The sequence below is a fragment of the Protomyctophum bolini genome (genome assembly GCF_963924005.1).
Source record: "Protomyctophum bolini genome assembly, chromosome: 3".
NCBI classification, from domain to species: domain Eukaryota; kingdom Metazoa; phylum Chordata; class Actinopteri; order Myctophiformes; family Myctophidae; genus Protomyctophum; species Protomyctophum bolini.
In genome coordinates, this window is record NC_137864.1 from 49,219,090 (window position 1) to 49,284,663 (window position 65,574).

The 65,574-nt window shown below is 43.3% G+C and overlaps 2 protein-coding genes and 1 long non-coding RNA gene across 5 annotated transcripts; all 3 read right to left on the bottom strand.

Moving 5' to 3' along the window:
• Positions 1–8,607: 8,607 nt before the first annotated feature.
• On the bottom strand, positions 8,608–10,551 carry LOC308312999. The gene is made up of 2 exons (XR_013963829.1): positions 9,796–10,551; positions 8,608–9,755 (listed from the first exon to the last, which is right to left on the bottom strand). It is a non-coding gene; the product is annotated as an uncharacterized lncRNA (long non-coding RNA).
• Positions 10,552–12,740: 2,189 nt separating this feature from the next.
• Positions 12,741–53,250, bottom strand: LOC308313140 (sarcoplasmic/endoplasmic reticulum calcium ATPase 2). The gene is made up of 24 exons (XM_080760075.1): positions 52,852–53,250; positions 51,179–51,299; positions 46,599–46,616; positions 46,344–46,426; positions 46,055–46,159; positions 44,931–45,069; positions 38,875–39,041; positions 36,645–36,800; positions 35,313–35,454; positions 34,543–34,709; positions 32,333–32,421; positions 28,983–29,085; positions 27,133–27,264; positions 25,724–25,849; positions 24,462–24,698; positions 22,844–22,955; positions 19,673–19,920; positions 18,369–18,589; positions 17,342–17,544; positions 15,809–15,894; positions 14,729–14,862; positions 14,133–14,250; positions 13,461–13,598; positions 12,741–12,913 (listed from the first exon to the last, which is right to left on the bottom strand). The coding sequence occupies exons 2-24, from the start codon at positions 51,294–51,296 to the stop codon at positions 12,758–12,760; spliced, it is 3,198 nt and encodes a 1,065-aa protein (XP_080616201.1). The 5' UTR covers positions 51,297–51,299; positions 52,852–53,250; the 3' UTR covers positions 12,741–12,757.
• A 1,937-nt stretch (positions 53,251–55,187) lies between these two features.
• Positions 55,188–60,297, bottom strand: pold4 (DNA polymerase delta 4, accessory subunit). 3 transcript variants are annotated; one of them, XM_080755491.1, is made up of 5 exons: positions 60,284–60,297; positions 58,477–58,598; positions 56,948–57,037; positions 55,876–55,987; positions 55,188–55,350 (listed from the first exon to the last, which is right to left on the bottom strand). In XM_080755491.1, exons 2-5 carry the CDS (start codon positions 58,583–58,585, stop codon positions 55,326–55,328), a joined length of 336 nt encoding a protein of 111 aa, XP_080611617.1. In that variant the 5' UTR covers positions 58,586–58,598; positions 60,284–60,297; the 3' UTR covers positions 55,188–55,325. The 3 variants fall into 3 exon arrangements, with proteins under 3 accessions (XP_080611617.1, XP_080611618.1, XP_080611616.1); XM_080755492.1 differs by lacking the exon at positions 60,284–60,297 and adding an exon at positions 59,460–59,572 and having other exon boundaries at positions 56,948–57,034; XM_080755490.1 differs by lacking the exon at positions 60,284–60,297 and adding an exon at positions 59,460–59,572.
• Positions 60,298–65,574: the final 5,277 nt, after the last annotated feature.

Here is a 65,574-nt window from a genome sequence, read left to right on the forward strand (position 1 = left end):
AGGTTTCAAAATCACTGTGTGATTGTGTGTGTGTGTGTGTGTGTGTGTGTGTGTGTGTGTGTGTGTGTGTGTGTGTGTGTGTGTGTGTGTGTGTGTGTGTGTGCGTGCGTGTGTGTACGTTTCATCATTAAAAAAAATATTTGTAGTGATACGTTTACAATTACAAAAATAAATATTCAGGTGGTGGTCGTTAGGATTAGGCATTTCAGAGATTAACCTCAACTGAATAGGATCTGAAGGTTCGGAGAGCACTTGCCTGGAAAGCCTTGCATGGGATGAGGAGAGTGTGGGAATCAGATATGGGAGATATAAGACCTTAAGAGGCGACTGTTCATAGACTGTGGAGTCAGTACTGCTGTATGGGGCCGAGACATGGACCCAAGTTACAATACAACAGTAAAAAGCCCTGGATGGAGTCTACACAAGAATGCTATACGAATGGCACTAGGTCAGGTGTCACATGGACGGACCGCATCAGAAATGTGGACCTCTATGGGGACCTACCGCGGGTCACGGACAAAGTCAGAGAGAGAAGGATGAGGCTGGCAGGGCGCTGCGTCAGGCATGCACCCAGAACTTGAGGCAAGTAAATTGACCCTATGGGAGCCAACCCAGGGCAAAGCCAGGAGGGGAAAGAAGCGTACCAACTATGTAGACGTGCTGCGGTGCGACAGCTTGGCTGACAACACTGAAGAGCTCAAGAACCTGATGTTGGAGAGGAAATTGTGGAGAGCAGCGATCTAGGAATCCCGAGTTGGTGTTGGCTATAGACCTCACTCTCGCAGCAACTAATTATTCAAAAACTAAACATGACCAGCAATAAAGCACAGTTGGATTTATATGTCAATGGCATTATTTATGGATTTTTGTACATTTACATATCTCAAGTCCAATGGTGGCCATTGGGGACATGGACATGGACAAAATACTACTTTCAGTCTACTCTCAGTCTACTGAAAGAAAGCAAGATCATTTCTGATATGAAGATAAAATGCATGTAATTGTTACACAATATAAATGGGAACATTTCATTTGATGAAAAAACAAAAACAAAAAAAAAAACACTTGAAAAGGTCAGAGGGACTGCAAATCATTTTGCGGTTTTGTGGAATGTCTCATTTATTGTAAAATACTAAAGTTAGCTGTAGGCAGTTGTGTGATGACGTCAGTCACGTCACACGGAAAATAACTCCAAAACTGGTTGCCTGCCTGAACATGTGTTTGTTGCATAGGCCTTTACACAGCTGGGGTGTAATGAACACATAATGGGGAAATCCCTGCTCAATTTTGATAAACTGATTAATAGGTACCATACTAAAAGTATACTATGATGGTTCCATTTATCCAAGCTGGAACTCAATTTATTAAAGAGACAAATACTGTAAACTGATAACAGTATCGCAGTAGAGTGAAATGCATGGTCTGTTGCTGTCCAACAGCGGCGGTGCTGAACCATTCATGTACGGTATGTGACTTTTGGCAAGCAATTTTTCCTTCCGGAAAAGCTTATCTTGTGCTTGGCTTAAGAAACATCCTTGTTTCGTAAGTGACGACAGTTGATATTATAAGCTTAAATGATTTTATCAGAAGGGCCCCCATGGAGTGAGTCTACCTCCTCCTTGTTCATATGTGTAATATAATATATACACGCACGCGCACGCACGCACGCATGCACACACACACACACACACACACACACACACACACACACACACACACACACACACACACACACACACACACACACACACACACACACACACACACACACACGTGTGCGTGTGTGCGTGTGCGTGCGTGCGCGCGCGTGTGTGAGTGACAGATACACAGTATAGCTAACTTGTACGGGCACGCTTCAAGTCAATGGTTCATAATAAGCGTGAACTGAGTCAGTGACATAATGTGGAAGTGAAAGTATGAAAACTTGTCATGATGGTCATAGAAAGTTTTCCTATAGCGTGAAAGCATCTTGCAGCATGATGCTGGGCTGGGATCCAGCAGCAAGCTGTACCATATATAAGGCCTGGGATGGGTCTCACATGGTACCACGGACCAGTACCTTAAGGACCTGCAGCAGCATCATAGGCTCAGGTAAGTGGAGACTCTACTCTACTGTAGGCTACCGTCAGGCTGAAACCTTGAATCTTCATAGCTTTTATGTAGGCCTCTATATATATATATATATATATATATATATATATAAATAATTTTCCATAATTTTGTATGTATCTTTGTATGTTACGCAAAGTATAGCTTGTGACTAAATAATAACTGCCATTGGATCAATTGGAACACAGGTTATTATTATTATTATTATTATTATTATTTACATTTCCTGAAAAGTAACAGTTTTTGAGATACGAGGGTTTTTAACCTGACTGTGACAATATGCCTTACTATGCATTGACACTGTAACTGACAACCTGCTACTATATAACTACATTTCATACACACACAGTAACATTATTGTGATTATTGATGATTATGATTATGATGATGATTACTATATTTAAAAGCATTATAGAGATAGAGTCCGAAGGGAAGCACGCTCATTATACAAAAAGTTCTACAGTTGCTGAACGAAAGATACGTACAATGAAAAGGGAAGGCAGTCCGCACACTGTTCTTGAGCTCCCAGGATACTTTATTAGTTATAATAAAGTATCCTGGGAGCTCAAGAACAATTAACAATTACAATTTAGGCATTTAGCAGACGCTCTTAATCCAGAGCGATTTACATTAAGCAATAACAAAAGCAAATACATCACATATATAAAAAGTAGTTATCATGAATCATGTATAAACTAAGAACGTAACAGTGGAGTATCTATGTCAACTATACATACTATACTATATTATATATTATACATGCATGTGTACTATAAAGTGCTATGACTACATAAAATGCAATTCTAGTGCTGTCTACGTAACAAGCTATAAGTCTGTCTAAAATACTATCTAAGTCTACATAAAGTGCTATCTAAGGGGCTATAGGCTAGGGCAGGGTTCCTCAATTAATTTTCCTCAAGGGCCATATTTTGACTGTACGGTACCAGGCTGGGGGGCCGAGTCGACACGCGCGAGGTCGAGGTCTTGCCCTGAAATTAATGTTCAGGGCAAAAGACCCCATTTGAAAAGGATGCCCAGTTTGACATGCAGAGGCTACTGACCCCCATTTCATGCCATTTATATCTAGGACCACCCCCCCCCCCCAAAAAATAAAAATAAAAAAATAAACATTTTTCTTTTTTTGAAATTCTTCCGTGGGCAACAAGGGGGCGCTCTGCGGGCCGCAGGTGGCCCGCGGGACGCTAATTGGGGAACCCTGGACTAGGGCAAGTGAGTCTGAACTTTGAAGTGGTGGTGGGTTTTCAGACTATACGTCGGACTACGGCGGAAGAACAGTGCGCGGATCCCTTCCTTTTTCATTGTACTATATTTAAAAGCACACAGAACCTTCTATTAGTGATATTTTGGTTCAAATCCACCCATGGTGGGTCAGTAAAAAGTGCAAGTTCCATTTAATTAAATGTCTCATTCCTCTATAACCTGCAGAAAAAGGCAAAAATTATCGGAGGAGAAGATCCAGTTTGAGTGAGAGCAAAACACAACAAAGCCAAAAAGTAAGTTGCTCTTTTCATTAACATTTTACTTTAGTGTTATTGTGTGTAAGTGTAGCTGCATTGTAAACATTATGGTGATTTCAAAATAATAAAATAATACATCATCGTTTTAGAGCTCTGATTGGACGAAAAAATAATTGTACTGTTAAGTGAACCAGATGCTAAAATATAAGGGTAAGATCCACTGGATGATTTGATTGATATTTCTATACTGAGAATAATTGTGAATGGCTGTAATATTCAATTCAAACTTTTGTTTGGGAAAATGGTCTGTTAAATAATAATTAGTGGAGTAAAAAGTACAATAGTTTCCTCAGCAAAAAGTAAAGTAAAAGTTTTTTTTTTAAATTTAAGTATACATTTGAGTAAATGTATACTTTTGTATATACGACTACTGTAGAGTACATGTAATGAATGATAAAACATTCACAAGCCTTGTCTAGTTTGTCTAGTTGTTAGATAATTATGTCTTATCCGTTTACAAACTAATGCCTAGTGGTCAATGTCCCATTATCCTCCTGAACTTTGGCCCATGCCATATACTGTATAGTGTAGGTCATTCACATTGTCACCTTATTCTCCCATATCATCATTTTACCCTTAGTCTACATGTCATCCAGGTTTATGGCCAAAATATGTTTTCATCTGTCCCATTTAATATCTTATTCAGTCTCCATGTTGTCTGTCCCCAGTCAGGTTAACTCGCAATGAGAGGTCTACTACAGTACATGTACTTGTAGATATTATACGGATCTCAAGCCAATAAACTTTATATCAACAAATCTGACGTGATCTGCACTATTAATGCCTGGGAGGGACATACTGTGAAGGGCTGTTCTGTTCAGTTCGGATCCCCTTTGGAACCATTTGAATACTCTAAATTATTTGGATGTAAATACTATTATCTGAACCATGTAACACATTCTCTATGTAAATTGACTTTATACCTACTAAAAATAATTGTTAAACCCTAAACTTTTCTCAGAACTTTATTTCATCTGCCTCCAAATCATTTAATTTTAAGGTCTTTCTATTTTTTTGGTACAGTGACTGTCATTTAAAATGTAAAGGGCTACTCACTCATTTTTAAGGTAAATACAGCACGGTATTTATTGGTCTCCCGGCTGGGTTATTTGAAGGTATATTTATTTACAGTCCTTTCTAAATTATCATTCAAAAATAGATTTTATCTATGAATGTGAGTTATGTGAGTTAAAAACATACATATATATATATAATATTTTTTCTTTTCATATATATATAATTATATATATATTGTTCATGAATCATAATCGAGGAAAAAGTTTGAAATAATCGTGATCTCTTCATTATTCTATTGTTTTGCAGTGTATTTCAGCTGTATGCCAGTGCTACTGCTGTTGGCCTGCTCAGAGTGCGGGAAGGCTCTTCCCCTCATAAATGGATGGGATGCGGATGAGATTGCAGATTTCAACAGCATCGTTAACAAACTCGAGAATGGACTGATGAAGTACCGCAAAGAACTGCAAGGAGAGGTAATAGGCAAAGTTCAAGGATGTGGAATGTAGATAATGTGTGTTGAACAGTCCTATAACGCTAAACGCCCACAGAAATTCATCCACATTTTGTTCATCAAGTCCTTCCATCCAGGCCTATAACAACTGAAGCCCTTAATTAGCCTTTACTTCATACTACGAATATAGTCGATCTACAAGCTCACTGTAATCTATTTTCACACTTTTTTGTAGAAATACTGTTCCCCTTCTTGCAGAATTAGGACTTTAGGATGTTGCAACAAAACGTTTTCCAATATTGCCTAATACAGTTTCACGCATGGCTTATGATGTCTTTCTTTCTTATTCCCAGCTGCAGATGGCTGATGAAGACCTGCCCAAGCCTACCTGTCCAACGCCAACACTGGATGACACAATGGTAGGCCATTAAACTAGCCTATTAAATTAAGGCTTCACGGGGTGTGTAATTGATAGAAAATAAATAAGTCCTTTTTTGGGTGAACTAATCATTTTAATACTATAAGACACCCAAAGGACTGAAGTCAGAAACATGTATGCCTGTCACGTACAGTAATCTATCATTTGCACCAGTGGCTCCCAACATTTTATGGACAAGGGCCCAATTAAGTTACCACTTTTTGTTGTTAGATAGGTGGGCTGTGTGCATATCGAGCTTGGATCAATGGAATTGATCGGATATAGTACTACAAATAATATATATATATTGTGGTTTTTATTATCATTATAGAAACTTATGTTTTGTCAATATTTTGGGTGCCCACTTGACATTGTTTCTGTAACTTCTAATAAAAAAACCTTCTCTGACTCTCTAATGTGCAGGTTGGAAAGAGAATGGCAGAGTATCAGAAGTGTATCGAGTCAGCTGTGCAGTTCAGCACTAGGGCCAACAAATTGAAACAAAACATTGCCTATCACAGCATGGACCTCATCGAGAAACTGGTGAATATGGGCTTCTTATCATCATTATTAACATCTATTAATTAGCTCCAACAGATAGATGGATAGACTTTTAGTGTGGTGTCATATGATTCTATACAGTCCATGGATTTGAGAGGATACTCGAAGAAGAGTATACTGATGTAATTGTGTGTGTGTGTGTGTGCAGCCAGGTCCAGTACGGGACAATGTGGCGTGTCCAGTCCATTTCCCCACCCAGTCGCCAGACCCCTTCTCCTCTCGGATTGAATCTATCAAAATGGTGGACTGTTGGAAGCAGGAGGTCTCCTCTATGAAGAAATATGTACACAATGCACATCTATAAATAATATACACATAGTTTATGTGTACATGGTGTACTGTAGGCCTACATACTCAAGTTTGTATTTAATTTATCAAGTTTGCATTTAATTTATTAACTTATTTTCTGACAATGTTTTGGAGAATATATAGATAGATACAGTAAATTAATTGTATTTTTTGCAATAAAAGTAATTTATTTTATTAACCGCTTGAGTTATTATTTTGTGTTGTAATTGTATGTTACCCATTTATGGTGCACTCAAGGTCGCCGACTCGCCGTACAACAGGTTAAAACAGCTCGAGTCAGAAGAGGAGGAAGGCCCTGGTGGAGGTAGACAGGTAGTACAACAGGTTAAAACAGCTCGAGTCAGAAGAGGAGGAAGGCCCTGGTGGAGGTAGACAGGTAGTACAACAGGTTAAAACAGCTCGAGTCAGAAGAGGAGGAAGGCCCTGGTGGAGGTAGACAGGTAGTACAACAGGTTAAAACAGCTCGAGTCAGAAGAGGAGGAAGGCCCTGGTGGAGGTAGACAGGTAGTACAACAGGTTAAAACAGCTTGAGGAGGAAGAGGAGGAAGGCCCTGGTGGAGGTAGACAGGTAGTACAACAGGTTAAAACAGCTTGAGGAGGAAGAGGAGGAAGGCCCTGGTGGAGGTGGACAGGTAGTACAACAGGTTAAAACAGCTTGAGTCAGAAGAGGAGGAAGGCCCTGGTGGAGGTAGACAGGTAGTACAACAGGTTAAAACAGCTTGAGGAGGAAGAGGAGGAAGGCCCTGGTGGAGGTGGACAGGTAGTACAACAGGTTAAAACAGCTTGAGTCAGAAGAGGAGGATCAAGGCCCTGGTGGAGGTAGACAGGTAGTACAACAGGTTAAAACAGCTTGAGTCAGAAGAGGAGGAAGGCCCTGGTGGAGGTAGACAGGTAGTACAACAGGTTAAAACAGCTTGAGTCAGAGGAGGAGGAAGGCCCTGGTGGAGGTAGACAGGTAGTACAACAGGTTAAAACAGCTTGAGTCAGAGGAGGAGGAAGGCCCTGGTGGAGGTAGACAGGTAGTACAACAGGTTAAAACAGCTTGAGTCAGAGGAGGAGGAAGGCCCTGGTGGAGGTAGACAGGTAGTACAACAGGTTAAAACAGCTTGAGTCAGAGGAGGAGGAAGGCCCTGGTGGAGGTAGACAGGTAGTACAACAGGTTAAAACAGCTTGAGTCAGAGGAGGAGGAAGGCCCTGGTGGAGGTAGACAGACAGGTAGTACAACAGGTTAAAACAGCTTGAGGAGGAAGAGGAGGAAGGCCCTGGTGGAGGTACAGTAGACAGGTAGTCGGGTGGGGGGGGTATATGTGACATCATCAACGTATCATGTACAGTATGATCAGCGGCATGGGGCATATTATTATTACATCATCGTTCTAGAGCTCTGATTGGACGAACAAGCGCTCCACTCAGTCCCAAAAATGTGCAATAAATGCACCTTACAGTATAGGCTGCATGGTAGTCCGGAGCCTGACTGTGTCGCGGGTTCGAGTCCCGATGCAGACAACCTTTAGCTGCATGTCTACCCACCCACCTCTCTCCCCTTTTCCTCGTCAACCTACTGTATATCTACGAGTAAGACGCGCAAACGTGGGAAGCGAACGCAGCTCGTACATATTTGGGTTTTGGACGTATAGCTGCTTTGGGGACTCCTTATATGGTGCCCCTTTTGTGCCCATATATGGAGCTGAGTGGACCTGGCCCCTTTTGTGCCCATATATGGAGCTGAGTGATTGCTGATGCAACACACTCCATATTTGGATAGCGGGACAGACACACGGACAGACAGACAGACAGACATGATCTGCTAGGTCTCATAGTAAGTGCTCACTGCATTCGCAATCAATAAAGGCAAAAAGCCCCAGAAATATCGTAAACTAATTTAAAATAGGCAATGAATGACCATCACATTTTGTTGACGTGTTCTCCAGGGGTCAATATGAGCCCCCCCCCTACCTCTTTACTAAACTTGTAGATGTGCTATTTTCACCCAATGTTTGCCCCAGGATAGAGGATAAGGATCCTAGATGTAACAATCCTTTTTGAATCTCCCCCCTGACAAATACCTCATATTACAAACAAAATTAAAATGAAAGCGGAAACCCTCAAAACCACTTCAACTTCTAATGGGAAATGAAAATAATGCAAAATTATAACCATCTCTCCGATAAATGTACGAGACATACATTAACGAATACAACCAGTTTAACTGAACCATATTATTTATTGTTGCCATTTTCACCCTGGTAAGTACCCCCCCTCCCCCCCATACCATTTCCCATAAGAACAAATCATTTTAACAGGAGCCATTTGTGACAAACAAACAAAAGAAGTAGGCTACCATTAAAGGCAGCAATAATTAAAAGACAACTCCAACATGTCATTCGCTCCTCACATCAACATGAACAGAACATACAGGAAAACAATACACAACCAAAAGCAAAAAATCTCTTTTCTCAACACGGATCGACTGTAGCATTTCTGTAGTTTTGCTTGTTGGCTTTAATTTGAAGAGCTGACATAGAAGGGGTGGCGGGGGGGGTGTGTGTGTGATTATAAATAAAATAAGGTACTCCTATGTATTTAATGACAAAGTTGTCTACTTATCACCCTCATTCTGTCCTTCTGTCCCTCTGAGTCTACACCAAAATAGCCAATCTACGTACAAACTGTCACAAGTCTTGTCTTTTTTTTTAACTTTGCGAATATAGCTGATCTGCAAGTAGATCTTCTCTTTTCGCTGAATGTTTTTTCCCATTTTGGGTTAATGTTTGCCCATTGTGGCATGCCCAGGAATGGGACGCTATAAGTCTTCACAGCCCTATACATCAAAGACATGTGTGACAGATGTGAATTATTGAATACAGTGACGGCAACAATAATAATCTTCATAATATTAAAAGATCCTAAATAAATGTAGTGCATTGTGAAGGGTCTTTTGGTCAGGCCTCCAAGACATTGGACCCCACTGAAGAAAACAAAAGTTCAAAAACAATAAATACAAATCAGCAAATAACAAAAATAACTAGTCTACTAAACTGGTAGTGCATATGCCCCACAAGGTGTTCCTACTGCTTAAGAAGAGTACATTCTTTCAGCCATTGACAAAAAAAAAGAGAAAATTTAAATAAAATTACAAGCAGAGATCCTATGTTGTAAATTGGATATTCAACATTGCCAGATGACCTCACAATGTGCTGTTACATTGTTCTTACGTGTTTAGTGATGTTACAGAGGCAACAAGCAGGGCTAACCTGCCGTCCTATTGTCTACAACAGACATGCACATGAAATGACACTTTCATACAGACTTCATGTAAAAGCTCTGTGGATGATATTCTTCCCTCTATGACCTGTGGTTATAAGTCAGTTATATTGTCCTCCCTCTATGACCTGTGGTTATAAGTCAGTTATATTGTCCTCCCTCTATGACCTGTGGTTATAAGTCACAGACAGACACACACATCCTGTGAAAAGCCTTACATCGCAGCACATACTTCAAGATTCCTTTTTTTATATATCCACACAAGAGGCCAGTCAGGCATGGCAAGAAATACAATTTCAAAAATAAGATGACAAATAAACCCCACAAAAAAAGGAAAAAAAAGCTGTGGTTGTAATGATGTGTTGATTAGGCAGAGTACAGTGAGGATTATGAATAGATGCAATATATACGTAGAAATTCCAATTCTAAACATTCAGATGTAGTTTTTCATACAGCCAGCCTATAGCCAGTCCAATGATTTGCTGAAAAGCTGGATTTACTTTGTACGATGGTGATGCATGTTGAAAATAGAAGATCAGCAAGCTCACAATCTGTGGCAGTGTGACCCGTTGTGAGCTTGTAGATCTGCCATTTTCAGCAAGTGTCACAGGCGAGTGCAACACAGCCGCTCGTGCAACAGATGAGCGCGACAGCTGTGCAACGGACTATAAATCGAGCTTCAGTGTGTGACATGGGATGCTTCACCTTCCCAGGTGGATGTAGGTAACACACACACACACACACACGCACACACACAGTGTCACACACACACACACACACGCACCTCAGAGCCTTGAGACGATGAGATTTAGCAGAAAAGCGTTCCTGAAAACCCTAAAGCTCGACATGGTCCTTCACCCATCTGGCCCCATCATCCCTAATCCCCCCCCTCCCTCCCTCCCTCCCTCCCCCCCAGTAAGGAGTTAGCACGAGGAGTTTGCCAGCTGAGGCTAGTTATTATGTACAGTAGAACCCAGTGCATCCCAGAAACCACCCCCACCCACCCCCCCCAGGCCAGGGTGGAAACGGGGAAAGATGACGAGAGAGAGAGAGAGAGAGAATGACACAAAGCTTGCCAGACTGAAATGTATAATACCGGAATTCCACTCCGAAGCTCATTCAAAGGAAACAGCGGGCCATGCACTCGCATGCATTCTGCAATGGCCGACCTGCATTTTAACTAGTTTATAGCTTATTTTCAATTTGCATCTATAAAAGGAATTTCCAACCATGCTGCATTGATGTGATGACTTCATTTAGGCATGTTGTAGCATAATGTGACTGTTTGGCAGAGTGTTAAGTTCTACTGTACATCCAGCAGGCTATCATGTCCCTCTTGCCCATCCTGCTTTGGCTGTGGCCGACTATGGCCATGGTAAAAGGGAAACCGTTGCCGATTTTCAACCAAAATCGCATCGTTCCGATGTGAGGAGATCCATAATTAACTGTAGCAAATACCCTACTGTATTTCTCCGTAAAATGCTGACATTGTGAAACCTCAAGTGTGTTTTGGTCGTACATGCATTTAGCTGAGAAATACACAGAAGATATATATATAGCTTTTCTTTTTGCCCATACTATTTTATTTAAGATGTATACTTCAGCTGCAGCGTACGCTTCTTGTCTTCCTCTTATGTCACTTTGTTTGGTGACTCTGTTTCTGACTGCGTGTACTGTACAGACTTCAGGTGACTCTGTTTCTGACTGCGTGTACTGTACAGACTTCAGGTGACTCTGTTTCTGACTGCGTGTACTGTACAGACTTCAGGTGACTCTGTTTCTGACTGCGTGTACTGTACAGACTTCAGGTGACTCTGTTTCTGACTGCGTGTACTGTACAGACCTCAGGAGTGACCAAAGAGCCTGGTCCTTTTGGTGGGCTGCATCAGTTACCTCCACACCTTCAGGAGGTGGAATGTTAACCTGGTGTCAAGGTGCTGGTTTTGGTTATTCCACCGTGTACCTAGTTTCCTAGATGAAAGTTCCTAAACATTCATCATACACGTGCAACCATATTTGATCACCTCCCTTCAGAACAATAGGATTTAGATTTTCTTTTTTAAAGGCAAGTTTCCCTTTTAACGTGAAAGGCTGGTGTAATTATGTTCTTCCATTGCCTGAAACAAAACCCTGAAAACCTACAATGCATTTCTAGTACAAATACATATATAACAGTTAAATCATCAGCGTAAACCTATATGAAACTCAGAGACAGTACAAATGCAAACAAATCTGATTGCATGTGTACAGTCTTGGAGCTACATTTAACGCTGAGATTTTTTACTGTATAGTACAAGTGTATAGAGCTCTTATCAAGATGTGACAGAACTCGTCATTAATATCTCTGGTCTTGACTAGACTGAACATGCTTAAATATATGTGGTTTGTCATTGGTAGGTTTGCGTCCTTTCACAGGCTATGCACAGTGAGATTTAAAAACGTAATCACACCGGCCTGACTTGTTAATTACTGAGGATATAATGAAGGGGGGCCATGCACTGTACTGCATATATTCCACTGACACAAGCACGCACAATGACTCGGTTTCACTCTCTCTCACATTTTCCAAAAGAGAAAGACAGAGAGAGAGAGAGAAAGCGGACATTCAACACCCATCTCTTTGGCCAACATTGTTGTTGTTAGTATTTATTAGTTTATAATGTGTGATTGTCTCGGATTGGCTGAGCGTCTCGCCTGTCCTGCCGATCTGATGCGGTCGCCCTCGCCTTTTACCGTGACAAGACGGACCCTCCGAACTCATGCCGGACCCCCATCATACCCCCAACCCCCCCATCATACCCCCAACCCCCCTCCCAAACTCTCCCCTTCTACCGCAGACATTTTAAGCCCTATTTTTATACTTCATGGTACAATGGTGTCGTGTGACTTTAGTTTTTGCCTATAATTTGAAAGTCGTTAATCGGTGAGATCATCACATCAGCCGCACAATTTTTATCTCTGCTTTCCTCTCCCTAAATACAACCTCCCCCTTCCCTTTTTCACTTTACTCCCACAACATTTTAAATTTATATTGAGTCACGCTAACCCCCCCCCCCCCCCCCCAACCTCTCCCTCTCTTTCTCTCTGCGGTCACTCCCAGAACATGTTTGTGATGTCAGAGTCCAGGCTGTATATCCAGACCAATAGCGGTGCGGAGATCAGCACGAAGGACCAGGACACGCCTCCCAGCGCCCGCCTCACGGCGCCCGCCAATCCCGTGCCGGCATTCTGCATCTCCTCCTCATCCTAGAAATGATTATATTTCAATATTATTTCATAACTAGTATCGTTATTTAAAAAGTGAATTCACAACAAAAGAGAGAAGAGATATTTTGATACAAGCAGAACTTCAGAAGATGGTTGCTTTTTTTAGAGTGGATGTTGTCCGCAAAGTCGACACTGGTTTTGTACAAAGGTTGAAATTGTGTGTGTGTGTGTGTGTGTGTGAATAGCAACCAATGAATTTATCATAATACATAATGTACCAATTGTGTTTCATTACTAGCAATTACTGATGCATTCTTCCATCCTACCTTTTTCAGCATCTATAATTCATGGCATTCCATACCAGGAAAACAACAAACTAAGACTAAAACTAAGACTAAGAATAAAACTGAAATGACTAAAACCAACTAAAACCAAACAGAAATGAAACACCAAACAGAAAAAAGGACTGCCATATCCAGACTAACAGCATTATGTGTTTTGCTCTATTTTCGAATTGGACTGTTGAGTGGATTGGATTGGACTGAGACCGGGTGACGCAGTGAGCATGTGTTCCCCTGTAGCTCACCTGCAGCAGCTGGTTTCCTGGTTCGATGTAGTTGCGAGCCAGGAACTTGAGAGCCTCATCCATGAAGATGACAGGGAGTGACATCTTTAACACCACCACCCACTGAGGCCACGACAGTGGACGGATCTGGAAGATCACCTTTTTGGGACAGCAGCACAGAGACGCTCGGTTATACCAATAGACAAACGGCCATTTCAGTGTTGTCACGATGTTGGGCAGAAAGAACCTTGCACGTCCAAAATCGTTACTTTTCATGGAAAAAAAATAAAATAATGTGTGATCCAACAGATCCAATGTAGTCATTATTTAGCCACAAACTCTGGTTAATACTTTACATTGGGCAAAACATTTCCAACATAAATATAAAATGACAAAAAGAATTGCAAAAATAAACTCAAGCGTTACTTTGAAGCTTGCATACTGGTTCTCTGCATTTGTAAGACACTGATATACGATGAAGTACCCGCTGTGACTACACAGTAATGGGGAATTCATTTACAAAAATACATTATGGAGATAAAAAGGTTTCTGCCCGAACAGAAACAATATTTTACAAGATATTTACTCTAATAGAATGACAGATACAAAAGGCACACAGACATGCTTGCAATGTATTTTTCTTGTGCTTAATTCAGTTATGCCTTCAGTTATATATCTAGGCTTTAGACTTACGGGCATTGGTTCTACATATAGAATGAGGAAGTGCAGGGCCATAGACAGACAGATGGCCCCTACTAGCCAGGGGTTGGACCAGGGAGGCATCTTCAACAGGGACTGGTTCTCTGAAAGACTGACGAACAAGAAAACAAACATTTAAGAAAGAAATGCAGATGGCAAATCTGCATTTTCACCTCCTCAATAACCTCTTCACAATAATGCTGTCTGGAAGGAGTCGCAGGGATATAGAGGTTTGAGATTGCTTTAGCAGGAATGTTGTCCTCGCAGCCGTTGCAGCATTAAACAACCTGCCTCGCTGACTTACTTAGGAAGTACTATGTATGTATTATGGAGAGACTATGTAAAATCACTGGCCCCTTTTGTGCCCATATATGGAGCTGAGTGGACCTGGCCCCTTTTGTGCCCATATATGGAGCTGAGTGATTGCTGATGCAACACACTCCATATTTGGATAGCGGGACAGACAGACAGACACACACACACACACACACACAGACATGATCTGCTAGGTCTCATAGTAAGTGCTCATTGCGTTCGCAATCATTCATAAAAACCTAGCCATTGGATCAAATGCAAAGAGCAGTGTGTACCTGTTGAGGGCGTTGCACATCTCTATGGTTACCAGGACAGACAGGGCCATGGTCATGGGGTAGGGGGACTCAAACACGGAACACTGGACTCCAGCAAACTCATTGTGGCCCTCGCTGCACTGGAGGTAGTGGGACTGCAGGGGCAACACAGCACGGAGGAATGCAATTAACACATTTTGTCAATGGAAATCATTTCAACCAGTAATTAGCCCAAGCTCAAAGATAATGTCAGAAGTGACGTGTTGTGACCTTATGGATCGGCAATCTTCGCTATTCGTCATGCCACCTAGAGTATATAGAGCTTAACCCGTTTTGTGTTTTAACGAAGCATTATTTAGCTATTGAAAAATAGCAGATCTACAAGCTCATAGCGCGCCAAAAATCGTGAAAATATGGCACAAATCTTTGAATATATATTCTTTCAGGACACTTTTTATTTATTTCGACGTCAGGCCTAAATGGGTTAATAGGGCATGTCAATATAAATGTAATGATGCAGAGACATTATCTATTAGCATCTCAAATTCAGAAACGCATACGGTGCAACATGGACTCATAAGGGTTAGTGCTTTGAGAATAGCTGATCAAAATGAGGTGTTTACCAGTTGATAGGACACTTTAACACTTTAACTCATACCAGTATATCAGCACCAGTATCACCAGTTGATAGTAGGAGACTTTAACTCATAATGGATAGTAATCAGTGACCGAGGCGTTTACCAGTTGATAGTAGGAGACTTTAACTCATAATGGATAGTAATCAGTGACCGAGGCGTTTACCAGTTGATAGTAGGAGACTTTAACTCATAATGGATAGTAATCAGTGACCGAGGCGTTTACCAGTTGATAGTAGGAGACTTTAACTCATAATGGATAGTAATCAGTGACCGAGGCGTTTACCAGTTGATAGTAGGAGACTTTAACTCATAATGGATAGTAATCAGTGACCGAGGCGTTTACCAGTTGATAGTAGGAGACTTTAACTCATAATGGATAGTAATCAGTGACCGAGGCGTTTACCAGTTGATAGTAGGAGACTTTAACTCATAATGGATAGTAATCAGTGACCGAGGCGTTTACCAGTTGATAGTAGGAGACTTTGGGTCCGTCGTGGGCGGCCATGAACCACCATGCTGCGGCACCTACTGTGGCTGCTCCCACGTAGCCTAGAGAGACAGACGGGTGGGAAAGAGACAGACAGTTATCACAGAAACGGAGAGGAGAAGGCAGAGTTGCATCATCTATTGGGCGAGTCGTCTACTCTATAAAATGGTGGTGTGTGTGTGTGTGTGTGTGTGTGCGCGTGCGTGTGTGTGTTATATTTTTACAGTGTGGCACCTAGGGGGTGGGAGTGTGCGCTGTCTAAAAAAGGGTCAGCGATTCTCCAAATCTGTTGTTTTGAGGAGGGCTCATTTTGACCAAAGCAGCAGGTGGTGTCGAGCGCATCGCAGCTAATCACAGCTATTTGGGGCAACAGGGTTTTGAGGACAACTGGTTTGAGAGTCCCAAATAAACCAAGGAGTGTAGATATTTAAAGAGGCTAAGCCTCCGTCCTCCGTACTGAGAGGGCAAACTGCAGCCAAGAGTTTGATGGACACGCGAGTGCCCTGACTTCTTTCCCCATTGCAACGTATTCTGATAAGGGATCTATTAACCGACCGATCGACACATGTTATGTAGACATACAGACAGATAGAATGTATTATATATATAACTTCTGGAGTTCAAGAGATTCCCGCTGTGTTGTGATGTTGAGGTTAGATTACTGGCTCTCAATGTGTGGTCCAGGGACCCCCAGGAGTCCTTGGGGGGGGGGGGGGGGGGGGGGGGGCTCCAGGGGGTCCACAAAAACCTAAATGAATGATAGCTACGAACCAAAAGGACCCTCTTAGGCCTGTAACTCAGAGAGCGTACAAATGGAACCAAATGGACCCTTGCGGATCCATTTGGTTCCATTTGTACACTCGCTGAGTTCGATTAAAACTGAGGATTTTACATTGTAGACTGGTCCTTGAAATAAAATAAAAATAAAAAAGTTAAAACATTCACTGAGCAATGTGGCCACAAGGAAGCGGGCCACGCTCATATTTTTCTGGTCTTGTCCCAAAATTCAGAAATACTGGCAGGATATTCACTCCACTTTGTAGACCATTCTGTGTTTTGAGATACCTCTGTCTGTTTCTTTTCTACTGTTGGGAAATATCCCTGAAGAGTTTCTAACACATGATAAGTATTTAATCAAGATCCTCTTAGCATCAAGTAAAAAAGCAATCACACGACGCTGGTACCAACAGGACCCACCAACGAAAGATCAATGGATGGACATTATTGAGGAACTGTATTCTATGGAAAAACTAACATTCATACTTAGACTACAAGAGGATAAATTCTATAAAAAATGGGAAAAGTGGAATCTCTTCTCTCAGCCTAGCGATATTGCAATAGAATTTCATTGAATGTTTATTGTAATATGAAAAATGCAGCCTTTTTTCTTTTACTTTCTGTCTTTTTCTTTCCCGTATTGTCTTGTTAGTTGAGTTTTTGTTTGTCTGTTCTTCCTTCAATAAAAATTAAGTGAAAAAAAAAAAGGTTAAAACATTGACTGAGACTCACATCCAATGATGAGGTAGCGAGTGAACAGCCAGGCGGAGATGAGGGGCTCTTTGGGGTTGCGAGGGGGGCGGGACATGATGTCCAGGTCGGGGGGGTTGAACCCCAGAGCGGTGGCGGGGAAGCCGTCGGTGACCAGGTTGACCCACAGCAGCTGGACGGGGATCAGCGCCTCGGGCATGCCCAGCGCCGCCGTCAGGAAGATGCTGAAAGACAAGAGAAAGATAGAGACAATTATAATATCGTTGGGTCGGGCAAGAAATCTCTATTATCATACAAAATGTTGTGTATTTTTCGAAAAATTGACGCCCGTTGATCATCCTAAAGATTCGCATCAAAAGTAGCAGATCTGCAAGCTTGAACTGCTGAGAATCAAATATATATATATATATATATATATATTATTTTTTTATCGTAAATAAATGATCAAAGAAAAAAGCTTTTCGATTACCGGTATTTGAAAAGGTCATCGATAGAATAATCACTAAGACAATAGTTGCGGTCCTATTTCAAAATGTTACAATGTCATTAGGTGCAAATTCTATTAGTCAAAGTTTATTAGAGTTGATATTTTATGATTCCAGTCCTCATAGAAGCTACATATGAAAAACATATGAAAAAATACCAAAGAGCTAATGTACAAGCTCACAGTAACAATGCCTCACATCAGAATTCACCCTGTGTCCCTAGCTGTGTCCTCACCAGACCAGAGACCACCTCTCCTATGTTCTCTAACAGAGTGTCCCTAGCTGTGTCCTCACCAGACCACCTCTCCTATGTTCTCTAACAGAGTGTGTCCCTAGCTGTGTCCTCACCAGACCACCTCTCCTATGTTCTCTAACAGAGTGTCCCTAGCTGTGTCCTCACCAGACCAGAGATCACCTCTCCTATGTTGTCTAACAGAGTGTCCCTAGCTGTGTCCTCACCAGACCACCTCTCCTATGTTGTCTAACAGAGTGTCCCTAGCTGTGTGCTCACCAGACCACCTCTCCTATGTTCTCTAACAGAGTGTCCCTAGCTGTGTCCTCACCAGACCACCTCTCCTATGTTGGAGGAGATGAGGTATCTGATGAACTGCTTCATGTTGTTGTAGATGGCGCGGCCCTCCTCCACCGCCGCCACGATGGTGGAGAAGTTGTCGTCCGCCAGGATCATCTCCGAGGCCGACTTGGCCACGGCCGTGCCGCTGCCCATGGCGATGCCGATCTCCGCCTTCTTCAGGGCGGGGGCGTCGTTCACGCCGTCACCCGTCTGCGAGCCGGCGAAGGAAGGAAGGACAAAACCGAATCATTTCAATGGAATATTTAGGAAAAGTCATGGAATTCTGAGAGATTCCTGCCTGAGCAAAGTTAAAGGAAGGTTAAGTGATATTTTTGGTTAAAACAAAGTGTTTTGTATATATATATATTCTGATAGTAATCTTTTCTATAGAGCGTTTGATCAGTAACAGGGGTCTCCCCGTCTCTCCAGCTCTTCAATAAACAAAAAGTACATGTTCAGGTAGGTGACAAAATTCAGCCAATCAGGAGAGAGTAGCCATTTATCAGCTTCATTTTTCCAATGAGTGTTCCAGTTCCAATTTTGTGTCATCACTTACAATTCCCCTTTAATCTGTATCCTGACTGTAATCTGTATCCTGACTGCGTTCTCTAATCTCCATCCTGTTTTCTGTTTAATCTGTATCCTGAATGCGTTCTCTAATCTCTATCCTGTTTTCTGTTTAATCTGTATCCTGAATGCGTTCTCTAATCTCTATCCTGTTTTCTGTTTAATCTGTATCCTGACTGCGTTCTCTAATCTCCATCCTGTTTTCTGTTTCATCTGTATCCTGAATGCGTTCTCTAATCTCTATCCTGTTTTCTGTTTAATCTGTATCCTGACTGCGTTCTCTAATCTCTGTCCTGTTTTCTGTTTAATCTGTATCCTGACTGCGTTCTCTAATCTCCATCCTGTTTCCAGTTTAATCTGTATCCTGACTGCGTTCTCTAATCTCTATCCTGTTTTCTGTTTAATCTGTATCCTGACTGCGTTCTCTAATCTCTGTCCTGTTTTCTGTTTAATCTGTATCCTGACTGCGTTCTCTAATCTCTATCCTGTTTTCTGTTTAATCTGTATCCTGACTGCGTTCTCTAATCTCTATCCTGTTTTCTGTTTCATAAAAAGCTTGAGAGACATGGAGACTCCTGTTACTGAACACACACTCTATAGCAATGAGTATTATCACAATACAGAGTGTTTTAACCCTATTTTAAACAAAAGAAAATCACTTACCCTACCTTTAATTGACTTCAAAATGCGACCAAAGCGCATCCCGTTAACAAGGCGTTATCTCACCATGGCAGTGATCTCATCCAGACTCTGCAGGTACTCCACGATGCGGCTCTTGTGCGCCGGCTCCACGCGGGCGAAGCAGCGGGTCGTGCGGCACGCCTGCCGCTGCAGGTGGGGGGCCAGCTCGTCAAACTCACGGCCCGTGAGCCCGCCGCCGTACGGGGAGCTGGCGCTGCCCGCCTCCTCGTCCTCCTGCTCCGTGATGATGCCCACTCGCCGACAGATGGACAGGGCCGTGCCTTTGTTGTCACCTGGCAGAGGGAAGGACGTTTTCATGTATTGCACGGTAAGACTATACGGAGATTAATTACTAGTATTATTGCCATCACCTGGGCGGGTCAGTCGTTTAACTTTCCCGACGTTAAGCTGTGCATGTGTTCAACAACACAGACATGCAAAATAACGTTGACAGCTATGAGGTGACGAAAAGCTTGCCATCCTTAGCAAAGATTGCTAAACCATTTGGATTGGCATTGGACAATGACTTTTGGGGGTGGGGTTTAGCGAAGGGAACATTCCCTGGCTGTCGTTGCAGACTCCTACAGTGGGTCTGAGAAGGGTGCAGGCGACCACATGTCTTGTCCGATAAACATGAAGTCGCTCCTTTTCACCTGATAGTTAGGCGTGTTACTGTGAGAGTGTAACGCATGGGTTGCCATGGCTCCCAGTTCTGCTCCCTGCTGACCAACATGTAGGAGCATTCAAAGGCCTAGTCTGTACAGTGATTAACCTCGCTGTCTGTACTGTATATTGTGTGTATGATCGAACAGACCAGGAAGAACCATACTAATTAATAGGCTTAGGAAATGCCAATGTACCGCTCTGACTGCCTGTGTGTAGACTAGAGGCAGCTACTCACACAATCACACATAGCCTCCCCACACTGTGTTAACTAATGTCCATACTTTGACATATTGCTTACTGCTGTTGCTATGGTATGTCTTTATTATTTATTTTATTGTTATTGCTGCTATAATGTATAATCAGTAAGGTTGGACGGTTTGGGACATTTTAAAACCCCGGTTTACTATTGCCAAAATACCGTGTTTTTCGGTCTAATTCATTTTAACGTGGCCATGCGTTCGCATTATTTCATTTTGTTAATCAGAGACTGCTATTACAGTCTATCGCCACAAGATGGCCCCTTTCGCTATTGTAATGTCTCGTCAGTCATGTTCGCCTGTCTTGTCCCTCTCTGCCTACCGTAGTGTATACTGTAGCAGTGCAGCCCCCAGGAACAGGCAAACACGTTGCTGGTTGCCTGCTCCGAGTTGATCTCAGTGATTGGTTATGATGTGACAGAAACCAGTCATGAACGCATCCATAAACAATGCGCGACGACGCGCTGTAAGCTTGTAGATCGGCTATTTTCTGCACGCGTTCCGCAGTACGGCCACATATAATTAATTCTAGATTGGAAGTGGAGACGCAGCCGTTGTCTCGCATCAGATTATTTCAGCATGATCAACTTTAGTTGAGTTTAGTTCATGCCTCACAGAGAGTGGGCCAGTTGATCAACTGAGTTTAGTTCATGCCTCACAGAGAGTGGGCCAGTTGATCAGCTGAGTTTAGTTCATGCCTCACAGAGAGTGGGCCAGTTGATCAGCTGAGTTTAGTTCATGCCTCACAGAGAGTGGGCCAGTTGATCAGCTGAGTTTAGTTCATGCCTCACAGAGAGTGGGCCAGTTGATCAGCTGAGTTTAGTTCATGCCTCACAGAGAGTGGGCCAGTTGATCAGCTGAGTTTAGTTCATGCCTCACAGAGAGTGGGCCAGTTGCTGTTGCTGATAGGAATATTTTTGCAATGCTGAGCTGCAACGAATCTGTTCTGTGACTGTCTGTCCCAGCATAGCTCTGTGTCTGTGCCACAGCAACAAGTGATTTTGTGACTTGACGTAAACCATACAGCGCACGCACGCACACACACACATAGTTTTATTATTTAGCGCTTGTGTGTCACTTGGCTTCAGCGTTGCCTGTCATGGTGCACGCACGTTAGGGGGAGGCGGGCGGGGGAGAGCACGGCAAGTCTTGTAACTGGCACAAGAATTTAGTCAGACACAGACGGACGGATGGATCATGCAATGCTGCCATTCTCCACTGCTTCCGTAAACAATAATCACGGCCACCCAACGCTCATGTCAGGTTAAACGGTTTGCCGGTTTTGACGGATGAAACCTTAATGAAATCATTAAACCGCGAAACCGAAATATCGCACAACCTTAATAATCAGGAACTAAAACCAAAATAACTTTACTCTTGTGTATTCTTGGACGCAAGACTGACCATCTTGAATGTTGGTGCATGTTCCCCCTACCTGTGATCATGATGACATGTTCCCCCTACCTGTGATCATGATGACTGAATGTTGGTGCATGTTCCCCCTACCTGTGATCATGATGACTGAATGTTGGTGCATGTTCCCCCTACCTGTGATCATGATGTCATGTTCCCCCTACCTGTGATCATGTTCCCCCTACCTGTGATCATGATGACTGAATGTTGGTGCATGTTCCCCCTACCTGTGATCATGATGACATGTTCCCCCTACCTGTGATCATGATGACTGAATGTTGGTGCATGTTCCCCCTACCTGTGATCATGATGACTGAATGTTGGTGCATGTTCCCCCTACCTGTGATCATGATGACTTAATGTTGGTGCATGTTCCCCCTACCTGTGATCATGATGACTGAATGTTGGTGCATGTTCCCCCTACCTGTGATCATGATGTCATGTTCCCCCTACCTGTGATCATGATGACTCGAATGTTGGTGCATGTTATTGTTCCCCCTACCTGTGATCATGATGTTGGTGCATGTTCCCCCTACCTGTGATCACGATGTCATGTTCCCCCTACCTGTGATCATGATGACTCGAATGTTGGTGCATGTTATTGTTCCCCCTACCTGTGATCATGATGACTTCCCCCTACCTGTGATCATGATGACTTCCCCCTACCTGTGATCATGATGACTTCCCCCTACCTGTGATCATGTTCCCCCTACCTGTGATCATGATGACTTCCCCCTACCTGTGATCATGTTCCCCCTACCTGTGATCATGATGACTTCCCCCTACCTGTGATCATGTTCCCCCTACCTGTGATCATGATGACTTCCCCCTACCTGTGATCATGTTCCCCCTACCTGTGATCATGATGACTTCCCCCTACCTGTGATCATGATGACTCGAATGCCGGCCTGTCGACACATGCGCACGGCAGAGAGCACCTCCTTCCTGGGAGGGTCCAGCATTCCAACGCAGCCCACAAAGGTCAGGTCAGACTGGAGGCGACAGGAAGGGTCAAGAGGTCAACGAGATCGGCATTGTGACTCAACACCTCATCTGTGACTCACAACGCGTGATATATACACCTACACGTCTAGTAGATTCCAATAATTACATAATCAATCGTTTACTATATCATGGCTGTTGAGTGGAAACCTTGCATGTTTAAAACCGTTACTTTTCAGGACATGGGAAAAATAAGCTGTGTTCCAATGGATTCAATTAGATATAATTTAGTCACAAGTTCTTGATATTTTCATGGGATATTCAGCTGGCATCCCAATTTTGGGCTAGGGTTAAGGGAAAACAGCCGATCTACAATCTCACAGTGCGTCACATCGTAATGCAATGTGAGCTTATAGATCGGCTACTGTGACACCGTCGTACAGTAGTGGGTGTTTGAGTAGTAAGTAGCTTTATAACCAACAGATCCTGTAGCATGTGGGCCCAGGTGGGCCCATGTGGGCCCATGTGGGCCCATGTGGGCCAGCAGCCCATCTCTTGTTCCTGTAGCAGCTTGATGTACAAGTGCTGTCCACCCCCTCCACGCGAGTGCAGAATAGCCTTCGTGTGTGATGTGATTGGCCCGTGCACTTGTGCAAGGTCGCTATGTGATTGGCCAGCAGCCACTTTGAGTGGCAGTCGGGGCAAACACTCATTATCTTCTATTCTGTCCATATTGCAACTCGAACAGGGCTGAGACGGCTGAGCGACGTTCGCAACGTTCGACACGGCAACTCGCGCACTTTAGCACACTCGGTGGTCTCTCTCGTGGCTCAAGTTGGCTTGAGATGGTGCCCCTACGGCTTACGTCATGGACACAAACTGTACTTAGGAGGAGGGCGTGACCATTTACTCAAACGCGAAGGCCATTCCGCACTCGCCCCCCTGGACCTGATGGTAGTATGTCACAGGGGCTTACCCCCCCAGTCTAAACCTTTATGCCGAGTGCTAAACAAGGAGGGTGCAGAGGGTACCATCATTATTGTATTTGGTATGACTCAGACAGGGATTGAACCCCAACCTCCCAATCACAGGGTGGACACTCTTAAAAACAAGGCCACTCGGTGCAGATCAACATTGTTCTATAGCTCTCTTTAAAGTAGCTGTGTAAATTGGGAGAATCTGCGATGATACACCAGTTTTCACACTGGCTCACATATTGCCAAGTCTTTGACCATAATATGGTGTAAAGCAGTGGTTCCCAACCTAGGGTTCGGGCCCCCCTTGGTGGGCGCTAAAGATCACAGGGATGGCGTGAAGCTGTTTGGAGGCAGTCCTCCAAACAATTGCACAAAATCTTGCATGTTCTCAACACATTATCAGAAACTATATCAGAAAACAAATAAAAAAAGGATTGGGAATTTTCCGTCTAATGAGAAGTACAATATATGTACATATATATAGGGCAGAAGTCTGAAAAACAGAAGGCTGTGTTTATGTGTGCATGTGTGGGGATGTAAGAACGGCAGGCTCCAAGGAAAACAGCGTTAGAATCTCACCTCGTAGTCGGCGAACTTGGCCGTGTTCTCCAGGTTGAGGGAGCGGGGCTCGGGGGGCGTGTCCCTGGTGGCCATGGCGAGGCAGCGCAGCATGTCGCGGCCGGAGCCCCACTCTCGCACGGTGGCGAGGAGCTTCTCTCGGACCGCGGGGCTCAGAGGCACGCGGGTCGACGCCGCTCCAGAGCCACTGGAGAGACGCATGTGACTGCACCGCTCCAGAACGGTCTCAGGTGCTCCCTGTTACGATGGAGAAAGAGGTAAAGACATTAGAGAGACAGAAAGAAAGGGCAGAGAATGGGGTTCGAATCCCCCCCCCCCCCCCCCCCCCCCCACGATGCATCCGGCTTTGTCGAGCGTCTAAACGAATACAATGCTCCAAGTGAGTGTTCGGGGGAGGGTGATATTTATCATGGCATGTCCTCCTGTGGCACCGGGCTGGGAGGCGTAGGGCATGTACTCCTATGGCACCGGGCTGGGAGGCGTAGGACATGTCCTCCTGTGGCACCGGGCTGGGAGGCGTAGGACATGTACTCCTATGGCACCGGGCTGGGAGGCGTAGGACATGTACTCCTATGGCACCGGGCTGGGAGGCGTAGGACATGTACTCCTATGGCACCGGGCTGGGAGGCGTAGGACATGTACTCCTATGGCACCGGGCTGGGAGGCGAAGGACATGTACTCCTATGGCACCGGGCTGGGAGGCGTAGGACGTGTCCTCCTATGGCACCGGGCTGGGAGGCGTAGGACATGTACTCCTATGGCACCGGGCTGGGAGGCGTAGGACATGTACTCCTATGGCACCGGGCTGGGAGGCGTAGGACATGTACTCCCTATGGCACCGGGCTGGGAGGCGTAGGACGGAGGCTCTACATCCTCCCGGTGGAGGGCTACTCACTGGCAGGTGAGCCAGTAGGATACAACAGCAGTGACAACACACAAATACGTCTGGGGAGCACTTAATTGGTATTTGAGTCGTATTAGGGCCGATTCATATACTCCTATTTTAGAGCCGAATAAAAGTCGGTTCGGCGCTGTAGAGCCTACAATGTGACGTCATTTGAGGTTCGGGGGGGGGGCGGGTACCGTCCTAAAGTAGTCTCTTCGGTGCTACTGAAAATTTTCGACGAGCCGAAGTCATTTCGGCACTACAGCGCCGAAACAGCGGTAAAATAGGAGTATGAATCGGCCCTTAGGGGTATACAAGCACAACATAAATGGAGATAAGGGGGAAAGAGTTTATAGGATGCAGAGAGAGGTCTGACCTTGACAAACATCTTGGCGCCGCTGGCAGACCGGCTGTGCTTGTTGGGAGTGCAGAAGACGGACATGGACTTCCTGTCTCGGGAGAACTCCAGCGTGACCTCCTTCCTCATCAGCTGCTTGATGACCTGGACGGTACGCAGCAGAGAGGCAATTAAAAACTAAACAATTAAGGGACCCATAGATTACCGTAGACATACTGTATGATACAGTAGACATACTGTATGATACAGTAGACATACTGTATGATACCGTAGACAGACATACCGACCGCAGTGTTTCCTGCAGGAAAAAGCTTTGGCATGGTGCTGGGCGTGGGGGGGGGGGGGAGCTTATGGCGCGCGGCCTTGGGCCGCGCGTCGAAAAATTTGATTAATTAATTAATAGGATTAATAAATTAAGATTAATTCGTATTATTGCTCTTTATTGCGATTGGAGACACTGGGGGGACACTGGGGGACACTGGGCAGGCACTGGGGAGGCACTGGGAAGGCACGGGGAGACACTGGTCAGGCACTGGGAGACACTGGGGAGGCACTGGGGAGGCACTGGGGAGGCACTGAGGAGGCACTGAGGGGACACTGGGGAGGCACTGGGGAGACACTGGGGAGGCACTGAGGAGGCAATGAGGGGACACTGGGGAGGCACTGAGGGGACACTGGGGAGACACTAGCCCCCTTATAACAAAAAAATTGTTATATGATAGCTTGGCATGGCGCAAATAATTCCAGGCATGGCGCAGCGCCATGCCAAGGAAACCCTGGGTTTGTGCAGGAAACCCTGGACCGTATGTATACTCGCATACATAAGGGATGTTTCATTCGACTGATGCCATTCACAATCTAACAACCAAACATGTAACAATAGGAGAATTCATCCACTGTCATGTATAAACTGTACCGTACACTTTATATTACAATTTTACCGACAAAGCCTAATTTATACTTGTTGTAATACGATGGTGTAAGTAGACAGGCACACAGACACACAGACAGATAAGACAGATCAGTGGTTCCCAAAGTATTTAGCCTGTGACCCAAAAGAGAGAATAGATGTTTGCCGCGGGACCCAAACTAGTGAAAATAGCATAGCATCGGCTATTTTCACTACTTTGTTTGTTTTCTAATTAAGGACTTTGGACTTTTAATAAATTAATAAAATTGACTTTTAGATTTTTCAATGATTTCTTAATGAAATTACTGGAGGGGGGGCCAAAAAACACAGAATTTAGTTTTTAATTCATGATTTTTTATTTTATTTTTTGGGATGTTTTTTGAAATAATAATTACAAACTACCGGTAAGCATAGGAAACAAAAAAATAAAGGGACCCACAAATGGCTCCCGACCCAGTGTTTGGGAACCACTGAGATAGACAAGATGGACTGTATATATAGATGATCTTAGTCTTACGGAGCAGCAGGCTGTAGCTCTCTCCACAGGGCTCAGTCCTCTCAGGTCTGTGTCAAACACGTTCATCTTCTCCACCAGACAGCAGAGGGCAGTCTCTGTGGCTTCACCCACCTTCTCAAACACACCCTTTGTCTGGAAGTCCACGCACGCACACATGCAGGCCGCACACACACACACACACACACACACACACACACACACGCACACACAATTGTTTAACATTATGTCGCACCATATACCAATTCAATCACCTCACCAATAATAACCCAGTTGATCCAGTTGCACCTCCTGCATGCTGGGAATAATGAATTGCATTTTTATGGCGCTTTTCTATGCACTACGTGCCTACTCAAAGCGCTTACAATGGTTCATTCATTCATACATTGGGAGGTGAAGCGGCGAACAGTTGACGCCAGCGTCCTCACTTCCCACCCCCAATCAAACCCTTGATGCTGAGTGTCAAGCAGGGAGGCATTGGGTCCCATTTTTACAGTCTTTGGTATGACCCGTCCGGGGATTGAACCCCCGACCTCCCAGTCTCAGGGCGGACACTCTAACCACAAGGCCACTGAGCTGCTGAGACTGCAACATTTAAAGCCTGCCCTGAACCCTGTTTTTGGCCATGATGACCAACATCAAAGATCTACCAACTCACCATGGGCAGTCTCAGTGTTATCTTGTAGTGTGCAGGGTTAGATCATTCTAATCTCCTGCTTAAATGTAATCCGTCAGTCGTTAAAACGTGCGATGCCAATTCTTTTCACTGTGGGTCGGATCTTAAACGCCTACTACTGCGTTTGAGCTGTAATCAGCAGCTGAGGAAATGTTCAACGCTCTCTTGGTATCGAGGGCAGACCTATACAGCTCACTTTATTGATGTTTTGAACCTCATCCTACAAACCATCAATAGTTCTAGTGTATATATTTCTTGTCTTTATAGAATGTGTAAAATGCGGGATCATGAAAATAAATATTATTATATTTTTTCCTCTTCTAATCATTGAAACACCCGATCAGCTCAAACTGGAACCGGAGGCCTGTATTTAACAATTTACAATGTGACTAATCAGCCAATCTACAGCTCACAATGCATTGATGCGCACTTATTTATATTATATTCATTTATCAAATGTTTGCACAGAATAGTATGCTTGGGTTAAAGCATAAAGCATCGTGATGCATTGGGAGCTTAGAGCCATTTCTGTCGTTTATCATACAACAAAGGTTTTAGTGGCTCCTTGACCACTAATAGTATACGTGTACTGTATGTACATACAGTTTATATGTACAAATAGTGAGACAATCTACAAGCTCACAACGTGTTGCCTTTGTTTGCCTATTTTTGGGCTATTATGACGAGGCCAGAATGGCTAATGGTTAAGCGTGGACATGTTAATAAGGACCATAGGGTCTATGTGGTTAAGCGTGGACATGTTAAGGACCATAGGGTCTATGTGGTTAAGCGTGGACATGTTAATAAGGACCATAGGGTCTATGTGGTTAAGCGTGGACATGTTAAGGACCATAGGGTCTATGTGGTTAAGCGTGGACATGTTAATAAGGACCATAGGGTCTATGTGGTTAAGCGTGGACATGTTAAGGACCATAGGGTCTATGTGGTTAAGCGTGGACATGTTAATAAGGACCATAGGGTCTATGTGGTTAAGCGTGGACATGTTAAGGACCATAGGGTCTATGTGGTTAAGCGTGGACATGTTAATAAGGACCATAGGGTCTATGTGGTTAAGCGTGGACATGTTAAGGACCATAGGGTCTATGTGGTTAAGCGTGGACATGTTAATAAGGACCATGGGGTCTATGTGGTTAAGCGTGGACATGCTGCCCGTCACCTCGTTGAAGTCCAGAGAGGAGTCGTTGCAGAGGGCGCAGATGGAGGCCAGCTCCACCAAGCCTTCGTACTGACTGGCCTTCACCACCACGTCATCCTTGTAGCTGCAGGACACACACACACACACACACACACACACACACACACACACACACACACACAGAGCGGACAGAGTGACACACGGAGAGTGGCAGAGAAGGGGGTTTTTAGGTGGTCTTATTATGTTCGCGGTCTAGGCCCCCTTTTATGAAGGAAAAGCGCTGCCTACAGTGTCTTCTGCTGCTGGGGAAAAAGGAAAGAAAGAGATGAAAAACTATGGCAGTGGCTCTCAACTTTTTAATTTCAAAGACCCACATAACTTTGAGAGTGCACAAGTTACAAACCTGCAACGGCCCATGTGGACTGGAGCCGCCTCAAGGAACCTCACTGCTCTATGGAAATTATACTATTGATGACAAAGTCTTAACCCATTCTGACCTGAGATCAGATTCTAGTCTTCTACATCCTGACAGTTTTCTGAAAAACGCTATGTTTCTACGTCAGTGGTTCTTTCGATTTTTCAAAAATAGCAGACCTACAAGCTCGTAGCGCTATGAGCTGCTAAAGCTAGCTAAAGGGGGGGGGGATTAATCAAGGCAGCGCAACCTGCATGGCATACTCTTTTTTTTATAAAGAAGCAGTCAGATGAACACTGAGTGTTTGTGTTGATCCTGCCCGGCTGCCACCTTGCTCTCCTGGCAGACATGGCTGCTGGCTCGCCGTGTGTGTGGAGCAGTGACTCAGCCATGTATTAATAGGTCTGAGGCACAGGAGTGCCTCTGTGGCCGACAGCGAGGAATAGATAGAGAGACCATCAGCTTGGACGCAAAGCTTTGCATTTCTGTAGTGTCATGCTTGGACAGCTGATTAAAAAAAAAAAAAACACACCTTTTGGTCCTCATTTTGTTGTTTCTCATAAGGTTTAATGAATACATAGATTATTAAAGGTGCTTAGTGTGTGATCACAGTTATATAGTTATAAAAAGAAATGGCTCCATCTTCCTATCTACATCTTTTATGGAATGGAACATGGACCCAGATCCGTACAGGTCTCGGGCATTGTCTGCCATTTTCTGGTGTTCCCATGAAAACCTCTAGTGTGGGGTTATTATATATTCATTTGGCCAAATACATTTACTCATCTTAACTAAGGAGCAGCGGTGGCAGCTATTGAACAGAACCTGTGGAGATGTTAGGGGTTCTGAATCTATTGAACAGAACCTGTGGAGATGTTAGGGGTTCTGCATCTTGCTCAAGGACATGGGAGCTGGGATGAGTTGGGATGGAAACAGGAACATTCAGATTCCCGGTGAGCACTCTCACTTCTCCGTCTCCTGAGTCACTTAATGGAGAATGTGGGAATCTTTTCACCACTGTAAATACACCCTAGGGCAGTGGTTCCCAAACCTTTTCATGTCAAGGACCCCCAAATTGACACCAATTCATTAATTGTAAAATCAATGTTAATTTAACTCTGAGAGTTAGTAAAATAACAAAGGTCTTTATTCATTATTGCGAAATCAGTGAGCACTTACTATGAGACCTAGCAGATCATGTCTGTCTGTGTGTGTGTGTCTGTCTGTCTGTCTGTGTGTCTGTCCCGCTATCCAAACATGGAGTGTGTTGCATCAGCAATCACTCAGCTCCATATATGGGCACAAAAGGGGCCAGGTCCACATATACAGTAACAGCGGGACAGACACACAGACAGACAGACATGATCTGCAGGGTCTCAGCTGCGTTCGCTTCCCGCGTTTGCGCGTCTTACTGGTAGATTGAAGGACAAAGGCTGAGGCTGAGGATGGAGGAAGGTTAGGATCAAATCAATGAAGGACTCGGCAGTATTTGATGATGACACAACCTCCAGCGGAGAGGGTTCGAGACATTTCAAGTCATACAAGGAAAAAAAATGTGTTTGCATTAATTCGATCCTCCAAATTGCTAAGTTATCAAGTTGCGGCAAACGGTCATCATTGCAGAAATGGAAACGCATAGAAAGGCCATGATTACAAGCTGTAGTTGACAACGACAGACAGTGCTGTTCACACTGAGCACTGTAACTGTATCGTTCACCATTCATTGTCTTCATTATAGTTGTGGTGTAGACTATTATATGCCATCTACTTGAGTGACAATTTGTTAAACTATATGTTTAATAGTTATAATTATAATCATTGATGTGAATATGAACGGCCTTAACCAATGGACTAGCTAGCTTCTGTATAATTGTTTCTTTTTTCTACAGAATCTTTGCCAACACCAATATTTATCAAGCCTATACACCAAATAGTGCTATTACTTTTGACCTAATGTCACCAGTAGATGGCAGACTTTTACAAGTTACCTAACCTCTCTGTGTCCCAGTTTTATCTCCCATAATCTCACAACACGAGGCCTGGAAAATAACTACTGGAAGAAGTACAAATCAGGAAGTACTGGACTACGCGTTGTCCAGCCTCCAGGAACTTCCTGGCTTATCAGTTTGATCCTGTAGCTCTACCAATAAGGGGATGACAGAACTTTAATTGATTCATCATACACTTTACAGCCATATCGTGTATAGATCTTGGATCCCTTGCCAGACCACTTCAGACTGACATCACAAAGGCATGCATGTGCAGGTAGGTTTCAACGGAAGTTATGGAACCAGACTAGGGGTGTAACAGTTAATTGAACGAATCAAATCAGATCCGATCGATTAGTTCAAGTGGGAAGATTTCAATTAGTTCTTTGCTTTTTTAAATACAGCAAATATAGCTCATCTACAAGCTCACAATGTGTCGAATTGCAATGCGTTTTAAGCTTGTCGGTCAGTTCTTTACGCTATTTTTGACACTAGTACAAGAATGCATGATTAATCCGACTAATCAATTTAGTTGATTATAAATCAATTATCCAATATCAAAAAAGTAATCAATAGAACAATTGGTGCAAAAACAATCGATGGTTTGCAGGCCTAAACTCGGCCGCTCATAAAACCCAATGAAAAAGACGTCACGTTTAAACTTTACATGCATATAAACATGCATTCCACCAACTACTACCTGTATGATGGAAGAAAGCTTACAGCCAAGCAGTTTTGCAGATCGAGGCTTTAACCTTTGCATTTATGAAATACACCAAGACCATCAGTGTTTGATGGAAGAAGCTCTAATACTCTTTAATCTCGACGGACATGAATGATGGAATGCCTCATTTCTATTCAATTGCAGATGTAAGCTGACAATATAATAGCATAGCTGGTCATTTCTGGAGTCTACTGTATGTTAATAAGAGGGGTCAAAGGTTAATAAAAGGGTAAAATCAACTCACACTTCCCCTTCCGGGGCGTAAGTCGATCCGGTCACCGTGAACTCGCTCAAGCTGCAGCGGTCGCCCGACACGCTGTCCACAACAAACATCTACCGAGCACACACACACACACACACACACACACACACACACACACACACACACACACACACACACACACATACGTGCACGAGTGCATGCACATACAGACAGTTGTTAGAAACGCCAGTATCTTGTTAACTCATTAGTCGGTTATATTGTTAGAAGATGACAATCCACACAGAAGTGTTATGCTAAACTCCAAAAAGGTGTACAGCATGGAACCAAATGGACCCGTACAGTAAGTTCCATTCTGTACACTGTTTGGACTGTAACAGGTTCAATTTCAGTTCTTCTTTCATTCCAAACAACCCTCCCAATTTGTCCTCTTGTCTTCCTTCCATCTATCAAACAACTATTTCCTTCTATTGCTCAACCATCCGACAATATTTATTTTATTCGTCATTATATCACCATCCACCCCTCCCTCTCCCCCGCCCTTCCTTCCTTCCAATTCTCTCTGTACTTAAAGGGACGTGATCATGCTATTGAGGTATAGTACCGTTTAGTTGTTGAAAATAATAATCTATAGGGTTTTGTCATTATAATGGAGAGACGGGGGTCCGGACTGGAGAAACCTGGAAGCTGGAGGAGTTTGAGTTTTTAGAGAGCTAATGGATGGACAATGGAGCCCATTTTCGCCGCACTTTGCGAGATAACATCATATTACATCCATTGTATATTTATGATGATGCATACTTGACAAAGACCAAACTTGTATTCAGCTGCTAATAGCCAGGACATTTGTGCACACATATTTTCAGACATTGTTATAGCATAACAACTCAGGCAAACTGTTAACAAAACCATTCTGTAGTTGAGGGAAGGCATGCCATAATTCATAGACTGACACTAAAACTCAGACTTAAAAGCAAATCCCACTATAATTTAGTAAGTTTCACTTGATGTTAGTGCTTCTTTCTCCTCCGTCTTTCACCGTGTCTCTGTTTGAGGTGACGGAGCACATCACAGACACATTTAATATTATATTGAGAGCAAAACTCTGCAGTTTAGTTAGGTGCAGTGAGCGATACTTTTTGTAAAAGTGTTAAATAGCGGCAATCTGTCTTACCCTGCAGACAGACACCTGTCTCTCTCTCCATCCTAATAACCCTCCACCTGTCTCTCTGTCAGTGTGTCTTACCCTGCAGACAGACAGACACCTGTCTCTCTCTCTCTCTCTCCATCCTAATAACCCTCCACCTGTCTCTCTGTCAGTGTGTCTTACCCTGCAGACAGACACCTGTCTCTCTCTCTCTCTCTCCATCCTAATAACCCTCCACCTGTCTCTCTGTCAGTGTGTCTTACCCTGCAGACAGACAGACACCTGTCTCTCTCTCTCTCTTTCTCCATCCTAATAACCCTCCACCTGTCTCTCTGTCAGTGTGTCTTACCCTGCAGACAGACAGACACCTGTCTCTCTCTCTCTTTCTCCATCCTAATAACCCTCCACCTGTCTCTCTGTCAGTGTGTCTTACCCTGCAGACAGACAGACACCTGTCTCTCTCTCTCCATCCTAATAACCCTCCACCTGTCTCTCTGTCAGTGTGTCTTACCCTGCAGACAGACAGACACCTGTCTCTCTCTCTCTCTCTCCATCCCAATAACCCTCCACCTGTCTCTCTGTCAGTGTGTCTTACCCTGCAGACAGACAGACACCTGTCTCTCTCTCTCTCTCCATCCTAATAACCCTCCACCTGTCTCTCTGTCAGTGTGTCTTACCCTGCAGACAGACAGACACCTGTCTCTCTCTCTCTCTCTCTCTCTCTCCATCCCAATAACCCTCCACCTGTCTCTCTGTCAGTGTGTCTTACCCTGCAGACAGACACCTGTCTCTCTCTCTCCATCCTAATAACCCTCCACCTGTCTCTCTGTCAGTGTGTCTTACCCTGCAGACAGACACCTGTCTCTCTCTCTCTCTCCATCCTAATAACCCTCCACCTGTCTCTCTGTCAGTGTGTCTTACCCTGCAGACAGACAGACACCTGTCTCTCTCTCTCTCTCCATCCTAATAACCCTCCACCTGTCTCTCTGTCAGTGTGTCTTACCCTGCAGACAGACAGACACCTGTCTCTCTCTCTCTCTCTCCATCCTAATAACCCTCCACCTGTCTCTCTGTCAGTGTGTCTTACCCTGCAGACAGACATCTGGTTGGTGGTGAGCGTCCCTGTCTTGTCGGAGCAGATGACGGAGGTGCAGCCCAGGGTCTCTACGGAGGGCAGGCTCCGAACGATGGCGTTCTTGCGGGCCATGCGTCTGGTCCCCAGGGCCAGGCAGGTGGTGATGACTGCCGGCAGGCCTGGAGGAGAGGCAGCGACAATGAGATGTATATTAGATCACTTTATATATTAGACCACTTTATATACATCTGTATCGCTTTTAGATCTGTTATTTTCTTCTAGATATAGACATACAGTACAGGAATATATATCACTGACTGTATTAGGTAGGTACTAGATGCCAGGTGTTTGGGTCAGATGCAGCTCCCGATTTTGTAGAACAAAGCCTATATGCAGTAACTGCATTTGTGGTCGACAATGAGCCATTCATTTGTCTCAAAGTCAAATCAGGCCTCGGAACAATTAGCTCATGAATACATGGACGACAATTAGTGCAATGTCACTTACGGTACTATATACAGTACCTATAACTAAACGGCGAAACGAGACAGACAGACAGACAGACAGACAGACAGGGTACCTTCTGGTATGGCAGCCACAGACAGACAGACAGACGGACAGACAGGGTACCTTCTGGTATGGCAGCCACAGACAGACAGACAGACAGACAGACAGACAGACAGACAGACAGGGTACCTTCTGGTATGGCGGCCACAGACAGACAGACAGACAGACAGACAGACAGACAGACAGACAGACAGACAGACAGACAGACAGGGTACCTTCTGGTATGGCGGCCACAGCCAACGCCACGGCGATCTTGAAGTAGTAAACGGCGCCCCTCAGCCAGCTGCCTCCGTGGACCGGGTCGTTGAAGTGTCCCACGTTGATGGCCCAGACCGCCACACAGATGACACTGATCACCTGAGAGACGAGACCGGTTAGCGTTGATGGCCCAGACCGCCACACAGATGACACTGATCACCTGAGAGACGAGACCGGTTAGCCCAGACCGCCACACAGATGACACTGATCACCTGAGAGACCAGACCGGTTAGCCCAGACCGCCACACAGATGACACTGATCACCTGAGAGACAGGACCGGTTAGCCCAGACCGCCACACAGATGACACTGATCACCTGAGAGACCAGACCGGTTAGCCCAGACCGCCACACAGATGACACTGATCACCTGAGAGACAGGACCGGTTAGCCCAGACCGCCACACAGATGACACTGATCACCTGAGAGACAAGACCGGTTAGCCCAGACCGCCACACAGATGACACTGATCACCTGAGAGACAGGGCCGGTTAGCCCAGACCGCCACACAGATGACACTGATCACCTGAGAGACGAGACCGCTTAGCGGCGCCACATGTACTACATCCAGAGGCTCCCACACTTTACAGCTTGAGACCAAAAGGATAGATTAGACGTTTGCCCAGGACCCAAACTATAGGGAAAATGAGAAAACAGATCTACAAGCGCACAACGCGCCGCTTGTAGATCTAGATGTTGAGGCAGACTTATGATGAATTTATTCTTGGTTGTGCACCATGTCATCCTCAAGCTACTGAGCTTGTAGATAGGTTTTTTTCTGTATGTTACACCGCCACAACAGATATTTACGGATAGTTAACTAGCCAATGTATCTGAATCAAGGCAAAGGTTTTAAATCATCATGATTGAACAACAGGAGTAAACGGGTGCTCACAGGAGGTAAACAACAGGAGTAACCAGGTGCTCACAGGAGGTAAAACAGTAACCAGGTGGTAAACAGTAACCAGGTGGTAAACAGTAACCAGGTGGTAAACAGTAACCAGGTGGTAAACAGTAACCAGGTGCTGGTAAAGTAACCAGGTGGTAAACAGTAACCAGGTGGTAAACAGTAACCAGGTGCTCACAGGAGGTAAACAACAGGAGTAACCAGGTGTACAGTAACCAGGTGCTGGTACAGTAACCAGGTGCTGGTACAGTAACCAGGTGACACTGATCACCAGGCGAAACATGGTTTTTAATAAAACATAAAGGCTGTTCCCGGATGGTGTGTTTTTTTTCTAAATGATGATATTGAATTGCAGTCCTATGGCCCCGCCCCATGCAGGCTAACCTTGGAGAGTTGTTCTCCAAACTGGTCCAGTTTCTGCTGCAGGGGAGTTCTCTCCGGGTCCGTGGCCGCCATCTCGTCTCGGATCTTCCCGATCTCCGTCTGCACCCCCGTCGCCACCACGACCCCGATGGCCCGTCCCGCTGCGATGTTGGTGCCCTGTGATTGGTCAAAGCAAACCACCCCTTTATCCACGTAACAATAGACTGAGATGTTGGTGCCCTGTGATTGGTCAAAGCAAACCACCCCTTTATCCACGTAACAATAGACTGAGATGTTGGTGCCCTGAGATTGGTCAAAGCAAACCACCCCTTTATCCACGTAACAATAGACTGAGATGTTGGTGCCCTGAGATTGGTCAAAGCAAACCACCCCTTTATCCACTAAACAATAGACTGAGATGTTGGTGCCCTGAGATTGGTCAAAGCAAACCACCCCTTTATCCACTAAACAATAGACTGAGATTGGTCAAAGCAAACCACCCCTTTATCCACTAAACAACAGACTGAGATTGGTCAAAGCAAACCACCCCTTTATCCACTAAACAATAGACTGAGATTGGTCAAAGCAAACCACCCCTTTATCCACTAAACAATAGACTGAGATTGGTCAAAGCAAACCACCCCTTTATCCACTAAACAATAGACTGAGATTGGTCAAAGCAAACCACCCCTTTATCCACTAAACAATAGACTGAGATTGGTCAAAGCAAACCACCCCTTTATCCACTAAACAATAGACTGAGATTGGTCAAAGCAAACCACCCCTTTATCCACTAAACAATAGACTGAGATTGGTCAAAGCAAACCACCCCTTTATCCACTAAACAACAGACTGAGATTGGTCAAAGCAAACCACCCCTTTATCCACTAAACAATAGACTGAGATTGGTCAAAGCAAACCACCCCTTTATCCACTAAACAATAGACTGAGATTGGTCAAAGCAAACCACCCCTTTATCCACTAAACAATAGACTGAGATTGGTCAAAGCAAACCACCCCTTTATCCACTAAACAATAGACTGAGATTGGTCAAAGCAAACCACCCCTTTATCCACTAAACAATAGACTGCGATTGGTCAACGCAAACCACCCCTTTATCCACTAAACAATAGACTGCGATTGGTCAACGCAAACCACCCCTTTATCCACTAAACAATAGACTGAGATGTTGGTGCCCTGAGATTGGTCAAAGCAAACCACCCCTTCATCCACTTAACAATAGACTGAGATGTTGGTGCCCTGAGATTGGTCAAAGCAAACCACCCCTTTATCCACTAAACAATAGACTGAGATGTTGGTGCCCTGAGATTGGTCAAAGCAAACCACCCCTTTATCCACTAAACAATAGACTGAGATGTTGGTGCCCTGAGATTGGTCAAAGCAAACCACCCCTTTATCCACTAAACAATAGACTGAGATGTTGGTGCCCTGAGATTGGTCAAAGCAAACCACCCCTTTATCCACGTAACAATAGACTGAGATGTTGGTGCCCTGAGATTGGTCAAAGCAAACCACCCCTTTATCCACTAAACAATAGACTGAGATGTTGGTGCCCTGAGATTGGTCAAAGCAAACCACCCCTTTATCCACTAAACAATAGACTGAGATGTTGGTGCCCTGAGATTGGTCAAAGCAAACCACCCCTTTATCCACTAAACAATAGACTGAGATGTTGGTGCCCTGAGATTGGTCAAAGCAAACCACCCCTTTATCCACGTAACAATAGACTGAGATTGGTCAAAGCAAACCACCCCTTTATCCACTAAACAATAGACTGAGATTGGTCAAAGCAAACCACCCCTTTATCCACTAAACAATAGACTGAGATTGGTCAAAGCAAACCACCCCTTTATCCACTAAACAATAGACTGAGATTGGTCAAAGCAAACCACCCCTTTATCCACTAAACAATAGACTGAGATGTTGGTGCCCTGAGATTGGTCAAAGCAAACCACCCCTTTATCCACTAAACAACAAATAGACTCCATTGAGGAGGCTGTATGTGAAAGGCACGGAAGAGTCTACGGTGACCATTTCCCAGGAATAATTCAATTTAATTAATTGAGACAATGTGTGTGTCAATAATAAACAACCATTTCTCTTGTGAGGACCAGGACATTCTACTATACTTACTACTATACATTTGGTACACACACACACACACACACACACACACACACACACACACACACACACACACACACACACACACGCGCTTATGATGACTCACAGAGAAGAGCATGTTCTTCTTGTCCTGGTTGACGGCGCGGGGGTCTGGCACGGGGTCAGTGTGTTTGATCACAGAGACCGACTCCCCCGTCAGAATGGACTGGTCCACACGCAGGGTGGTGGAGCGGATGGACGTGAGCCTGATGTCAGCAGGTACCTTATCACCGACTGAGGGGGAGGGGAGGACGATGATGACAGCACAGCATGAGAATACACTGTACTGTACAGACAGTATCATTTATTTTACAGGTCCGTTTTGCCTGGAATCAAGACTGATTCAGCAGATTTAACACATCAAAACCGGGATTGCGCTTAACCCATTTAGACCAGAGTTAAAAACATTCAATTTGAAAGAATATATATATTCAAAGATTTGCGCCACATTTTACGATTTTTCAAAAATAGCAGACCTACGAGCTCGTAGCGCACCACTCGGTGGCGCGCTGTGAGCTTGTAGATGTGCTATTTTTCAATAGCTAAATTATAACTTAATGTTTAACACCAAAAGGGGTTCCCGCCCCAAAATGGGTTAAGCATTATTCTGTGCTATATAGAGCGGGTTTAAAATGGTTTAGATTAGATAGATATAACATTATGAGACTCTCAAAATATACTCTCAAAAAACAGGATCCGTTTGAACCCATTGATTTAGTTTCGCAGAAATATAATTATTAATAAATGAAAGTTTATCATCAAATAGAACTGCATTGGTTACCCTGACAAAACAAAACTGTCATTTCAACTGTGAGCCGTGTCAGTGAGTTCCCATGATCTTACAGACCACAACGTTTACCGCACGCACACACGTGCACACGCGCACCCCCCCCCCCCCCCCATGTAGGCCCTCAAACACACCTGAATTGACCACATGACCCATAAAGAATGTACACACAGGTATGCATATTATATACAGACAAACACGAACAGTACAGTACTGTAAATCGATCACACACACAAATGAACAAATTATACACACAAATATTGAGCATGAATCACATACAGTACAATGCACACACATTTGGCCAGAGAGCAGATACACAGAGACAGAAAGACACATTCAACTCTGAGAATCAGAGCTAACCCTATTTCCTTTCCATATGGGGATATAAATAGCATTGGGTATCTGGAGGATTCAGCTTTTTTTTTCCATTACTAGGCCAAGGGTGGGTGTGTGTGTGTGTGTGTGTGTGTGTGTGTGTGTGTGTGTGTGTGTGTGTGTGTGCGCAGTGCCAAGTTACTATAACGCAGTAAGATCTGGAGTGTAAATGTAACTCTGAGTGATAGAATCAGACCCTTACGGGTACACTCTCTCAGGAGATTGAATTAACATGTTTCTGTGTAAGAGTGGCTGAGTTGAGGCGTCCCAGCTGGACTGATGTTGATCAGTGGAAATAGCCGACCTCCACACGCTGGTGTTTCACACAGAAAAGTGCTTCTCACTCCAGTGTTACTCATTTCAGTCGCCCAATGTTACCAGAGGACCTCCCCTCCGCACCATGTACTGTACACACAACCCCGTGGGTTCAAATCCGGTTCATGGTGTCATGTGTCATTCCCCTGGTTTCAAATTGGTATAAGTTTAGTTTCTCTTAGAATAAAAGATGAACATACCAAACAATAATTATTCCAACTCGTAGTACGAGTAGCGAGAATAAGATTTGCATTATGTGGGGAACAAAAACACAAACGCCAACCGGAACCCACCAACCAGAACCACCTAAACCGGATCACACAACTTGGTTTAGAACGAATACCAGGCTTCCTCCACGGTGGAAAATCTGGTGACTCGAGGTTAACATTTGAATGCAGTGCATACAGAGGCCACACCGAAAAAAGAATAGCTGCTTGCATTGACTTTGACTCATTCTAACAATTCAAATGTCACTACAAATAGACAGTAAGGACACTATAAAGGACAGCTTACATGTAACCAGGGGCCAAAAAAGGAAATGTCAAACATGTCAGGTCGTTAAATTAAATTAAATGTCCTACAACATGAAAATCACCTTTTCCCATTTTTGTGTTTTTTTGTTATCCCTTATGACCTATGTGTCTTGTCTTGTATATACCGGTACCCAATTTTGAACAATTAGGCTTTCTCATCATATTTGGGTTTTTATGTACAGTGGTCTGAGCCCAACTTTTTGGTGCTACTTGTGATGTCATAGGTATCTCCCTACTTTGTATAATGTCTCCCCGCATCACAATGCAAGCTTGTAGATCTGCTATTTTCAAAAGATTTTCAAACATTTGAAAACTGAAATGAGGCATTCTGCATAATGAGTATTTTCTATGTTTGGTAGGCTACTTTAAGTACATTTTGATAGACACTTTTGTACTTTTACTCAAGTACATTTTGAATTCCGGCCTTTTACTTTAACAGAGTACTTCTATAGTGCAGTATTGATACTTTTTTCCACCACTGACTGGGTTTCCATGACGATAACCGATAGAGGAGGCGGCATGCAGATTACTGCCAGGGAGAACTAAACAAAGACAATGTTATTTCAACGGTGTCTAAACAACCGGGCCGATGGAAACACACAACGCTGCTCTAGATTCCTAACAACCTCGGCCGCTCAGAGCCCTGCTGCGGAGCGGACATCAGAGGTGCATTACAGTCAGCGTTACATTAACGTTGCCTGTGACGACACCACCAAACATTGAACACAGCCATCTATAGATGCTGATTTCTGAGATAGTATTTTCAATAAGATTTGCATTGCTTTTCACTTGAATTCAATTCAAGTGAACAGTAAAAGACTACCTACATCACCTAGAAAGATAGATTTATAATGTATAATAATATAGGATGTGTGGCTGTTTAAGTGTTATATGATCTTATATATTCTGTTCCCTTCTTCCACATCATGGATGTAGGTGTTGCGGAAGAGGGATGCATACAATGCTGCAAGGTATCTGCAATGCAGGGATACAGCTCTCGTTTGAAATTAACCTCACATCTCCATTCCCAGTAGCGGCTGTGTATATGCAGGGCACTCGAGTGCACTGACTGTGTTCCACTGTGACCGTTTGACTCGCCTCAAGAGCTCCATCTCCAGAGTCACCTGGCTGTGACACGTGTTTACACACAAACTCAAACCTAATGTGGCCGGTTCAGTCATGAGTGTCTGGGTTGCATTCTTTACTGTGGTCCAGTGCACTATGCCAGGGGTTCTCAACGTTTTTGGCCGGGGACCCCCGGAAATGCTTTGGCAATGTCTCGGGACCCCCGCCCCGCACCCTCCCGACCCCCCAATATAAATTGACTGCTACAATAACCTTAATAATAGAGACAATACACCATAAATAAATACTGAAACCAGATATAATCATTAGGGAAGGTGTATGCATGTATACTGTGTACTATATGTAAACTCTTCATTTCCATTTTCCGGCCATTCAGTTGCATTTTTGAAAATTATTTGGGGACCCCCCTAAATAATTTGGCGACCCCCCCCCCCCGAGGGGTCGGGACCCACGGGTTGAGAACACCTGCACTATGCCACATATTGCTCATCTCAATCAGCCTATTTTAGGAATGTTCAGTATAATAGCCATTATTATCTGCAGATTAATTATAGCCATTTATTATCTGCAGATTATTTATGAACCCGAGCAGACAATCTGGGCCAGGGTGACTATATGTAGCGCTGCCGCTGGCCCAAGACTAGCCCATTCTGAACGGGAACCCCTTTTGGTGTTAGCATCATGTTATGCTTTAGCTATTGAAAAATAGCAGATCTACAAGCTCATAGCGCGCCACCGAGTGGCGCGCTACGAGCTTGTAGGTCTGCTATTTTTGAAACATCGAAGAACGATTGACATTTTTAGAATCTGATCTCAGGTCAGAATGGGTTAATCAGACCAGTGTGTGTCCAGTGGAAACCTCGTATGGATCTGATCTCAGGTCAGAATGGGTTAGAGGATAAGTGGCCCAATTTGGGGTCTGATTCTTCCCTCCCGACAATGGGTGTACGGCCGCCCTGACTCGAGGCATTGAATATTCAAAAATCTTTTAATATATATAATATCTTTGAAAGTGAACATCTTTAAAATCTTTGCTTCTGGGTGTCTCTGGACAAAACATTTTGAGATGGGGTCAAGTCGGTGGTCAAATCATACTATAATTATTCACTCAATGTCTGTCTGAAACACTGTCATAGCTCCTAAAGCACTACTTGGTAAACTACCTCTGTATTAACTGCTAGATCTCAATACATCAGTTTATGCATGGTACCAGATCACAAGATAAGCTTTTGCTGAAGGTACCAAAAACGACTAAATTGGGAGATACTGCCTTCAGGGTGTATGCTCCACATTTATGGAATAATTGTCAAGACATAATTGAAGTTGAATGTCCTCGTTTCATTTACTATTTTTAAAAGACTCTTAACCCATTCTGACCTGAGATCAGATTCATACGAGGTTTCCACTGTGGACACACACTGGTCTGATTAACCCATTCTGACCTGAGATCGTTCTTCAATTTTTCAAAAATAGCAGACCTACAAGCTCATAGCGCGCCACTCGGTGGCGCGCTATGAGCTTGTAGATCTGCTATTTTTCAATAGCTAAAGCATAACATGATGCTATAACACCAAAATGGGTTCCCGTTCAGAATGGGTTAACTGACCTCACACTAGAGGAAGGCATATGCATCTGCTTTTTGAAATATTTGGTTATAAGGTTTTGTTTTCCGTGTGTACAGTATGTGTTTGTGTATTATATCTTGTGTACTCTGTGTCCATGTCATGTATATGTAAAATCATTGCTGTAAATTATGTTCTTGTTTGTATACAGGTAGGGCGCCATTGAAAAAGAGACCCTGGTCTCAATAGGATGCCCCTGAAATAAAGGTTTCAATCAATCCTCACTGCCTGCACCAATCGCTCCGACTTTTCACACAGGCATTGACTGTAATATTACGGAGGTCTTAACGAAGCCCTTTTTTGACTTTAACAAATTATTGATTAATAATGAATTTATTAGGGCATTAAAATTACCCATCCACTTACATGGGAAAATGCAAAAACTCACATCAAGTATTTTTCTCTCAGAAACCATCAGAGCTACAGTTACAACACTTGGAGGGGAGTTTCATAATAATTATTAAAATTAATGTAATAAATAATGAAAACAGCCAGCCTCATGGTAGCGCTAGAACAGCCTACTTTGCATTTCGCCTTATAACTCTTGAACCGTAGGTCGTAAAATCTAAATGTCACTTTCCCTGGATTCCTTAGGTCACGACGCAAACTCCCCATATAGGCCCATCCTGACACCCATTTGCGTCAGGATAGATTTTCCGCCATTTTGACTTTTCTTCAAAACACACTTTTTGCTCTTCAAAGCAATCCCATTCAAAGGGTGAAAAAACATAAGTCCGCTACATTACCCACACTGTACATCATCTGGTGTTCCTATATTCAGAACGGGTAAGGTCTAGCACATATCATGTTGAAGGTCTGTGCCCCACTGACATCGAAATATAGGTTTTTCAGAAAACTGTTAGGATTTAGAAGACATTTGTAGAATCGGCCTCCAGTCTTAATCATCATCATCATCATCATCATACTATAATTCAGCGAATGTCTGAATGTCTGTCTGTCTGAATGTCACTGACAGCGCGTTATCTCATCATTGACTGCACGAATCACTCCCACTTTTCACACAGGCATTGACCATATGAATATGGAGGTCTTAACAGAGCCCTTTTTTCGATTTGACACATTAATGATTAATAATGAATTTATTAGTGAATAAAAACAGCCATTTACCCCCGTTTATCCGTCTGTGGTCTATCTCCGACCGAGCCACACTATTAGCACACATCTCTCCATGCCAAAAAAAACCTGCACGCTCCCAGAAACCGGCTAGGTACTTTTTACAGACGCAACTGTCATATTTACTGTACAAATATTGTTTTTACATCACCACACGATCCTATGGGCAATGCGCCTGGGTGCAGTACCCCCCGCGGCCACAAGATGGGGAAAATATCTCACAACGGGTAAGGGCTAGTGGGATAAATTAAGCATCCAAGTCTTTCATTACCTGCCACTTCCACGATGTCCCCGGGGACAATGTCTCGGGCCCGGACTCTCTGGACACTCTTCTTGTCCTGCCGGTAGACCTTGCCCATCTCTGGCTCATACTCCTTCAGGGCCTCGATGGCGTTCTCCGCATTACGCTCCTGCCAGACAGACACACACACACACACACACACGGGTTGACTCATTTTCAAATGAACCAATCCAAATGGGACGACAAGCTGCAATCCATTAGCTAATTAGAGGGAACGATCATTCTTAATGACTTTGTAATAATGGACGAGATGACTTCACAGCACCAAATAAAAGGGTTTTCACGGTTCAGATTTCAATCGATTAGTTGAATTGCCCCCAAGCAGTTTGTTATTGTTTTTTCTGGTAATTGTAACTGACCCCAACCTGAATCTCTTATGATAAGTTAATATTACTAATTGTAGAAATAATATAAAAAATCTCTCAGTCCTGATGGAATATTAATGAGAGTTAAGAAGAAAAGACATTCGCCTCCACTTGCACCGTGATGACTGACATCTTAGTACAGACAACAGAAGAACAAAAAAAAAGAAAGAAAAATACATCTGTGGCTGGCTAGCAAAAATAAAAAAGATTTAGATTATTTAACCAGCTGAACCCCAACATCCATATCCTGGGGGGAACTTTAGCCCAAAATAGCAGATTTTGGACAACCACAACGAGTCGGTCAAGTTAATTAAAGAGCCACTAAGGTCTAGTTCAAGAGAATATTATGTCCTCCATGAGCATTCCATTCTTCAGATAAGGAGTTTCAACTCCTCACACTGCCCTTTGAGGGTATAGTGACATTGTGTGTATTTATTTTTTCATAAACCTTACAAATCTTAGCTCTAGCCCTTTCCCTTATGTGAACTACAAACAAAACTTTAACTGAGCATGAGTTTAAAAGTCAGCCAAATGAGATATCGGCATACAAGTGATATTACGCTAATTGTATATCTGTTCTTGAGGTACTGTAATTGTTTATCCCCCAAAATCTCATAGGCTAATTTGACTTTTGGGATGGGATACATAAATACGTTTGGCATTTGGCTTTGAAGGGCAGTACTATGCCCACTTGGGACAGAAATACCTGGTAAACACACACACACTGACCTGCCATACTCCTACTATGGCATTGGCGATGAGGATGAGGAGAATGACGAAGGGTTCAACAAAGGCTGTGATGGTGCCCTCTCCTTCTTCGAACCATGCCAAGGTCTGCAAACATGTTAAGGAAGGAAGATATCAGACATTTGTGTGAATCTCAATGTACTATATAACATACAGGATAAATATACACCTGTGTGTGGGCTGTACATGTGGACAGCGTGTGCACGACTGCACGTGTGTGTGTGTGTGTGTGTGTGTGTGTGTGTGTGTGTGTGTGTGTGCGTGTGCTTACAAAGGAGATGCATGCCGCCAGCAGCAAGATGCGAACCAACAGATCCTCAAACTGCTCCATGACAAGCGACCAAAGTGACTTCCCTGTAAACACATAGGATGGACAGAATAAAAAGAAGGAAAAGAAACATAGAAAGAAAGACAGAAAGCACTACAAGGGGCTACAAATATATACATATATAAATAACAGCCACAGAAAGAAACATTTAGTGCAATAAGTAGGAAGAAATGAGAGATAAGAGAGAAAATAACTCACCTTCTTCCGCCGGTAACTCTGGGAAAGAAAAGAATAAACAAAGGTCACACAAATAATTACATTATTCATATCTATTAGACACTGGGGTCATTATGTTGAAAATTGGCAGTATGGATTTGAGGGATGATGGAGAGACATCTTTATGAGACAGACGATATCAGAAACTTTACGTTTTGTGAAGAAATGTATATTTTCATAGTGACTGCGTCACAATGTCCTGGTACTGTACTGCTAGCTGATACAATTAACTGACACAGGACTGGACAATAATATTGAATTAGACCCCAACCAATTCAGTGAATAGTTCAATGCAATGATATAAAATAACTTTATACATTTATAATGCACATCTCTGTATTGCGTTTGAAAAACATATACGTAACTACAACGACAATTTCAACTACAATTTAAGCAAGTTGGCAACAGGTTGCCTAAATTCATTCAGCGATCATAGCAAACGGAGACATTTTGCTCAAACGGTTCCCCCTGAATATCTGCATAGAGGCAGTTCAATCTGTTCTGCTTTCATGTAGTGAATCGTGGCCATTAACCCATTCTGACCTGAGATCAGATTCATACGAGGTTTCCACTATGGACACACACTGGTCTGATGAACCCATTCTGACCTGAGATCAGATTCTAAAAAATGTCAGTCGTTCTTCGATTTTTCAAAAATAGCAGACCTACAAGCTCGTAGCGCGCCACTCGGTGGCGCGCTATGAGCTTGTAGATCTGCTATTTTTCAATAGCTAAAGCATAACATGATGCTAAACACCAAAATGGGTTCCCGTTCAGAATGGGTTAAAAATCGCTGATTCAAGATCTCGTGGCCTGCGGGCGGCAGGAACAGAAGAGGGTGTTGGTATCAATCATACACGGTAAAGCATTACCATGCACGAGTGTTGGCAGACTAACGGCAAATAGGAAGAGCGGAAGGCATTTTGAGACGAGAGTTGGACCCTGTGGCTTGCAGAGAAGGGTCCGCAAGCACATCCTCGCATCAGAAAATGCCTAGAGCAAGAAGAGCAGGCACCTCTTCCGGGTTTTTAAACAGCAGGTTGAGGATGGAAATGATGATTGCGCGCTTTGCCGGCGCTACAAGTTGAAGCCGCTCGCGAGCGTCATTTCCATCCACCAGCTGGTTAAAAACCCGGAAGAGACGCCGGCTCTAGGCGCTTTCTTGCCGTGAAGGTGTAGGTGCAGGCAAGGAGACATTTAATTGAGAGGAGTTGAACCTAATGAACCGTTATTGAGACGTTATAATAAAGGACAATTATTGGATTAAATAAGTATTTTACAGGTCACTGCATGGGAGTGGAACTATGTGAAATTAATGCCAGCATTGCTTTAGTGTCAAAGGAAAGGAAAACATAACCTCTTGCATTTGGGAATATTATGAGTTGTTTTCGGATGCCAAAGGTGAACGATTAAAACGTTTGATTTTAACGAACAATGGCTCCCTTTTAAAAGTGTGTACTATTAATTGAAATGCTCGTTCCGTTTAACATTACTATCTTATCTTTAGTATCACAATCCTAATCATAATTGAATCATAACATGAACTACTCTGTAGAGCTCAAAGCAATGTTTATGGAAAGTAGACGGCAAGTTTCTCCTCCAAAGCTCGTAGCGGATTGGGCTATTTCCCCGATACAGTTGGGTGAGTACAGCATGTCTGCTCTCCATCCTGTTCTGCTGCGTTTAGCAGCGAATAGAACAGCATGTTTGCAATGATGTGCTATCCGGAGGAGGATGATCACTACTGCCGGTGGTAACTTTTATTAAGCCTTCTGTAAATGTGATATCTAACCCATTCTGACCTGAGATCAGATTCATACGAGGTTTCCACTGGACACACACTGGTCTGATGAACCCATTCTGACCTGAGATCAGATTCTAAAAATGTCAGTCGTTCTTCGATTTTTCTAAAATAGCAGACCTACAAGCTTGTAGCGCGCCACTCGGTGGCGCGATATGAGCTTGTAGATCTGCTATTTTTCAATAGCTAAAGCATAACATGATGCTAACACCAGAATGGGTTCCCGGTCAGAATGGGTTAACAACTCGTGCAGTGGTTTCATGCCCACGGGTTTGATCCTCTTCGCCTCGTCTGCATCCCACAGAATATTGATTTTCGTCCCAAATACATACATTAATGTCCCCTTGAGAAGCCCTAGCTGGCTGTTGGGCTTGTCTCGGCTAGAGGCCTGGCCATGGAGGACTGTACGACATGAATGTGTGACCACCTGAATCCAACCTCGTGCCTCCCACGTGGGTAGCCAATGACCACACCACCCATCTAAAAAGGGGAATCTCCCATAATAAGCCCAGGAAGAAATTATGTTTCAAATATTACTGTGACTGAGTGGTCACGTGGGAAACCCATGTGAAAAGGGGGATTTTGATGGTTTGTTGGTTGAGAGATCCATTTATTATACCCAGTTAATCATATTATTGTCTGAATCATTAATCTTAAATAAAGGCCAATTAGTTATGGCATAATGTGATCAATACAATTTTACTAAACATGATTATGCTATGATATTGTTTATCCAAGTTTAACCTTTTACCTAAATGATTACGTGTATACTATGTTTGTCCATTATACTGTAACAATGTCTCCTCTCACAGAACCGAAAGACCCCATATTGTGTGCACAAGACACTTTTCAACCTCTCTTGACATCATCGATGGCGAATCCAAGCTAATAGAAACTGCAAGCTTTCTATTCCTGAAAAGTTGCAATGCGAAAATGGAAGTCATCGTTCTCACGATAAATAAATATCTTGTAAACCTTGTTTAAAAAATAATCTGCTTAACGATAATGTCACTGGTGTACAGGTTTCTGAACTGCCCAACTCCTATGAGACACAGACCGAGTAGAAAAGAATTGTGGCATTTCATCATGAACATTATTAGTGAGGACCAATTATATGAAGAGATGTTGAAAAGTGGTGAAGTGGTCCTTTAAGTTGATGCTCAAGTATTGAGCAATGGATGGAAAAATACCGGATAAGGGCCTCAGTGTTCATGTGTCACCACAATTCCATATTCTCTATATACTGTACGTTGTACTGTATGTGCTTGTATGTTCTCTGTCCCTGCAGGTTAACTATGACTAAAAGAAAGAAATTTGACGCCCATGAAATCTCATGTAATTCATATTATATTATTCAATCTGTAATACTTTATGCTACTAAAAACTTTATGCAATTTGATTAAATACATGTTAAACCTTAACACTTTTGTCTGTTCTTAAACTTCACCAACACTTTTGGTGTTTTACCCCCTCGGGCCAGGAACCCATTTTTGGGTTCTGTACAGTATGTAGAGTATTCAAAAATTACAAAAGATGTATGCCGTTATATATATATAAATATTTGAAGTTTTTCAGAAAACTTAGGTCAGGCTTTAGAAGGCGTTTTTAGAATGGGCCTTAGGCCTAAATGGGTTAACCCATTCTGAACGGGAACCCGTTTTGGTGTTAGCGGGTTCATCAGACCAGTGTGTGTCCAGTGGAAACCATCGTATGAATCTGATCTCAGGTCAGAATGGGTTAATCAGACCAGTGTGTGTCCAGTGGAAACCATCGTATGAATCTGATCTCAGGTCAGAATGGGTTAATCAGACCAGTGTGTGTCCAGTGGAAACCTCGTATGAATCTGATCTCAGGTCAGAATGGGTTAAAGGACGTGCAGAGATGGCGTGCTCCATGAGGGCATTTAAATTGTCTCACTGCACGATTTGTTTTGTTGTCATCAAGAGGCTATCTACTTCAGTGGCCACTTCACTTTACTTTCAACATCATCAGGTAAAGATAATTAACCAGAAACCAGGACAGAGATGATCCGACTTTGAAGCCTTTTAATTGTTTGATATCGGCTAGCGATACACTACAGACTACAGTCTAGGAGCATCTATTGTGCAACTTTTGAGAACACTTCCAGTTGGTCCGTCATCAAAAGTGTTCCCCCTCCATTTTAGTGGACCAGAGGAAAGATCGCTGAATTCATGCCTCATGTGGTTGGCGATCCTCCCGTGAATGTTTCGGTTAGATGCTATGCTACAGTATCTGCACAACAAGTCAACGAGTCACTGTTTCACCTTGAAAAGGGCTCTGAAGCCACAAATAGCTGGTCTATGTACTGGTCCCAACTGATGCTAGGCAGTTAAAGTGTTAAGGATATACTGTTGACTGAGCTGTGTGATTATTGGTAGTTCTGAGAAAAAACAGTATTCATGCATCTCCAAAACACACACTCAAAGAAAAACAATTGTGTTGACCTCACAGGGTCACAGCGCACAGCGTGTTTCAAATCCCGTTTGTGATCGCATGACCCCTTTCCTGGTCCGTTTCCTTTTACGAAAACCCTACAGATACTGTATACTTAGTAGTAACCAACCTCTATACTAGACTTCTTGCACTCGGCACTAAAATATCTACGCCCCAAAATAGCCTGTGAGATTGTGAACCAAATTTCAAATTTTGAGCAAATAGTCGCCTGCAGAATAGGAATGCTAGGAATTCATGTGGTAAAAAGAAATGAATAGTTTGGAAACGCATCATCATCTTCACGTACCGTTGGGGCCCCATCGCTCTCTGCTCTTCCTCAGATGCTCGATGCTCAGGCCTGTGGTCTCGTTGACGCCGAAGAACCCCAGGACCTCCTCCACCGTCTTGGTATGGGCATTGTCCATCCCCTGCAACCCAGGAGACGGGGGTGGGAAGGTGGAATAAGAGGTACAAGGGTTAGAAGGAGGGGAGGCAGGGGGACGAGAGGAGAGAGAGAGGGGCAGGGGCAGAGAGAGGAGGGGAGAGGGAGAGAGGGAGGGGATGACAGAGGGATAGAGGGGCAGAAAAGAAGGTGAGAGAGGGGAAGGGGTGAGAGGGAGAGAGAGATGTAGGGGTAGAAAGAGGAGGGGAGGGAGAGAATGAAGGAGTTATAGGGGGAGAAAAGAAGGAAAAATAGGGAAGAGTGAAGAGAAGGGATGAAGGAGGGATGGGGGGAATAAGGAGAGAGGAGAAGGGAGAGAGCAGAGAGGAGGGGAGAACGAGGGAAATGTTTGAGGGGAGAGGGGTCAGTGAAAAAAGGAGAGGGGGAGGGAGGAAGTGACAGAAAATGAGATGAGAGAGGGGGCGGCAGAAGGAAAGAAGGGACCAGATGGGGAGGGTGCCAACAAGAGAATGGTCGACAAGAGGAAGGGGGAGGTGGGAACAATAAGGCCATGACAGAGGCAGCAAGAGAGGAGGAGCAGGAAGAGGGGAAGGCGAGGAGGGGTGAGGATGGAGCGAGGGCAGATAATGATAGGGAGGATGAAGGGGTAGAGAAGAGATATATGGGGACGGGGGGCAAAGATTAAGAACTATTGTCCTGTAAATGTTTACAGTGTGTGTGCACCCATTATGTGAACATTACACACAGTTACACCACCTGGCCACATGGGGGTAATAATGAAGAATCTACTACTTGTAACCAGGCCACAAAAAAAAATCTGTGCCTACACAAGAGACTCACGACCCCCTGAGATATGAACCAGTAACTGGGGCTGTGAAGTCAAACATCTCTGCTGTAATTGTGCCCCATCAGAGCTGCTCGTGTGAGTCTATTTTAGGCTGCCTGCAGCCTGGTTGTCCTCAAATTAAGGATACAATCACGATAGGATGAATTATTTCCCCATCCTTTCAGCAGTTAATGAAGGGTAATTTATTTTCCATGGTTCTGAAAAGAAATAAAGCCTGCTAGAATAACCAATAATTGCAGCCTATAATAAATAGTCCTGACTCCTGATGCTTGTAAACACAGGTTATGGTGATGTATAGGCCAAATTGATGGCTTTCTTTTAGCCTATGCATTGAGCACAAAACATCCCAACCTTAATGATGATAATAATAGTAATAATAATTGTGTGTAACGATGGTGTGTAACACCATCATCCACCAATGCCACCATATCATTCTGAACAGACTGACATTTTACAGCAGGTGATATCAATAATACACACAACACCCGTGTGGCACAATGTTTCATGTTTCATGGAATTGTTATACGGACCATCATCCGTGGCCACTGTTAAAATGGAACATAAAATGAGGCAGATCGATGCTAGTATAGCTGCTAGCATTGCAAGCTAACAGTCCACCCAGGCAGTCTGTGGTTAGAAGTATCTGGATCATAATCCCAGTCTGTCAGCCCCAGCCTGTGCGTGTCTGTATGTATATGTATAGGCTACTTGTAAGCTGTAGGCTACTTACCGGTGTTATATGGATGCTGTGTCGCTGGGAAACCTTACTGTAGCACTATACTGTTCAAAAACAATATATATATATTAAAAAAAGACCAAAAAGCACCGTGTCGTCAGTGATGTAATAACACTCCGTCCACCACCGCAGTAAACCAGCGTTTAAATGACGGCTGTTGTTGCCTCCGTTAACCTTTACAGCATGACTGGAAATAATAACATTTTACAGCAACGAGGAGGCCGTCATTTTTCTTTTTCAGCCGCGACGAATAATATTACTAAAACGACACACTAACGCGCCGGGTTAAACATTAAACTGTTAGATAAGGCTCGGCGGCGTGTCGTTGCGTTGGGTTGTGATGTGATGATGAAACGTGATTTAACGGTGTTTGCTGTTTAGCGTCCCTGTGGCTGCAGCAGCACCAGATACAGGCAGGCAGGAAACGGTTGGACGCACAACGTCATGCAGGGCGTCAAACTCCTTCTAATACTCTATGGCGTCAAATTAAGCCCGGTTTCGTGGGAAATAGCAAATGTACAAGCTCACAACGCGTCGCGGTAGCGACGCGTTGTGAGCTTGTACATCTGCTATTTTAAATGCCCGATTCATACTAGACTAGGGTCTATTTGGGTTGAGTATATGGTTGTGAGCTTGCAGATCTGGTCGAGGCTAGGCCGGGTACGGAAGTTGACCGCATAGCGGCATATGTATGCGTGAATTAAGACATTTATTATTTTGTAAAATGTCAACTATTTGTTAACTTAGATGATTATGAAAAACTTGAATTGTGCTTCAGTAAAGCAATTTTCGTTTTAGCAGATTTGTTATGCAAATAAGGCTTGGGAAAAAGGCAGACTGCTTGTTTGAAATTTAGTTTATTTTATTGTACTGCAATATTGAAGCAGTGATTTAGATTTATATGTTGTGTCTGTGGCTGGTGGGCACTGGGCACCTCTGACACATACATAATAAATAATCTAGCTATATGTGCAGGTTGTGAGCGGGGGTCCGGAGGGGGGGGGGGGGCTGGCTGGCTGGTTGTGTGAGGGGAGGGGATTCAGGGATTGGGGAAATGACAGTAGGCGGGATCTAGGCCGGATATGAGTGTCCTGTGGCTTTCCCACAGGACAGATACGTGCAGCAGCCAATCGGGTTGAGGGATTCTCTATTCAGTACCCATCTGAGCCCGTTTTGTCCAATCATGGCACCATGCGTCTGCTGTCGCAGCACAAGTCAACATTTAAAGAGCCAATCAGCGTCCCAGCTGGACTGGCCCGGCACGCTGTGGAGTGGACCGTTAGAACAACGGGACGATGTGTGAACTGCAAAGCCTGCCCTCCTCCCCCTCCACCCCCTCCACCCGTTGAGAGATGGATGAATGACTCCAGCCAGGAAAATAACCTAAGGATTGATTGATTGATTGATTGATTGATTGATTGATAGTTGGAGAATTACAGTACATCTCAAGCACAATCAAAACAAAAACAAAATAGAGAATACAAGAACCGCGGCACCGATTATAAGCGACCGTACCTGATACGTTTCAACGTACAGATAATTATTTTTGATAGTATAATTTAGGCTAGGTCCTTGGTTAACCTGTCATCCCAGTTTCTCTCTGCATTCTTGTGATTACTTTGCTTATATTATTATTGCAAGTCGCTCTGGAGAAAATTTATTATTTAATATTGGAAGATAAAATATACAATACTCTTTCCGTTAGTTTAACAACAATAACCATGGCTTATATTATATTCTGTCACTAAATATCTGTAATGGGTCTCTGAATATTTAGACATTAAGTTGTCAAATGATAAAAGTAATAAAAGATACCGGTATACATGTATATCGAGAGTATACTGTACAATATAGCGTGCGTGCGTGCCTGTGTGTGTGTGTGTGTGTGCATGCAGATTTGTGCTGTTCATAGTACAATACAGGAAAAGCCTGGCTGGCTGCCTGAAGCCCACTCCTGTGTCCTACCTGCCAGTCCTTGCAGGAATTTCCCCGACCGGCCTCCGACGAGAGGCTGCTACCATCAAGCTAGCAAGGAAAGCCAAGATACACGACTGGCGTAACCTGCACAACACTACAGTGGAGATAGAGCCTCCAAACAGACTCAAGTCCCACGCCCTTACAACAAGGTGGCACAAGAGATGCTACGTTCCATCCCGGAGTGCATGACTGGCGGCATCCTGGAAGCAGGAGTGGGAGTCTGCTGGGCCCTCCCGTATCCACCGCTACATCTGTGACCCGGGTGATGATGGTGTTGAAGGAGAGGACCTACCACGCCTGCAATGGACCCTACTGAACCGCCTGATGAAGTAAACCCTCTTGATTCTTTATCTTCCAGTTGGACATTATTCTTTTTAATAAAAATGTAGTGTGTAGTAAAAAAAAGAAAAGCAGAAGGACATACACTAGAATACAAAATACAGCTGTTGACATTCACTGCTCATCTGTTGATCTCTTCTGCTGACATTCCATCACAAGGCGTAGTTTTTCCATAAACTGTAAAACAAAGATGCAATCATTCATTATCATGGAACATCAAATGTTACTATGAATCTCTCTCTATAGGTGTGTGTGTGTGTGTGTGTGTGTGTGTGTGTGTGTGTGTGTGTGTGTGTGTGTGTGTGTGTGTGTGTGTGTGTGTGTGTGTGTGTGTGTGTGTTACAAGAGAAAAATAGAGTCTGCAACACTGGTATGAAAAACTCAGCTCCACTGGTTTATTTTGAATGGAGTGGAGGTGCATGCTCTATTTCCTTTGTGAGTGTGTTACACACACGGTACTGTAAGTCTGGCTGGCATTTAACCCATTAAAACTGGGAAAGCATCTTGGTCATTTTAGATTTGCGCTCAACTTTGGTGGGATTCAGGAAACTCAACTTTGGTGGGAATCGCTTACACAAATACAAACATCTGGGTGTACTGGGAATCTGTGTGTGTGCGCTACCTGAGAGCACTGGGGATCTTTATGTGCGTGCGCACATGTGTGCGTGCGTGCGTACGTGTGTGCAACTGTGCATACGTTACCTCTGGGTGTACTCGGCATCGACGTGTGTGCAGAGCAGCAGGGTTCTGATCTCCTCAGGGGGGTTCAGACCATGGAGCTGAGCTCTGTCCCACCTCTCCAGCCTAGTGATGCCTGGAGGAGAGAGAGAGAGAGAGAGAGAGAGAGTCATTCATTTCTGTCAGAACATCACAATTGACAAGATGATACTCCTGTAGAATGCTCATGTATTCACCCAGTTCCACAGGTCCTGGGGCAAAACCCCTAGTATCCCTCCTGTTATGGATATATGTGGATATTCATTATACTGTATTTACACTACCCACTGACATCTCCTTAATAGTCAGAATACTGAAGTATACATTGCTATACCAGCTGAGGAAGTTAAAGTATCTGTTGGCAATGGTTACTACACTTTCTGTGAAGACAACTGACAAGAAGTATTGAGGATGTTAACTAAGGTGTCTCCCTAAGAATCTATCAAAGTTTGACGATTATTGCGATGCATTGACAGAAAGTGCACTTCGTTTGGCAGGTGTGAAGGCTCATTCGAATCCTAATGCGTATCAAAGAACCGCATTCTACTCCGACCAAAAACGAGGGTTTCGCTTCGCTTCCAATCGCACTTGATTACGATTTGGTGCAGGTGTGAATGCAATTCGCAGAAAATAAAGGAAATTAAGCAAACAATGTGGCGGGTGAGGAACTAAACACAGTTGGAGACGGAGAAGGCATATTTCACGCAGCGCAAAGATGTCCCGTCTCTCTCTCTCCCGAGGTCCAGTCCCGACGGCAGTCACGCTATGAGTATAATCTTTAACACCATAGATTTCACTGTGTAGGCTATAGTTTATGAATTAAACACATTGATAAGGTCCCTACTGCGTTTCCAATTGCTGCGGTTATACAGCGCAGTGTGAAGGCAAACCGCAGCAATTTAAATATGCTCCGTCCATTAGCATCGAGTCTACCGAAGTATTAGGTGAGAATGTGACCTAAGTCTGTACTGGACTTGTATGGTGTGTCTTCTATATTAACTGCGCAGACCTCCCACAGTGTTGGATGTATGTACTGTATGATGTGTCTGTACATTACCTGTGCAGGGCCCGTATTTCCAGTCCAGGTCAAATTGTCTCAACCTCTCCAATTCCTTCTCTCGGTTTGACATAATGGTGGCGTCGGCTTCTGGTTGGTCAAAATGCAATGCAAATCAGATGATTGATTGATTCAATTATTAATTTATTTTCTCAGTTAGCTTTACTTTTAGTAAACTCAGGATGCCCAGGATGCAATACTATCTGGGCCAGATGACATTTTTAACAATGAATGTCACAACACAGCACTGTCATATCCCACAAATCCTCCCCAAAACAGCAGAATAAATTGACTCCAGGGTAAGTCTCATGGTCGGGGGGGTAGGACCAAGTCTCATGGGATTTGTGATTTGTTTATAAACATTTGTGATTTGTTTATAAACATTTGTGATTTGTTTATAAACATTTGTGATTTGTTTATAAACATTTTGGCATTTGTTTATAAACATTTGTAATTTGTTTACAAACATTTGGGATTTGTTTATAAACATTTGGGATTTGTAAGTCTCATGGGGGGGGTAGGACCACTACCAGTTGACCTGTAAGTCTCATGGTCGGGGGGGTAGGACCAAGTCTCATGGGATTTGTTTATAAACATTTTGGTATTTGTTTATAAACATTTGTGATTTGTTTATAAACATTTGTGATTTGTTTATAAACATTTGTGATTTGTTTATAAACATTTTGGGATTTGTTTATAAACATTTGGGATTTGTTTACAAACATTTGGGATTTGTTTATAAACATTTGGGATTTGTAAGTCTCGTGGGGGGGGTAGGACCACTACCAGTTGACTGTATCTGCATTGAAGCATGCAGGAGCAGTTGGCAATAACAGTTAGTGTCTTGCTCAGGGACAGGGACACCTCTGCACATTGCCAGGGCAGGGAATCAAACCTCAGACCTTCTGCATTCCAGGCCACCTCTCTACTCATTCAGCTATAGCCGCACCTTTACTGTTTCTCAACGTCAGGTCTGGGGACCCCCAGGGGTCCAAATGGACACTTACAGGTCTGTAACTCTGAGTGTAAGTTACAGAGTTAAATGAACACAGAGGTTTTTAAAGTGTAGATTGGGGTCCCACAGTTAAAAAGTGGTATCAAATGGGGGTCAGAGACCTAGCCCTATAGTCACTACTCACTATAGGGCCTAGCCCTAGTGCATATTAAACTGGGGCTCCTTGACATTCAAAAAGGTTTAGAATCACTGAACTAGGGTGAGCCAATCTGCCCTAAAAAGCCAAAGTGCAACTACATGTTTGGACACAATTACTTTTAATTTATTGTTTTGTCACTCAAAGGTCAAACAGCCTTCATTATTTTGGGGGATAAACCAATTACCTTATGAACAGGCACGCACACACATACACACACGCGCGCGCACGCACGCACGCACGCACGCGCGCGCACACACACACACACACACACACACACACACACACACACACACACACACTCACACTCACACTCACACTCACACTCACACTCACACTCACACACACACACACACACACACACACACACACACACACCTGGCTGTGGTGGTGGAGAGGGAGACCTCTTCTCTTGCTTGTCCTCTTTCCGTGATTTCTTCATCACCTTGTATGAATCTGTGATCAAGCGGCGACGTTTGGCTGTCATGGTTATGGCAGTTCTGCAGCACGCACACACACACACACACACACACACACACACACACACAGGTTTGTGATCAAACTGTAGACAATACTAATAAGTGTGCACTTTTATTGGAGAAAATGTAGATGTTATTACCACAGACATAAAACAACATTATTAGGTCGGTTATATAGTGTATATACAGTATATACCTGTATATTTATATTCTGAACTTATAGTAGTATACTTGTATCATCTTTTATGACGTATAGGATTGTTATTACAATGTAACAATAGTGTAATAATTCATATTATACAGTATTATTATGAGTGCATAATGCATAAGCAATTGAGAAAGGGTATTCGGATTGGTTCTATATTTAGGCAATTTACACAGGCAATAGAATCTCTAACAGTTCAAGGTTCAAGTTTATTTAGTGTCCTCGAAGGGAAAATTCCAAATTGGGTTGCAGCATATATAGACAGTACATTAAAACACTATAAGACAGTACAAATAAACAAACAGTTCACATAGCAGATACTGATACAAGTACAAAGGTGCACATATAACCTTAGTTTGTACTGTATCATGTATCAGTATCTGCTATGTGAACTGCTGTTGCCTTCCTTGATATGTAGGCTACCCCTAACTCTCAAAGTGTGAGTTTTTCTATAGTATACTCACATATATTCACTCACATACTTTCACATCAACTACTTATCATAATATACATAACATAACATCATTCTCTGGACATAGACGATGTTCTGCAGGAACGCCCACTGTTTTTAGATACCGCCGGTAATCATTTTTCATCTTATAAAACAATAATCTCCTCTCAATCATATAAATAGTCATATTTAACATCAACCCATAAGAGCAATAATTAAACCTTACCTGGTGACTTAAAATAAAATGACTTTATATTTGTATTTCTCTCCTTTATTCAGTTTAACGCTACTCTAAGGTTTAAAGGTCTAACCAAAACAAAGACGAGCGTAGCCTATAGCCTACCTCTTTTTCTACTCTCTTATTAATGGACAGAGCGCTGTTTGACTGCCGCCTGTTGGCTGATGTGCAGAATACGCACAGTTATTATAATACAGTATTAAGTAGGCCTACAATTATGATGACGCGTTTTCTGTGTGGAAATGACCGGATAAATGAAGTTGTGATCTTGACGAAAACGAGTAAATACATTTAAAAAAGCAAAGCTGTTAAATATGGTGCGCGTGTGGCATCATAGATTGTTGATAATTTAATAATAATCAATTTAATAATCACGTAATACGTTTTGTAGATGTTAGAGAAACTGTAACATAACGGTATGAGGCTACACTGCTGCAGGATTGTAGTTTTACATATAGGCTATAGGCTATCTCTTTATATTCTCATTTTAGTGTGGTAGCCTTTCTAAATGTATAGGATTGTATTTCTTTGTAACAACCATGTAATAAGAGTGTAAAACACACACACACACACACACACACACACACACACACACACACACACACACACACACACACACACACACACACACACACACACACACACACACACACACACACACACACACACCAGGCTTATTTTACTCCATGAAATGTTTAGACTAGACTAGTAGGCTAATCAAAAGTCATGAGAGAGACTGCGCAAACTTGAAGAAAGAAGGGAAAGAATTTAAGAAATGAGAAGAGAGTATTAAGAAAGAGCCTGAGACTTACTGTACTGCATTGTTCAAAATGTTGGTTTGAGTGATGCAATATTACAATATAATCTGTTAAATAATTCCATGGAATTCCTGCTCTCGACTGCCGTCTAGCGTCTACTGTACAAGATATCATCATATCGTTTCATGTATCGCCTTTTTTTCTTCTTGAATTAAATAACGTTTACATTATGATTGGCGCATGTGGTCCAGCAGAGGGCAGTGTTTGACATCAAAATCGTTGTTTTCAGTCACAGAACCTTATCATAGTCTTCTCTTGTGACTGTTTGCTTATTCTCTGGTCTTTGGCATATAGCCTATTTGTATTAGAATAAGGTCCCAAGCATTTAAGACACCAGATGAATTCCTTGTTATTTCCCATCATTTTATATACTGAGCTTCACTTCCAAGTTCCAGAAGCATGCAGTACAGACCAAGACTGCCTTACATCTCCATTCTCCAATTAAATGTAAGGCTGTATATATAACTTTAAGCTGCATTTCCATGTGTCACCACCTCATGGTCACGGCTCATGACATCATGACATCACGCCCCGTGATATCACTCGCTCCACGCTCTATATGGAGCAGAGCTGTTCTGACATTCCATATCTTTCGTCTTCGATGTCTCCCTTCGAGTTCTCAACAGGCCCGAAACCCCAAACCTGCATTCCATCTGAGGTTGCCCGCCCCCTCTCCATCTCTCTCTCTCTCTCTCTCTCTCTCTCTCTCTCTCTCTCTCTCTCTCTCTCTCTCTCTCTCTCTCTCTTCAACAGGAACAGGATCAATACAAACAGATTTAACCTCTTCCATGCCATCTTTGGTTCTTCATTACTTCTCTTTTGCATCTCTTTCCTCTGTCCATCACCCCCTCCCGGCCTCCCCTCTGTAGCCTACTGCCAAACCACTTACCACATAATCAAATCCAAGGTGTGTGTGAGTGCATGTGTGAGTGTGTGCGTACGTGCATGTGTACGCGTGCCTGCCTCCATTATGTGTGCATGCACGTGTGTATGTATGTGTGTGTGTGTGTGTGTGTGTGTGTGTGTGTGTACTGCTACTGCCATCTTACCATTATCCATTATATCTTATATATTTCCAATTGTCATACTCACTGTTTCACTCTGATGTTCTTAGCCCTGCAGCTTGCCGCAGCATCCAGCGTCTATCCATCCAACATTTGCAAATGTACAAAAACCTTTTGAATATATACAGTAGCTGATCGGCTATTTTCAAATGGTCGAAATGTACTATAGGACTGAAGTGGTTAATGTATGTTTTGTAATAATTATAAAAATGTACAAAGTAACTAGTAACTAAAGTTATTATTGTAGTGGAGTAAAAGTACAATATTTGCCTCTGAAATGTAGTGTTATATAGAAGTACTGGAAATTGGAAATAACTCTGGCTGTGCAGTGTGCAGTGTGCAGTGTGCAGGGTGCAGTGTGCAGTGTGCAGTGTGCAGTGTGCACCTTCATGCTCCTCAGGTGATGATCCCTACCTCAATAAATCCCATGTGCAGATTGACATTGTCATGGCTGGCTCTTGCCATGACAAAGATGAGGAGCAGGAGACAGTCGAAAGTTGAACAAAGTATATATTTATTGTAAAATAGGCCTAGACATTAACTTAAATAACTGAACTGGAGAACATAATCAAGCAACAAATCCTATAAGGTGTGGAGTCAGTAATCAGTGGTGTGGTGGTGATGGATGTGTGGAACATGGTGTGGTGTGTGTGTGTGTGGATGGAAAGAATAAGGTGGACATAACATCAGCAGGACATGGAGGCAAGCAGGCAATGGAGGCACAGACAGCAGGTCTGCCTCCTCTGGATCTCTCTGAGTGAATGGCAGGGACATTGCTTTTATAGCTCACTGGAGGCACCGGGCCCAGGTGCTCTCCAATGAGCAATCAAGAAGTGCCCCACCACAACATGAACCTTGCTTAACAGATGCTAGTTGGAAGAACATTTTTAGTTGACCCCATGACCTATCATCTAGTCTAGTGTCATCCTCTGGCAAAAGTTATTTTATATAATCTAATCTAATCTGATTCCTATATAAATGGCTTTTCCTCTATAGTGCCATACAATTTCCAGTGCCCACAGCGAATGTGGGTATTTTAAGGAGTTAGAATAAATTCATTCATTCTAATAAAGCAATCAACGAAGCGCAGAACGAAGAATAGATTAATTAAATGATGTCTATGACCATGGCCAGACAGAGGGCACACTGAAAGTACAGTATATGACATCATCAGCTATATGTTTCCTGGCCATAGGGAGTTGTAGAAATATGAGCTGCACCACTAAGTAGTAAGTACCATGCATGCGCTGTCATTAGTGATGTATAATGTGTTGTCTCTGTGTCAGCTACAGTAGACTCCATAAATGTCATGCATGGCCTGTGTGGTACCATAGAAATGGATGTAATCGGGAACTGGAACTGCGACCAATGTGTATGATAGAGGATGTTATCCTACTGTAAATGCACCACGTCTCTGTCTGCATGCGTGCGTGTAATGCACGTAACTCGAGAACCGTTTGATCCACCGACTTCACATTCGACACACGTTCCACAGGGAGTGCAGTGCCTGGTATCGAGTCGGTCGGACCCACGGTTCTCCAGAACCACCACAAAAGGCTCTGGTCAGGCTCTGCCACAGTGGGCAACAAACTCAGTCAGACAGAGGCATTCTCTTTTCAATTTGTCTTTCAAAAAAGTATTTTGGTGTGATTATACTGAGCTCTTGCAAAATTATAGGAGCCATATGGCTCAGACAAAAACATAGCCATTTCCTCCTCAAGTCACTGCTCGATGGGTTTATAGGCCCTGTGTTGCCTTTATTTATTAAGCTTAATTTTGAGCAACGTTTCTCCATCATGAAGTCCATGGGAAAGCTTGTGCTCTCCAGTCTAACATTAGTCTGCTTGCTGTCTTTAGTTTGGCCTATAGTCCAGAGTCTGACCAAAGATTTGTGATGAGACAAAACTGTATTAAGCAGTTTTTTTTATTTATACTTCATCATGACAGAAATCGCTGAATCTATACAATGCGCTGTGAGCTAATTCAGTTTATAGATGGGCAATTCTATTTTATTAATATTATAATATAATTTACATATGTGCCACCCCAAAATATACATATATATATGCCACCCCAGTTGACTCCATTGGGGTGGCAACTGGGGTGGCAAGGACTTGTTAGTTAATGTGGTTAAGTGTATACGATGCAGTTCATGTGGTTAGTGAGGTTATGGTTAGTGTTAGGGATAGGGTTAGTTATAACGGGGCCAGGCAGTCGGTCAGTCATAGACATGTTCTCAACATGCTTCAGAACAGAGAGGAAAACAACAACATGGTGGACATTAACCTTTAATTGAGTTCCGGTGTCTGCAACTATAGTATACGACCCTGGCCTTTCAGCCAAATGGACGCCTCCATTTGTACATTCTTACTCTCTATACATTTTCTTTTTTTTTATGATTCAAAAATGGTATTGCTTTCTCAGTTTAGTCACAAGGGAATAACTGAGAATGTACATAAAATAATCATATACAAACAATTAAGACAACAAATGAAACAAAACTAGACAAGAAAAGAATAAATACATTACACTACGAAACCTTTACAGAAAAGATAATACAATACAATACAATACAATACAATACAATACAATACAATACAATACAATACAATACAATAAAAAATAAATAAAAATATAATAATAAAACAGGAAAAATAAGACAATGCCATTGACCCTGGGTAATATTAATTTACACTGTATCCAAGGAAAGATAACAGAGAAAGGGATGTTGCGCTCACACCACAATGGGATCTCTGACAGCAATATATGCATTATGTATCCTCCCCATTTCCGGATATATTTATCCAGTCGGTCGGACCTCCTATATGCCATTTCTTTGTATCTCTCTATACATTTTCTAGAACATTTTGTTAATTTAACAAGAGCGGCGTGATAATTTAAATGCAGGAGTTCGACTCACAGTATATGTAGCTGTCACGATCCGGGGGTGTGCTGAGGACCCAAATGCAGGACAGCAAGCAGACAGAGTTCAAGATGGGTGATTTATTATAAAATAACTGGGAAAACAACACAAACACTGAACTGAACAAGGAGTGACACCAAACAATGACGGGACAAGGACTGACTGGGGAACAAGACTAATATACACAGGAGGGCTGATTAGTGATTACACATGAGAAACACCTGGGGAAGACAACATAGAACCAAAACAACTAGAACATAACAAAGAAATACAAGAGCTAGACAGGCAGAGTCTGTGACTGTGACAGTAGCACTGCAGTTGTGATGTGAGAAGGAAGTATAGGAACTATACTTCAAGTTCAAGTACTCAAGTGCTGACATTTTATTTTACCATTGAGCCACTAGAGCCAGCCTGCTTGCTCCGGGGAGGAATTTAATCATCGGGTGATGTGAGACATGACCTTTGACACGATCTAAATGTCTCAATTGAAGAACAGGTATAGACAAAATACAACCATTTCCACCAACCAGTCTTACTTCTATCTGTGTAAACTAATAATCAAGTCAAGTTAAAGTAGGAAAACCTGTAGTATGTTTCCTGGTATGGATCTGCAAGGAGTCTAGCCAATAGAAGAGGGTCTGTCTGTATTCCTGTCTGTGTATTTCGATAATAATAATAATAACTTTATTTGTATAGCACTTTTCAAAAACAAGTTTACAAAGTGCTTCACATACAATACACAAAGGCAATTAAAATCAACAATGAAAATTAGTCAAATACACAATACAAAAAATAAGAGATAAAAAGCAGAGACTGGGACTGTTCATTCAAACTCATTAAAAGCCTTTAAATAATAGTGGGTTTTTAAGAGTTTTTTAAAAGTGGACACTGAAGTGGTCTGTCTGAGTTCCAGGGGTAGTTGGTTCCACAGCAGTGGAGCCCTAGCAGCAAAGGCTCTGCCGCCTTGCGTCACCAGCTTTGTGTTGGGGGGGTTGAGTAAGACTTTGTCTGCTGATCTGAGGTTACGGGAAGGTATGTGCGGGGACAAGAGGTCGGAGATGTAAGTAGGTGCTAGTCCATTTAGTGATTTAAAAACAAACAAGTTAATTTTAAAATCAATTCTGTACATGACTGGTAGCCAATGCAGTGAGGCGAGAACAGGAGTAATATGGTCATATCTCCTGGTCTTTGTGAGAACTCTGGCTGCTGTGTTTTGAACTAGTTGAAGGCGATTGATGGATTTATTTGGGAGTCCAGAAAAAAGAGAATTGCAGTAGTCCAGATGGTTTGTGACAAAG

Excerpts from the sequence above, each read along its gene's own strand:
- pold4 (XM_080755491.1), bottom strand. The coding sequence starts at position 58,585 with ATGACAGCCAAACGTCGCCGCTTGATCACAGATTCATACAAGGTGATG. Across the intron at positions 57,038-58,476 it reads CTCTCCACCACCACAGCCAG|AAGCCGACGCCACCATTATG; the intron begins GTGTGTGTGTGT and ends TTGACCAACCAG. Across the intron at positions 55,351-55,875 it reads GATGCCGAGTACACCCAGAG|TTTATGGAAAAACTACGCCT; the intron begins GTAACGTATGCA and ends TTTGTTTTACAG.
- LOC308313140 (XM_080760075.1), bottom strand. The coding sequence starts at position 51,296 with ATGGACAATGCCCATACCAAGACGGTGGAGGAGGTCCTGGGGTTCTTC. Across the intron at positions 46,160-46,343 it reads TGGCGGCATGCATCTCCTTT|ACCTTGGCATGGTTCGAAGA; the intron begins GTAAGCACACGC and ends ACATGTTTGCAG. Across the intron at positions 18,590-19,672 it reads TGGATGAGATCACTGCCATG|ACGGGTGACGGCGTGAACGA; the intron begins GTGAGATAACGC and ends GCCGGCTCGCAG.